The sequence below is a fragment of the Chamaea fasciata genome, unplaced genomic scaffold (genome assembly GCF_029207755.1).
Source record: "Chamaea fasciata isolate MVZ Bird 193981 ecotype frontalis unplaced genomic scaffold, bChaFas1.0.hap1 SCAF_250, whole genome shotgun sequence".
NCBI lineage: Eukaryota > Metazoa > Chordata > Aves > Passeriformes > Sylviidae > Chamaea > Chamaea fasciata.
Window position 1 is genome coordinate 1,048 of NW_027094335.1, and position 68,478 is coordinate 69,525.

The 68,478-nt window shown below is 52.4% G+C and overlaps 3 long non-coding RNA genes across 6 annotated transcripts; all 3 read left to right on the forward strand.

Moving 5' to 3' along the window:
- The first annotated feature begins 13,152 nt into the window (after nt 1–13,152).
- On the forward strand, nt 13,153–22,427 carry LOC136305041 (uncharacterized). Its single transcript, XR_010724986.1, has 10 exons — nt 13,153–13,634; nt 14,164–14,560; nt 15,745–15,849; nt 16,146–16,251; nt 16,782–16,930; nt 17,228–17,437; nt 17,542–17,651; nt 18,277–18,457; nt 20,195–20,289; nt 20,814–22,427. It is a non-coding gene; the product is annotated as an uncharacterized lncRNA (long non-coding RNA).
- A 2,813-nt stretch (nt 22,428–25,240) lies between these two features.
- Nucleotides 25,241–26,710, forward strand: LOC136305042 (uncharacterized). Its single transcript, XR_010724987.1, has 3 exons — nt 25,241–25,373; nt 26,189–26,256; nt 26,532–26,710. It is a non-coding gene; the product is annotated as an uncharacterized lncRNA (long non-coding RNA).
- An 8,870-nt stretch (nt 26,711–35,580) lies between these two features.
- On the forward strand, nt 35,581–43,344 carry LOC136305040 (uncharacterized). Of its 4 annotated transcripts, none has more exons than XR_010724983.1 (12): nt 35,581–35,845; nt 36,095–36,265; nt 36,619–37,837; nt 37,937–37,991; nt 38,082–38,124; nt 38,323–40,396; nt 40,475–40,516; nt 40,607–40,776; nt 40,855–40,933; nt 41,011–42,098; nt 42,714–42,936; nt 43,099–43,344. It is a non-coding gene; the product is annotated as an uncharacterized lncRNA (long non-coding RNA). The 4 variants fall into 4 exon arrangements; XR_010724985.1 differs by lacking the exons at nt 35,581–35,845; nt 36,095–36,265 and adding an exon at nt 36,272–36,538 and having other exon boundaries at nt 36,619–36,736; nt 37,662–37,837; XR_010724982.1 differs by lacking the exons at nt 35,581–35,845; nt 36,095–36,265 and adding an exon at nt 36,272–36,538.
- Nucleotides 43,345–68,478: the final 25,134 nt, after the last annotated feature.

Below are 68,478 nucleotides of genomic sequence, written 5' to 3' on the forward strand. Positions count from 1 at the left end.
GGGGATTTTTGGGAGGATTTTTGGAGGACATTTGGGGGATTTTGCAGGAATTTTTGGGAGAATTTTGGAGGACATTTGGGGGATTTTGCAGGAATTTTTGGGAGAATTTTTGGAGGACATTTGGGGATTTTGCAGGAATTTTTGGGGGATTTTGGGGGATGTTTGAAAGAATTTTGGGGGGCATTTTGGCGGGATTTTGGGGGGGGAATTTTATGGACTTTCGGGGGAGTTTTTCGGGGATTTTGGGGGGGATTTTGGGGGGGATTTGGGGGGATTGTGGAGGTACATTTGTTCATTTTGGGTGGACTTTTCGGGGAGATTTTTTGGGGATTTTTGGGGGGGCATTTTTGCAGAATATTTGGGGGATTTGGGGAGATTTTGGGGGGATTTTGGTGGCATTTTTGGGGGATTTTTAGGAGGATGTTTGGAGGATATTTGGGGAAATTTGCAGGAATTTTTGGGGGCATTTTGGGGGAGTTTTGGGGAATTTGGGGGGAATGTTGGGGGGATTTGGAGGGATTTTGGGAGGATTTATTCGGGGATTTTTGGGAGGATTCTTAGAGGTGTTTTGGGGGAATTTTGGGGAATTTGGGGGGAGATTTTTAGGGGGATTTTCAGGAATTTTTTGGAAGGATTTTTGGGGGGTTTTGATTGGATTTTTGGGGCGAATTTGAGGATGTTTTTGGCGGTTCCGGGGGGGTGTTTTTCGGGGATTTTCCCGTGGATTTTGGGGGAGGATTTTGGGGGGGATTTTTGGGGGATTCAGGGGGAATTTTGGGTGGGATTTTTTTTTATTTTTGGAGGATATTTTGCGGCATGTTTGGGGAATTTGGGGGGGATTTTTTGGGGATGTTTGAGGGGATTTTTGGGAGGATATTTTCGGGGATTTTTGGAGGGATTTTTTTTGGATTTGGGGGGAATTTTTGGGAGCATTTTTGGGGTGTTTTTAGGGGTTTTTTGGAAGGATTTTTTGTGGATATTTGGGGAATTTTGCAGGAATTTTTGGGAGGATTTTTGAGGAGGTTTTTGTGGGGATTTCCTGGATTTTGGGGTGGATTTCTGGGAGGAAATTTTGGGGAATTTCGGGGGGGGTTTTGGGGAATTTTGAGAGGATTTTTGGGCGATTTTGCGGGATATTTTTGGGGATTTTTGGGAGGATTTTTGGGCGGATATTTGGGGGATTTTTTGGAGCATTTTTGGGGGGGATTTTGGGGATGTTTAGGGAATTTTGGGGGCATTTTGGTGGCATTTTTGGGGGGGATCTTTATGGATTTTAGGGGGATTATTCGGGGGGTTTTTGGGGTGATTTTGTGGGGTTCTGGAGGTACAATTGTGGAATTTTGGGTGGATTTTTCGGGGAGATTTTTGTGGAATTTTGGGGGGATTTTGGGAGATTTTGGGGAATTTTGGGCGGATTTTAGAGGCGTTTTTGGGGAGATTTTTTGGGGGATTTTTAGGAGGATTTTTGGAGGATATTTGGGGGATTTTGGGGGGGATTTTGCGATATTTTTTGTGGAGTTTTTTGATTATTTTGGGGGGATTTTTTGGAGGATATTTGGGGAATTGTGCAGGAAGTTTTGGGAGTATTTTTGGGAGGATATTTTCGGGGATTTTTGGAGGGATTTTTTTGGATTTTGGGGGAATTTGGGGGAGCATTTTTGGGGCGATTTCTGGGGATTTTTGGAGGATTTTTGGAGGACATTTGGGGGATTTTGCAGGAATTTTTGGGAGAATTTTTGGAGGACATTTGGGGGATTTTGCAGGAATTTTTGGAGAATTTTTGGAGGACATTTGGGGGATTTTGCAGGAATTTTTGGGGGATTTTGGGGGATGTTTGAAAGAATTTTGGGGGGCATTTTGGCGGATTTTGGGGGGGAATTTTATGGACTTTCGGGGGAGTTTTTCGGGGATTTTGGGGGGAGATTTTGGGGGGATTTGGGGGGATTGTGGAGGTACATTTGTTCATTTTGGTGGACTTTTCGGGGAGATTTTTTGGGGATTTTTGGGGGGCATTTTTGCAGAATATTTGGGGGATTTGGGGAGATTTGGGGGGATTTTGGTGGCATTTTTGGGGGGATTTTTAGGAGGATGTTTGAGGATATTTGGGGAAATTTGCAGGAATTTTTGGGGGCATTTTTGGGGGGAGTTTTGGGGAATTTTGGGGGAATGTTGGGAGGATTTGGAGGGATTTTTGGGAGGATTTATTCGGGAATTTTGGGAGGATTCTTAGAGGTGTTTTGGGGGAATTTTGGGGAATTTGGGGGGAGATTTTTAGGGGGATTTTCAGGAATTTTTTGGGAGGATTTTTGGGGGTTTTGATTGGATTTTTGGGGCGAATTTGAGGATATTTTGGCGGTTCCGGGGGGGTGTTTTTCGGGGATTTTCCCGTGGATTTTGGGGAGGATTTTGGGGGGGCATTTTTGGGGGATTCAGGGGGAATTTTGGGTGGGATTTTTTTTTTATTTTTGGAGGATATTTGCGGCATGTTTGGGGAATTTGGGGGGGGGAGTTTTTGGGGATTTTGGAGGGGATTTTTGGGAGGATATTTTCGGGGATTTTTGGAGGGATTTTTTTTGGATTTGGGGGGAATTTTTGGGAGCATTTTTGGGGTGTTTTTAGGGGGTTTTTTGGAAGGATTTTTTGTGGATATTTGGGGAATTTTGCAGGAATTTTTGGGAGGATTTTTGAGGAGGTTTTTGTGGGGATTTCCTGGATTTTGGGGGTGGATTTCTGGAGGAAATTTTGGGGAATTTTCGGGGGGGTTTTTGGGAATTTTGAGAGGATTTTTGGGGCGATTTTGCGGGATATTTTTGGGGATTTTTGGGAGGATTTTTGGGCGGATATTTGGGGGATTTTTGGAGCATTTTTGGGGGGATTTTGGGGGATGTTTAGGGAATTTTGGGGGCATTTTGGTGGCACTTTTGGGGGGATCTTTATGGATTTTAGGGGGATTATTCGGGGGGTTTTTGGGGTGATTTTGTGGGGTTCTGGAGGTACAATTGTGGAATTTTGGGTGGATTTTTCGGGGAGATTTTTGTGGAATTTTGGGGGGATTTTGGGAGATTTTGGGGAATTTTGGGCGGATTTAGAGGCGTTTTTGGGGAGATTTTTTGGGGGATTTTTAGGAGGATTTTTGGAGGATATTTGGGGGATTTTTGGGGGATTTTGCGATATTTTTTGTGGAGTTTTTGATTATTTTGGGGGGATTTTTTGGAGGATATTTGGGAATTTTGCAGGAAGTTTTGGGAGTATTTTTGGGAGGGTATTTTCGGGGATTTTTGGAGGGATTTTTTTGGATTTTGGGGGAATTTGGGGGAGCATTTTTGGGGCGATTTCTGGGGGATTTTTGGAGGACATTTGGGGGATTTTGCAGGAATTTTTGGGAGAATTTTTGGAGGACATTTGGGGGATTTTGCAGGAATTTTTGGGGGATTTTGGGGGATGTTTGAAAGAATTTTGGGGGGCATTTTGGCGGGATGTTGGGGGGGAATTTTAGGGACTTTCAGGGGAGTTTTTCGGGGATTTTGGGGGGATTTTGGGGGGGATTTGGGGGGATTGTGGAGGTACATTTGTTCATTTTGGGTGGACTTTTCGGGGAGATTTTTTGGGGATTTTTGGGGGGCATTTTTGCAGAATATTTGGGGGATTTGGGGAGATTTTGGGGGGGATTTTGGTGGCATTTTTGGGGGGATTTTTAGGAGGATGTTTGGAGGATATTTGGGGAAATTTGCAGGAATTTTTGGGGGCATTTTGGGGGAGTTTTGGGGAATTTGGGGGGAATGTTGGGGGGATTTGGAGGGATTTTTGGGAGGATTTATTCGGGGATTTTTGGGAGGATTCTTAGAGGTGTTTTGGGGGAATTTTGGGGGAATTTGGGGGGAGATTTTTAGGGGGATTTTCAGGAATTTTTTGGAAGGATTTTTGGGGGGTTTTGATTGGATTTTTGGGGCGAATTTGAGGATGTTTTTGGCGGTTCCGGGGGGGTGTTTTTCGGGGATTTTCCCGTGGATTTTGGGGAGGATTTTGGGGGGATTTTTGGGGGATTCAGGGGGAATTTTGGGTGGGATTTTTTTTTATTTTTGGAGGATATTTTGCGGCATGTTTGGGGAATTTGGGGGGGATTTTTTGGGGATGTTTGAGGGGATTTTTGGGAGGATATTTTCGGGGATTTTTGGAGGGATTTTTCTGGATTTTGGGGGAATTTTGGGGAGCATTTTTGGGGCAATTTCTGGGGATTTTTGGGAGGATTTTTGGAGGACATTTGGGGGATTTTGCAGGAATTTTTGGGGGATTTTTGGAGGACATTTGGGGGATTTTGCAGGAATTTTTGGGGGATTTTGGGGGATGTTTGAAAGAATTTTGGGGGGCATTTTGGCGGGATTTTGGGGGGGAATTTTATGGACTTTCGGGGGAGTTTTTCGGGGATTTTGGGGGGATTTTGGGGGGGATTTGGGGGATTGTGGAGGTACATTTGTTGATTTTGGGTGGACTTTTCGGGGAGAGTTTTTGGGGATTTTGGGGGGATTTTTTGCAGAATATTTGGGGGATTTGGGGAGATTTTGGGGGGATTTTGGTGGCATTTTTGAGGGGATTTTTAGGAGGATGTTTGGAGGATATTTGGGGAAATTTGCAGGAATTTTTGGGGGGATTTTGGGGGATTTTTACTGAATTTTGGGGGCATTTTGGTGGCATTTTTGGGGGGATCTTTATGGATTTTAGGGGGATTATTCGGGGGGTTTTTGGGGTGATTTTGTGGGATTGTGGAGGTACAATTGTGGAATTTTGGTGTGGATTTTTCGGGGAGATTTTTGTGGAATTTTGGGGGATTTGGGGAGATTTTGGGGAATTTTGGGGGGATTTTAGAGGCGTTTTTGGGGAGATTTTTTGGGGGATTTTTAGGAGGATTTTTGGAGGATATTTGGGGGATTTTGGGGGGGATTTTGCGATATTTTTTGTGGATTTTTTGATTATTTTGGGGGGATTTTTTGGAGGATATTTGGGGGATTTTGCAGGAATTTTTGGGAGTATTTTTGGGAGGATATTTTCGGGGATTTTTGGAGGGATTTTTTTTGATTTTTGGGGAATTTTGGGAAGCATTTTTGGGGCGATTTTGCAGGAATTTTTGGGGGATTTTTGGAGGACATTTGGGGGATTTTGCAGGAATTTTTGGGAGAATTTTTGGAGGACATTTGGGGGATTTTGCAGGAATTTTTGGGGGATTTTGGGGGATGTTTGAAAGAATTTTGGGGGGCATTTTGGCGGGATTTTGGGGGGGAATTTTATGGACTTTCGGGGGAGTTTTTCGGGGATTTTGGGGGGATTTTGGGGGGGATTTGGGGGATTGTGGAGGTACATTTGTTCATTTTGGGTGGACTTTTCGGGGAGATTTTTTGGGGATTTTGGGGGGATTTTGCAGAATATTTGGGGGATTTGGGGAGATTTTGGGGGGGATTTTGGTGGCATTTTTGGGGGGATTTTTAGGAGGATGTTTGGAGGATATTTGGGGAAATTTGCAGGAATTTTTGGGGGCATTTTGGGGGAGTTTTGGGGAATTTGGGGGGAATGTTGGGGGGATTTGGAGGGATTTTTGGGAGGATTTATTCGGGGATTTTTGGGAGGATTCTTAGAGGTGTTTTGGGGGAATTTTGGGGAATTTGGGGGGAGATTTTGAGGGGGATTTTCAGGAATTTTTTGGGAGGATTTTTTGGGGGGTTTTGATTGGATTTTTGGGGTGAATTTGAGGATATTTTTGGCGGTTCCGGGGGGGTGTTTTTCGGGGATTTTCCCGTGGATTTTGGGGAGGATTTTGGGGGGATTTTTGGGGGATTCAGGGGGAATTTTGGGTGGGATTTTTTTTTATTTTTGGAGGATATTTTGCGGCATGTTTGGGGAATTTGGGGGGGATTTTTTGGGGATGTTTGAGGGGATTTTTGGGAGGATATTTTCGGGGATTTTTGGAGGGATTTTTTTTGGATTTGGGGGGAATTTTTGGGAGCATTTTTGGGGTGTTTTTAGGGGTTTTTTGGAAGGATTTTTTGTGGATATTTGGGGAATTTTGCAGGAATTTTTGGGAGGATTTTTGAGGAGGTTTTTGTGGGGATTTCCTGGATTTTGGGGTGGATTTCTGGGAGGAAATTTTGGGGAATTTCGGGGGGGTTTTTGGGGAATTTTTGAGAGGATTTTTGGGGCGATTTTGCGGGATATTTTTGGGGATTTTTGGGAGGATTTTTGGGCGGATATTTGGGGGATTTTTTGGAGCATTTTTGGGGGGATTTTGGGGGATGTTTAGGGAATTTTGGGGGCATTTTGGTGGCACTTTTGGGGGGGATCTTTATGGATTTTAGGGGGATTATTCGGGGGGTTTTTGGGGTGATTTTGTGGGGTTCTGGAGGTACAATTGTGGAATTTTGGGTGGATTTTTCGGGGAGATTTTTGTGGAATTTTGGGGGGATTTTGGGAGATTTTGGGGAATTTTGGGCGGATTTTAGAGGCGTTTTTGGGGAGATTTTTTGGGGGATTTTTAGGAGGATTTTTGGAGGATATTTGGGGGATTTTTGGGGGGATTTTGCGATATTTTTTGTGGAGTTTTTGATTATTTTGGGGGGATTTTTTGGAGGATATTTGGGGAATTTTGCAGGAAGTTTTGGGAGTATTTTTGGGAGGATATTTTCGGGGATTTTTGGAGGGATTTTTTTGGATTTTGGGGGAATTTGGGGGAGCATTTTTGGGGCAATTTCTGGGGATTTTTGGGAGGATTTTTGGAGGACATTTGGGGGATTTTGCAGGAATTTTTGGGGGATTTTGGGGGATGTGTGAAAGAATTTTTGGGGGCATTTTGGTGGGATTTTGGGGGGGAATTTTATGGACTTTCGGGGGAGTTTTTCGGGGATTTTGGGGGGGATTTTGGGGGGGATTTGGGGGATTGTGGAGGTACATTTGTTGATTTTGGGTGGACTTTTCGGGGAGAGTTTTTGGGGATTTTTGGGGGGATTTTTGCAGAATATTTGGGGGATTTGAGGAGGGTTTGGGAAGTTTGGGGGGGATTTTGGGGGAATGTTGGGGGGATTTGGAGGGATTTTTGGGAGGATTTTTGGGGGGGAATCGGGGGGATTTGGGGGGGAATTGTTGGGATTTTGGGGGAGTTTTGGGGGATTTTAGGGGGAATTTTGCGGGAGATTTGTGGAATTTGGGGGGGATTTGGGAGGATTTTTGGAACAGAACCTGAACGAAAGGCTTTTTTGTTTCGGTCTGGTTGCTGGCAGGGCTCTCGCAGGTGTGCTCGGGGGTCTTTTGGGCCATTTATTCCGGAGGCTGTTCGCCAGGGCATTCCTGGGCACGTTCGTTTATGGCTCCGCTCCGCGCCGCCGCGCGGCAGTGCTGCCACCCTGTGGGCAGAGAGCGGTAGTGCAGCTGTCCCCCGGGCCGTGAGCTCGGGGCCGGCGCTGCCGCCCGCCCGCCCGCCCGCCCGCAGCTCGGGGCCAAAGGGAGGGCGAAAGGCGAGGAGCCGCCTTGGGGGGAAAGAAGCGGGACCTGGGCTCCTGCTGCGGGTGGAGGCGGCGCTCGGCGCCTCGGGAGGGCTCCGCAGCGAACTCACCTCCCCTGGGGGCGCAGAGGAGCGCCCGGGGGGAGCGCGGGGATGGAAACAGTCCTTGGGGAGCTCGGGGCAATGGGTTGGATTTTTTCGGTGGCGCTCTTGAATTTTCTTTGGAGGCTTTGAACTTTCTTTTGGATTTCAGCGTCTGGGAATGAGTCAGAGTGTGTGCAGAGGTCCCTAAAAAATCTGGGAGTTCTTTGGGATTTTGGGGGGCATTTTTTGGGTTATTTTGGTGGCATTTTGGAGGGGTCTTTATGGCTTTTAGGGGGATTTTTCGGGTTTTTTGGGGGGAATTTTGGGGGATTATTGGGGGGATTTTGTGGGATTGTGGAGGTACATTTGTGGAATTTTGGATGGATTTTTCGGGGAGATTTTGGTGGGGTTTTGCTGGACTTTTGCGGGGATTTTTGTGGAATTTTGGGGGGATTTGGGGAGATTTTGGGGAATTTGGGGGGGATTTTAGAGGCGTTTTTGGGGAGATTTTTTGAGGATTTTTAAGAGGATTTTTGGAGGGTATCTGGGGGATTTTGCAGGAGTTTTTTGGGGGATTTTGGGGGGAATTTCGGGGGCATTTTTGGTGTAATTTTGGGGGGGTTTGGGAGGATTTTTTGGGGAATCTGGCGGGATTTTAGGGGGGGATTTTTGCTGTAATTTTTGGAGGTGTTTTGGGGGGGAATTTTGGGGGAGATTTTTAGGGGGATTTTTAGGAATTTTTTGGGAGGATTTTTGCGGGATATTGATTGGATTTTTGGGGCGAATTTGGGGATATTTTTGGGGATTCCGGGAGGAAGTTTTTCGGAGATCTTTCCGTGGAGTTTTGGGGAGGATTTTTGGGGATATTCTTGGGGATTTGGGGGGATTTCTTGGAGGATTTTCGGGGGGATTTTGCGATATTTTTTGTGGATTTTTTGATGATTTTGGGGGAGTTTTTTGGAGGATATTTGGGGAATTTTGCAGTAATTTTTGGGGGGATTTGGGGGGATTTTTTTGGGGATTTTGAATGGATTTTTGGGGGGATTTTGGGGGGGGGATTTTTGGGAGGATTTTTAGGAATTTTTGGGGAGGATTTTTGGAGGATTTTGATTGGAGTTTTGGGGCGAATTTGAGGATATTTTTGGGGATTCCGGGGGGGGTGTTTTTCGGGGATTTTCCCGTGGATTTTTGGGGAGGATTTTGGGGGGATTTTTGGGGGATTCAGGGGGAATTTTGGGGGGGATTTTTTTTTATTTTTGGAGGATATTTTGCGGCATGTTTGGGGAATTTTGGGGGGGATTTTTTGGGGATGTTTGAGGGGATTTTTGGGAGGATATTTTCGGGGATTTTTGGAGGGATTTTTTTTGGATTTGGGGGGAATTTTTGGGAGCATTTTTGGGGCGATTTTGGGGGATTTTTGGGAGGATTTTTTGTGGATATTTGGGGAATTTTGCAGGAATTTTTGGGGGCATTTTTGGGATGATTTTTGTGGGGATTTCGTGGATTTTGGGGTGGATTTCTGGGAGGAAATTTTGGGGAATTTGGGGGGGGATTTTGAAGAATATTTGGGAGGATTTTTGGGGCGATTTTCGGGGATATTTTTGGGAGGATTTTTGGAGGAGATTTGGGGGATTTTTTGGAGGATTTTGGGGGATTTATGGGGAATTTTGGGGAGGACTTGGGGGGATTTTGGGGGATTTTTAGGGAATTTTGGGGGCATTTTGGTGGCATTTTGGGGAGATCTTTATGGATTTTAGGGGGATTTTTCGGGGGGGTTGGGGGGATTTGGGGGGATTTTTGTGGAGATGTTGTGGGGTTGTGGAGGTACCATTGTGGAATTTTGGATGGATTTTTCGGGGAGATTTTTGATGGGGTTTTGCGGGATTTTGGGGGGGATTTTTGTGGAATATTGGGGGGATTTGGGGAGATTTTGGGGAATTTTCGGGGAATTTTAGAGGTGTTTTTGGGGAGATTTTTTGGGGATTTTTGGGAGGATTTTTGGAGGATATGTGGGGGATTTTGCAGGAATTTTTGGGGGATTTTGGGAGATGTTTGAATAAATTTTGGGGGGCATTTTGGCGGGATTGTTGGGGGGAATTTCATGGACTTTCGGGGGAGTTTTTCGGGTATTTTTGGGAGGGATTTTTGCGGGTTTTTTGGGGGCATTTTTGTGGAATATTTGGGGGATTTGGGGAGATTTTGGGGAGTTTTAGGGGGGATTTTTGGAGGTGTTTGGGGGGGGAATTTTGGGGGGGATTCTTTTGGGATTTATGGGGAATTTTGGGGAAATGTTTGGAGGATTTTTGGGGGATTTTGCGGGATTTTTTGTGGTTTTTTTGCTGATTTTGGGGGGATTTTGGGAGGATTTTTGGGGGGTTTTTGATTGGATTTTTGCGGGGATTTTGTGGATTTTTGGGAGGATTTTTGGGGGGATTTTTGGGGGGGATTTTGGGGATTTTTTAGGAGGATTTTGGGGGGATTTGGATTGGATTTTTGGGGCGATTTTTGGGGATGTTTTGGGGGATTTTTGGTTGGATTTTGCGGGTTTTTTGATGGGATTTTTGGGGGGAATTTGGGGGGGGATTTTGGGGGTATTTTTGGATCAATTTTTAGAGGGATTTTTGGGGCGATTTAGGGGGATATTTTGGGGGATATTTTGGGGGGATTTTTTGGGGGATATTTGGGGGAGATTTTGCGAGATTTTTTGTGGATTTTTTGATGATTTTGGGGGGATTTTTTGGAGGATATTTGGGGAATTTTTCAGGAATATTTGGGGGGATTTGGGGGGATTTTTGGGGGGATTTTGGGGCCATAATTAGGGGGGGTTGGGGGAATTTGGGGGGATTTTTGGTGAAAATTTGGGGGGGGATTTTTTCGGGGATTTTTGGGAGGATTTTTAGAGGTGTTTTTGGGGAATTTTGGGGAATTTTGGGGGAGATTTTTAGGGAGATTTTTAGGGATTTTTTGGGAGGATTTTTGGGCGGATTTTTTGTGGGGATTTCGTGGATTTTGGGGTGGATTTTTTGGGGGAATTTTGGGGGGGATTTGGGGGGTATATTTGGATGAATTTTCAGAGGGATTTTTGGGGCGATTTTTGGGGATATTTTTGGGGATTTTGGGGAATTTTTGGGACGATTTTTTGGGGGGATTTTGCGAGATTTTTTGTGGATTTTTTTATTATTTTGGGGGGATTTTTTGGAGGATATGTGGGGAATTTTGCAGGAATTTTTGGGGGGATTTGGCGGGATTTTGGGGACATACTTGGGGGGATTTTTTTGGGGAATTTGAAAGGATTTTTGGTGGGTTTTTTGGGGCGATTTTTGGGGATATTTTTGGGGATTTTGGGGGAGTTTTTGGACGACATTTGGGGGTATTTTGCGAGATTTTTTGTGGATTTTTTGATGATTTTGGGGGGGATTTTGGGGGCATATTTGGGGGGATTTTTGGGGGGAATTTGAATGGATTTTTGGTGGGATTTTGGGGGGGGATTTTTTCGGGGATTTTTGGGAGGATTTTTAGAGGTGTTTTGGGGGAATTTTGGGGAATTTGGGGGGAGATTTTTAGGGGGATTTTTAGGAATTTTTTTTGGAGGATTTTTGGAGGATTTTGATTGGATTTTTGGGGCGAATTTGAGGATGTTTTTGGCGGTTCCGGGGGGGTGTTTTTCGGGGATTTTCCCGTGGATTTTTGGGGAGGATTTTGGGGGGATTTTGGGGGGATTCAGGGGGAATTTTGGAGGGGATTTTTTTTGATTTTTGGAGGATATTTTGCGGCATGTTTGGGGAATTTGGGGGGGATTTTTTGGGGATTTTTGAGGGGATTTTTGGGAGGATATTTTCGTGGATTTTTGGAGGGATTTTTTTTTGATTTTGGGGGAATTTTTGGGAGAATTTTTGGGGCGATTTTTGGGTATTTTTGGGAGGACCTTTATGGGGATTTCCTGGATTTTGGGGTGGATTTTTGGGAGGAAATTTTGAGGGATTTTTGAGAGGATTTTTTGGGGGATTTTGAGGGCTGTTTTGGGGGGAATTTTGGGGAATTTTTTGGAGGATTTTTGGGGGGATTTTGCGAGATTTTTTGTGGATTTTTTAATAATTTTGGGAGATTTTTGGGCGCATTTTTGCGGGGACTTTTTGGGGGTTTTGGAGGATATTTGGGGTGTATTTTTATGTAATTATTAGGGCGATTATGGGGGCATTTGGGGGGGGATTTTCAGGGGAAATTTGGGGTGATTAGGGGGCGATTTTTTCGGGGATTTTTCCGTGGAGTTTTAAGGGGATTTTGATGGGATTTTTTGGGCGATTTTTGGGGATATTTTTGGGGAGTGTTTGGGGTTTTTTGTGGGGATATTTGTCGGGATTTTGGGGGGGATTTTGACTGGATTTTGGGGGCGATTTTCGGATATATTTTTTCAGGATTTTGGGGGGATTTTGTGGGGGTTTGATTGGATTTTTGGCGGGATTTTTGTGAGGATTTTTTTGGGATTTTTGTGAGGAGTTTTTCGGGGATTTTTTTGGGATTTTTTGTGGATTTTTAGGGGATTTCGGGGAGGAACTTAGGGGAGTTTGGGGGGGGGGATTTTGGGAGATTTTTGCGGGATTTTTTGTGGATTTTGGAAGGCGTATTTGGGGAAGTTTTGGTGGCATTTTTGGGGGGATTTTTAGGAGGATGTTTGGAGGATATTTGGGGAAATTTGCAGGAATTTTGGGGGGGATTTTGGGGCATTTCTGGGGAATTTTGGGTGGATTTTGGGGCAATGTTGGGGGGATTTTGGGGGATTTTTGGGAGGATTTTTGGGGGGGAATCGGGGGGATTTGGGGGGGAATTGTTGGTATTTGGGGGAGTTTGGGGGGATTTTAGGGGGAATTTTGGGGGATATTTGTGTAAATTTGGGGGGATTCGGGGGGATTTTTGGAATAGAGCCTGAACGAAAGGCTTTTTTGTTTCGGTCTGGTTGCTGGCAGGGCTCTCGCAGGTGTGCTCGGGGGTCTTTTGGGCCATTTATTCCGGAGGCTGTTCGCCAGGGCATTCCTGGGCACGTTCGTTTATGGCTCCGCTCCGCGCCGCCGCGCGGCAGTGCTGCCACCCTGTGGGCAGAGAGCGGTACTGCAGCTGTCCCCCGTGCCCGTCCCTCATGATCTGTGAGGCAATGCTGCCACCCTGTGGGCAAAGAGCGGTAGTGCAGCTGTCCCCCCCGCCCGTCCCCGACGCGCGTGGCAGCCCCGCACTGTGAGCTCGGGGGCGGCGCTGCCGCCCGCCCGCCCGCAGCTCGGGGCCGAAAGGGAGGGAAAAAGGCAAGGAGCCCGGGCGCGTGGCAGCCGGCTGCCTGCGCGCGCCACCCGGACCCCGGAGCCGTCCGGGCGCGATTTTCCGCGGCGTTTGCGGGTGTGCGGACGCGGGATGGGGGCGCAGCGGCGCCGCGGGCGGGTTCGGGTTTTTTATTCACTCAGGTGACTGGGTGAGCAGCCGGCGCGGGGGGCCTGACCAGTGCCAACACGAAAGATGGCGGACCGACAGGAAGTGGCTTCACCCTCAACCAACATGGCGGCGAGGAAGGGCGGAAGTCGCGTCCGTCCCCTCCCAAGCTGGCGGCTCGGCGCGACGCGCTTGACCTTCCAAAGACGGCGGCAAAAAGAGCGGTAAAACGGCAAGGACGGGGTGGGCGGGGGCGCCTGCCCGGCTGCCTTCGCCCTGCCCTGACCACGGCGCCGCCCGGCCGCGATTTTCCGCGGCGTGTCCGGGTGCGCGGCCACGGGCTGTGGGCTCGGCGGCGCCGCGGGCGGGCGGGCGGGAGCCGGGCCCGCGCCGGCAGGCAGCGGCGGCGGCGCCTCTCTCTGCCGAGGTCCCGCCGCGCCCGCCGTGCCGGCCGCCCGTCTCGCTCCGCACGTTCCCGCCGCTCTCCGCCGCGCCCACACGCCACCCCCGCGGCCCTCCGGCCCGGGGAAATGGAGGGAAATACAAAAGCCTTAGGGCAGAAGAAGTCGGCCGAGCCGGCCCGAGCCGTGCCCGTCCCGCAGCCGGCAGCAGGAGGCGGCTGCTCTCTGACTCCAAGCTCAGCGCGGCGGAGGTAAGCGCGGGGCTTTCGGCGGGGGCGGCGGGGAGGACGCCCCGGTTGTCCGGGCAGGGCTTCCCGGGGACGGTGTCAGCTCCCCGCAGCTCTGGCTGAGGGCTGCACCGAGTCTGGGCTGAGCCAGCTGGGAGCGGGCTCTGCTGGTCACGTCCCCGGGAGCCGCTGCCGCCGCCGGAGAGGACGCGCAGCAACCTTGTGCCGTCTGTGCGTGCAAGGTTTTCATGGGCTTTGTGGCGAATGTGGTGTTTGGGACCCGGAGCGCTGGGTGCCCTGGGTGGGGATGTCCTTGAAGTAGCCAAGCTGAGCACTGGCTGAGATTTCCAAGCCTGGAATTCTTGAAACAATGTTTAAATAGTTTACCTTCAAAGCAACGTTTAAATAGTTTACCGTCGAGTTGAGGCAGTAGATCAAGTCGATTTGTTAGAGTGGCAGAAATGGTTTTTTGCCTGGAAGTGTGTTGGTATAAGCAAGCCTCCGTCGTGTCAGAATGAATTGGTTTTCCTTCTTTTGGCTTTTTTCTTTCTAGGTTGTAGAGCACTGGGGAGACTGTTTGGGATAAAGAACTGAAAGGCACAAGGGAAGCTGCACGTTCCCCGGGGAATGCTTTAGGCACCTGCGGCTCCTGAAGCGCACCGAGAATCCCAGCTCCCACAGAAAACCTTCCGAAGCTGGAAGGGACAGACAAGACAATTCCAAGAATGGTGTGGGAAGCACTTTCTCCCAGGCGTGGACAGTGCTGAGATCGGAATGACTTCACAATATTCCTTGTGCCTCTCCTGTTGCCAGCCCAGGACTAAGTCGGTGTTCCCTGAGTGGCTGCAGTTCCCTGCCCGTGGAGGGAGGCAGCCTGTGCTGGAGAGCGGGAGAAAGGTCCCTGCTGCATGCTGTGTCCTCGGTGGGCAGAGAACTCTGACCTTAGCCAGGTGGGTTGGTGAGGATTGAATCAATCCTGCCTCCTTTTGAACGAGTTGTTTTAATGAGTCATCAGCAGGGGATGCTTTTAGCCGGCTTTCGTTCAGTTTCTTTTTCACAGGTTTCTGGTTGTTTTCATCATGAAATTATACCAAACCCTTAAGTTCGCTAAATGAACCCTGAAAAGGTTCAAGAAACCAATCCCAAGAGAATTGGGCCTTGGATAGCTGGGATCTCACAGCCCTTTGGGGCCACGTTGGGTTCACCCCCTGATTTTGGTGCGCAGAGAAACTCTCAAGTTAAGGCTTATCAAAAGAAATGGACCAGTTCTCATAAAAATCAGCTTTCCAAACCTTGAATTAAGATCAGAAATGATGGCAATGCCCTTGGCATAAAACCACCTGTGAAGCCAAGCAGGCTTAAAATGCCTGTAGGCAGGAAATCCAAGAGAAATGGCTGCTGGCTCCTGGCATCCTGGGCTTGCCAGGCAACCTTCAGGTCGGAGGAGCCCTCTGAGATGGCAGTGCCAACCATTCCCCCGGTGCCACCCTGTCCCATGTCCCCAGGTGCCACGTCCGCACAGCTTTTGATCCCTCCAGAGACGGGGCCTCCACCACTGCCCTGGGCAGCTGTGCCAGGGCTGGACAGCCCTCCCACCATCAGACTTCCCAATATTTGGCCTGATTTGCCCTGGGATCACGGGAGGCCGTTTCCTCGCCCTGGGTCTTACAGTAGCTGCCCTAAGCAGCCATGATTCCAACATGAGAGCGGCTGGCTTCCTTATGACCCCATCTGGAAGGGGCTTGCTTTCGAGAGATGAGCCAGGTAAGGCTCAGCTCGGTTGCCAGTTTGGCAGGTGAGAGCTTGTAGCTCATGGACGTGTCTGGGAGAGGTGTTGCCTCGCTCATCCACCTGCATGCACGTGGTGAGACAGCTAAAAGAAGATTTCCATCCTCTCTCCCTTGTTTCTCCTCTACTGCTTTGTGTTGCCACCTGTTACAATCCATGGACAGAGAAAGTGGGAAATGTGTTTTAGAAATTCTTGGGAATTTTGCTTGTAGGAACGGAAATCCTGAGAGAACTGATATTTGACCTGCCTGGCCTATGAAATGTCCCAGAAGCTGGTTCATGTATCCATGCTCCTGTTGTGTTCATCTGGGCTGTAGTTCAGGCTTTTCTCCCTGGGCTCTTGCAGTTGCTGTGTCTCTGGGATGCGGTGCAGAATGGAATCAGGCGGCCACACCTCAGGTTCACCTTCTCCCTGACCCTGCTCGTGTGGCACAGCAGATCCTGAAGCCAGGTACTGGAACTTCCTGCGTGTGTCACTGCTGGGGTGAAAAGCAGAGCCCTGGGGAATGGTGATCTCCCCACCTGCTTTGTGCTCAGACACTCTTGACTGAGCTTTTCATTCTGGGGAAGAGAAGGGGAGGGGTGGCCAGCAACACGCTGAGCCTCAGAGCAAAGGCCTTCTGCAGTTCCTGCGCTGTTCTCCCAGCTTGGAACACTGCACAGTACAGCTTCCATTCATTATTGTCCGTGCTTGTGGATTGGGAAGGTTGTCCTCCTCCACGATGCCCCACCTTTTTCTCTTCACAGAGGAGCACATGTACCTCAAGGGAGACAGATTCCTTCCGTCACATCAGTACTCGGACCTGAGGAAAGTACCAGTTTTTTCCAGCTTTTCTTCAGTATTGATTTAGAGGTAAGAGTCCCGCTTTCTCGATCCAGGAATTCTTGAGAAATGTATAGAAAAAAGCCATAAAAATACAATGAACTCTCATTCTCCCGTGGGTGGTTAATTAGAGGCATCTTTCTTTTGTTTCCTCTTGGGGTTAGAACTGCCATGTCTGTGGGGACTGCGTTGGTTTTTAGTACTAAGGCGCAACGACTTGCGCTGCGTATTGCTCTGCGAGCACGACAAACAGAATGTTCTGCCCCAGCGAGCTGACATTCATCTCTGAGTTTCGATTAGTAATGTTAGAGTCGCACTGAAGTGTCTTGGGAACGGCAACCTCTACGATTCCATTTGCACTGCATGTTTGGGCTGCAGGCTGACTGTTCCTGATGGATGTTAGGGATGAAATTCGATAGGAATGGAAATGGACAGGTCCAGAAGAAGCTGTGGTCAGGCCTGAGCTGGCACTCCCAGGGAACCAGAGTTTTGTGCTCTTAGGAGCAGGTATTCTTTGGCAACGTCTAAATGTCTGATGATGGTATTTCTGTGGCTTCCAGTACAAAGCAGAGCCTGCGAGTGGATCCTCAGATGTCCTGGGGAAGGGCTTCGTGGCAAACGTTGCTGTGGGCTTTATGACTGCCAGAGGATTTTCCAGGTCATTCTCTCCTTTTCAACAGTCTCTTGTGTGATGAGGGCTCGCTCCCAGGTAAGAATTTGGAAAGAAAGCACCAAAAAACCCCAAAGTACAGAAGTCTGCATGGCTTTGAGATCTCAAGGCCAAAGCAAAAAGGAGCAGCTGACTCTGCCTTTGCCTTCTTGAAAACCTGTTCCTTGTTGATTTTGTGTCCGTGTGGAGGGGGAGATAATTGCTTGTGTCCAAACCGGTCGCAGCCTTGTCCCCTGAAACTGGAACAGGTTGCTGCCATCACGGAGCCTCACGTGGGCACCGTGCCTTTGTGCCTGCTGTCAGGGCCTTTTCTCTTTCGGGGGTCTCCATCCACAGGCAGCACGTTTGTTACCTGAACTGCGCTTCAGCGGGAGGGAAGCTCACGTGCCGGGAGCTCTCGGCTTCGGCAGCGTCCGCCCTGAGCGGTTCGGGTATCGAAGCCTTGGACAAAAGGACAAAATCCTCTCGCTGCCTGAAGACTCCTCGTGAGAGTAGCTTTGAACGGAGAGCGTCTTTCCTTCCCTGGAGTCGCTGAGAGCAGCTGGTGTTCGTGTCACCTTGAAGCTGATCAGATGCCGGTCCGATTGCTAATTCTGAGTTCGATCGTTCGATCTTGACCGTAGAAGAACAGGTCCTATTTTCTGTTTCAGAGCGGTATTCTGGAGATATTCCAAAGCGCTGCCCGTGCCAGCAAAGCTGCCTGTGAGCTGATCCGGGATCACGGCCTCCTCCCGTGGGTCCTGCACAGCTGAGAGCAAAGGTGAGCAGAGAAGTACAGGAGAAACGGGAACAATTTTGCTGCCCACGGTAGAATAACTGTGTGAGTGAGTATGAAAACAAGGGCGACAGGCCGGGAGCCGGGGGCACCGAGGGCCGGACGGGCAGAACTCGCTGAACTCTGAGGTGTCCCTTGGGGTTTCGAAAACAGAATCGAGATGCTTTCAGGTTGTGGTAGGAGGGGGATGATGCTGGGGGGGCTTCGTGGTTTGGAAAACACTTGCTGGAAAAACTGAGAAAGCCAACTGGCACCTGGAATCGGTGTCTCTACCTTTTGAGTTTCAAACAGCCTCAGATCCCGTCCTGTCACGGGACCTGCCGCACGGGAAGTGGCACAGCAATGGCTTTGAGTTGTCTAGAACATTCCTCCCCCCTTGCCTCTCCCTCAGGTACGTTTGCATCCGGCAGAAATCTCTTCTGCGCAGAGCGCCCTGACAGGCTCAGGCAGGTGCCCCAAAAGTGCCCTGGAATAGGGTCCCCTGTGTAGGTGATGGACCAGCTGCCGGCGAGGATCTGCCTTCCCAAAGTGGTTCTCTGTTTTGTTTTCTTGTTGGTTGGTTGGTTTCGTTGGGCTTGTTAATTTCGTTTTGTTTTGTTTTGTTTCTCAGGTTTCTGAAAAGCAAGGGGATCAGTCAGATGACTTCCTTACTCCGTACTCTGTGGCTAAGAAAAGAGACAAAACAAGAATCAATCCCAGGAGAAGAGACAAAACAAGAATCAATCCCTCCTCCCTATTCAGCTTGTAAATGAGTTTCTGTATGTTTTGGCCCCCTTCATCAAACATATTGGGTAAGTCTTTGTTTTGTTTTTTGTTTTGGTCAGTTTGCATTTCATCCTCTGTCCAGTTTGACCTTTATTAAGGCCAGGAGGATTTCTTTGTCTCTGGTTGATGAATGGCTTTTTTCGCCTTCAGTTTGCATGTCGAGTAGTGAATTTGGACGAGATTTCTCTGACAGGAGGATTTAGGTGTTTGAAGACATGGGGAAAGAAAGTAAAGTGTGATGCACAGCTGCTGTCAAGTCCTAGGTCCTTCATTTCTGGCCCTTGCCACAGTAAGGCTTAGAAACTGTACTCATTAATTAGCACGCAGGAAAACACGTGGCACTTGTGTTTCCTCTTGGCAGGACTAACGTAGATCTGGCCAGGCTGACCGAGTTCTTCGGCCCCCTCAGCTCTGTGCAGGAACACCGTGCTGTTGCTGCTGAGGCTTTTAGGGGGATGAGGTGAACGACAGCGTCCTCTCCAGCAGGGAGCTGCTGCTCCTGCTGCTCCTGCTGCTCCTGCTGCTCCTGCTGATCCTGCTGCTGCTCCTGCTGCTGCTCCTGCTCCTGCTGCTGCTCCTGCTGCTCCTGCTGCTGCTCCTGCTGCTCCTGCTGCTCCTGCTGCTCCTGCTGCTCCTGCTGATCCTGCTGATCCTGCTGCTGCTCCTGCTGCTCCTGCTGCTCCTGCTGCTGCTCCTGCTGCTCCTGCTCCTGCTGCTGCTGCACAAGTGGAGCCTTGTCAGCGAAGACCTGCATCTGCAGGAGGCCCCGCAGGCCCTGGCTGGGAAGTGCCAAAACAAAGGAGTGATCAGTAAGTGCTGAACTGCTTCCAGGAGGGCGTATTTTGTTGCAGCCGTTACAGACCAACAGTCCAAGTGAGGCCAACTGCTCTGGAAACAGTACTAATGCCTTCTGCCAGCCTGATGGGGCTTGGGGGAGGAGGAAAGGAAATGGCAAGGCATTTTTCAGGTCTTCCTTGGGGTGAATTCTAAGCTTAGCACAATTGGGAAGCTTTGAGGAAACACAGTTTAAAAAGGGGAAGAGCTGTAAAATGGAACTTAGTTGCCAATCTCATGTCAGGTTCTGAAAAATGGTCTTCTTGAATCAAATCTCAGAAGAAATAAGCGGTGCCTGGAGGCTCTGTGCTCAAAGGTTTGAATGATTCTGAGTGTGGATGGGGATCTGAAAGTCACGTGTAAGTAAAACCAAAAAACACATCAAGCAAGCAAAACTGCAATAGTTGACTTTTCTTGTTGTCATCGTTTTGGAAGAAAGGAAAAATATGGGGCGAGAGGTGAGAGCAGGATCTGCAAAATCTCGGAGTTCTCCGCGTCTCCCTGAGGCTGAAGCCGTGTTTGCTGTCAACGATGGCAGAGTGGAAGATGCTAAAGACTGAAAACTTGGGGTTTTCCCCCTGAATCCCAAGGCTCTGTCAGCAGCTGTGCCCCGTCTATCTCTTCAAGGAGTTTCCGGGTTTAGGAAGGCTTTTCCATTCTTCCGCATTTCTCTAGAACTCCACTCCAAAAGAACGGTGCTGTGTCCGTGTGGTGTTGGTGACTCTGTGTGAGTTGTTGTATTAAAGCCAATCGTTGGTAAGGGTTCTGAGCCTGCCTTGGGAAGCCCTTGGAGGTGGCAGCTCTTCTTTAATTTCCCTTGGTTCCTTTCATGCCTTTCAGTGATTTCTGCGAGGTGCACTGCAGTCTGCCTGAAGCCAGCACATCCTGTCCGTGTTTGAACTTGACTCCTGTTGTTTTTCCTCTTGCAGGGAGTTGGCAAAAAGAGGAGAGAGCCAGTAGGAAGTGAAGCCCCTGGAAGGCCTCATCCCAGTCCAAGGTTCCCACTTTTCTCTCTGACTCCTGGGTAATTACCTGGCCAGAACTGGACACAGACTGTCCATTTGATTTCCTGCCTTTTCCAAGAAATCCTTGCTGTCAGCCGGAGTGTGTTCCTGGTCTCCTCCTCCTCGTCCTCCTCCTCCTCCTCCTCCTCCTCCTCCTCCTCCTCTTTTTGCCAAGGTGAATTTTGGTTATTGCAGGAATTGTGGCTCTTTTGTTCCACTGAAACTTGCCAACTCTGCTGAGGGTTTCCGGTGTCAAATCCAAGTAAGATTGGAGTTTCTTTGCATTGTTACTCCCACAAAATAGAGGGATTATTCGGTCCATTCCTATGGGATAGGAGTGGCTTGACCTTTTTAATTCTCCCTTCCCTTGAAAATCAGAGCAGAGGCAGCAGATTTGAAATCGTCGTTCCACGAACCCCACCGGTTTCCTGGCTGGCGGGAAAGTTTTCCACGTTAGAAATTGCTGAGCTTGTCTCTCAGGCAAGCTGGGATGTAGGTGTTATTCCTTCCTTTTATTTGATGGTTTTCCTCTCTCTGATTTTAGGAAGGGAACGTTTCTAGCCAGTGCCAATTTTCCATCCGAACTGGAAGTTTTGGACGTGGTGGGGCACATTTCCAAGGAAAGGGACCCAATTCACGTTAGTAAATGAGGAATTGTTCAGCACCGTGTCCGCAGAGTTTTGGGAATTCCCAGGAAAACTTGCCAAGTGTTTGTTTAATTGCCGGGATTCATCTCTTTGTCAAGTTCAATGCGCTGCGTTTTCAGTTCCATGAATGCCATTAAAAGCTGAATGCCGGCCTGATTGCTGTTCCTTGGACACAGGGGGCTGGTTCTTTCCTGCCTTGCCGAGGGCAGAGCTGCTTTTGTTGAATTTTGGGGTGGGCTTAGGGGAAGCGAACGAAAAAACCCCACCAAATAAAGCCCCCACGACCCCCCGGCCCCCCCAGCAGACATACAGCAGACAGGGAGAAAGAGAAAATACGCCAATGGGATTGGAATGGAGATGGGAATTGGACCCCTTAGGAAACCAGGCTCCTTGAATTCTAATGAACTGTGTTTGTGATGTGTTAGGGGAAGGAATTCGTCTGGTTTGAACCATCATTTCAAATGTGACCAAATAAACACGGATTGAAGAAAACGACAGGATTTGGGGGCATTTTTCTGGATTATAGGGGAATTTCTTTGGGGATTTTTGGGGGGAGTTTGTGGGAGTGTGGAGGTATATTTGTGGATTTTTGGAGGCTTTTTTGGGGAGATGTTGGGGGGGTTTTGCGGGATTTTTGGGAGGATTTTTGGGGAATTTTGCGAGATTTTTTGATGATTTTAGGGGCAATTTTTGGGATGATTTTTTGTGGATATTTGGGGAATTTTGCAGGAATTTTGGGAGGATTTTTTTGGGGATTTTTGGGGGGATTTTTATGGATTTTAGGGGGATTTGTCGGGGATTTTTGGGGGAGTTTTGGCAGGATTTTGGGGGGATTTTTGGGGGCATTTTTGGTGTAATTTTGGGAGGTTTTTGGGAGGATTTTTGGGGGAACCTGGCGGGATTTTTTGGAGGATTTTTGGGGGGGATTTTTGGAGGTGTTTTGGGGGGGAATTTTGGGGAATTTTAGGGGAGATTTTTAGGGGGATTTTTAGGAATTTTTTGGGGAGGATTTTTGGGGGATTTTGATTGGATTTTTGGGGCGAATTTGGGGATATTTTTGGGGATTCCCGGGGGGTGTTTTTCGAGGATCTTTCTGTGGATTTTTAGGGAGGATTTTGGGGGGATTCTTGGGGGATTTAGGGGGAATTTGGGGGAGGATTTTTTTTTTAATTTTTGGATGATATTTTGCAGCATGTTTGGAGAATTTTGGGGGGGATTTTTGGGGGATTTTGGGGGGGATTTTTGGGAGGATATTTTCGGGGATTTTTGGGGCGATTTTTGGGGATTTTTGAGAGGATTTTTTGTGGATATTTGGGGAATTTTGCAGGAATATTTGGGAGGATTTTTGAGGAGATTTTTGTGGGGATTTCGTGGATTTTGTGGTGGATTTTTGGGAGGAAATTTTGGGGAATTTTGGGGGGGATTTTGGGGAAGTTTTTGGGGATTTTTAGGAGGATATTTGGGGGATTTTTTGGAGGATTTTTGGGGGGATTTTTTGGGAGGATTTATGGGGAGCCGTGCGGCAATGCTGCCACCCTGTGGGCAAAGAGCGGTAGTGCAGCTGTCCCCCCCCCGCCCGTCCCGCCTGATCTGTGCGGCAATGCTGCCACCCTGTGGGCAAAGAGCGGTAGTGCAGCTGTCCCGTCCCGCCCGTCCCGCCTGATCTGTGCGGCAATGCTGCCACCCTGTGGGCAAAGAGCGGTACTGCAGCTGTCCCCCGTGCCCGTCCCGCCTGATCTGTGCGGCAATGCTGCCACCGCGTGGGCAAACAGCGGCAGTGCAGCTGTCCCCCGTGCCCGTCCCGCCGGAGCCGTGCGGCAATGCTGCCACCCTGTGGGCAAAGAGCGGTAGTGCAGCTGTCCCCCCCGCCCGTCCCCGACGCGCGTGGCAGCCCCGCATTGTGAGCTCGGGGGCGGCGCTGCCGCCCGCCCGCCCGCAGCTCGGGGCCGAAAGGGAGGGAAAAAGGCAAGGAGCCCGGGCGCGTGGCAGCCGGCTGCCTGCGCGCGCCACCCGGACCCCGGAGCCGTCCGGGCGCGATTTTCCGCGGCGTTTGCGGGTGTGCGGACACGGGATGGGGGCGCAGCGGCGCCGCGGGCGGCAGTCCATTGAGTCAGGCGCTTGTGGGAGGAGCCGAGGGGGCATTTTAGTGGGTTCCACTACCAAGATGGCGGCAAGAAGCGAGGCGCCTGACCTTCTAAAAAAGGCGGCCAAAAGGGCGGGGAAAAATAAGGACCCTATAGGCGTTTAGTCAGATGCCTGCACAAAAACCCCGACTACGGCGCCGCCCGCGCGCAATTTTCCGCGGCGTTTCCAGGTGTGCGGACACCGGCCGTGTGCTCAGTCGCGCCGCGTCCGCGTTCGGATTCGTGGATTTAGTCAGGCGTCTGTGTAAACACCTGCCGGGGGCCTATGCCGAGCCGCAAAGAACATGGCGGCCGGGACGGAAGTGGCCTCAGCCGCAACAAAGATGGCGGCAAGCAGAAGCGGAAGTCACGCGACGCCCCTCACAAAATGGCGCCGAGGCGGGAGGCGGCTGCCCTTCCAAAATGGGCGGCCAAAAGGGCGGGAAAAAATAAGGACCGTATAGGCGTTTAGCCAGACGCCTGCACGAAACCCCGACTACGGCGCCGCCGGGACGCAATTTTCCGCGGCGTTTCCAGGTGTGCCGACACGGGCCGTGTGCTGAGTCGCGCCGCGATTGCGTTCGAATTCGTGGATTTAGTCAGGCGTCTGTGTAAACACCTGCCGGGGGCCTATGCCGAGCCGCAAAGAACATGGCGACCGGGACGGAAGTGGCCTCAGCCACAACAAAGATGGCGGCAATGAAAAGCGGAAGTTACGCGACGCCCCTCACAAAATGGCGCCCAGGCGCGAGGCGCCCGACCTTCCAAAAAGGGCGGCCAAAAGGGCGGGAAAAATAAGGACCCTGTAGGCGTTTACCCAGATGCCTGCACAAAAACCCCGACTACGGCGACGCCCGGGCGCAATTTTCCGCGGCGTCTCCAGGTGTGGGAACACCGACCGTGTGCTCAGCCGCGCCGCGTTTGCTTTTAAATTCGTGGATTTAGTCAGGCGTCTGTGTAAACACCTGCCGGGGCCTATGTCGAGCCGCAAAAAAGATGCCGGCGGGACCGGAAGTGGCCTCAGACGCAACCAAGATGGCGGCAAGGAAGGGCGGAAGGCTCGTGGGGCTCGTCGCGGCCGAAAATCGCCGAGTGCAGCTCACACCCTGCAATGGCAAAAGCTGTTTTATTAAAACTCAGCCGAGAATTTTCCTCTTATTTCCAGGTCACAGGATATACTGAGGCTGAGAGGGATCCTAAAATCTGACTCTCAAGCGGACGGACCGTTTGAGAATCGAACTCAGCACCTTGGCATTACCCGGACTCTGCTCCAAGCAGCTGAACCAATCTCTGCATTATGGGGATGGACCTCCATAGGATGGCAACGCTTGGCCCCACTAAGGTAAGTGCAGTGCCGCCTTCTCTGCCAAAGCTGCTTCACACACCAGCCCCTGGAATGGCTCGAGGGCAGAAGTGGCTGGCAGCTCACGACAGCACAAAGCTCTTCCAGTGACGCTGATTTCCTGTCCTTTCCAGGATTTACCCAGCAGCTGCCGTAAAAGTACTCACACAAAGTCTCTTTCCGGGCGGAAAGGAGCAGGACAAGTCCTGAGGCTTCCCTTCTTCCACGGCCAAAGCTCTGCAGAGAGGCAGGGCCGGTCCCACCCGCACAGGGGCGTTTCCTGCAGGTGAGTGTTGCCGGGCCAAACTGATGGCAGCTGCTGAGGCCGGGGCTGCTTTTCTGGCCGGAGGCCTCGGTGCCCCCCCGTGCCGCCTGCAGTGTCCCTCGGGGTTTCCTGCAGGTGTCCCGGGTGCCCGGAGGCGCAGGGAGGAAGGAGGCCGGCAGCCCCAGCGGGGCCAGCAGCCCTGGGATGATGTGCAGGGAGGAGCTGTGCCTGCGGGGCCCCGCCCGTGGCAGCGGCGGCCAAACGCAGGGCCCGGGGCCGGGCTCGGGGCTGGCACGGACACGGCCCCGGGGCTGCCGCGGCTCCTCGGCCAGGGGCTGCTCCCGCCGGGCACGGGGAGATGCTGCAGCCCGGACAGAGGCACCCACAGCCCAAGAGCTCCCCAGGGAACAGCTGGCATTGCCCGGGAACGGCGGCTCGGGCTGTCTGCAGAGGGGCTCAGACAGCAATTCCCACCTCCCGGAGCTCCCACACAGTTGCCAGGGATGTCCTGGCCACCCCAAATCCCCTCCCTTTCAGCCTGAGGACATCACCCGTCGGCAGCATTAAAGCCAAGGCGCTCCTCCCTCACAGAAATTAAATCCAGAGCAACGGCCCTCGGAGATGCCTCAAAATCAAAGGTTTGAGTGGGATGGAGTTTCGTTTGGATGAAGTCTGGACTTTTCCAGGGAGCCAGCCGGAGTGCAGCAGTGATGGAAAGCTTTTGCAGGTGGGTCCCACTGGAGGTGTGCTGAAGGCAGGGATGGGCGTCCCTTGCCTGAGGGAAAGGCACTTGCAGAGGCCACTGCTGGGGCTCGGAAAGGAGCTGAGCTCCTGCAGGGAGCTGTGTCCTCCCGAGGGCACAGGGGCTGCCTCAGCACAGGCCGGCCAGTGCCTTCTCCTGCTCTGAAACATCACCTGGAGCCCGAGCTCAGGGGGTGGCTGAATTCCAGGGAAATCTGACAGGTGACCCCCAGGGGGTGAGGGTTATAATTAACCAAATCTATGGAATAGAAACCTATCCTGTCCCCATCCTGCTGAGCTTCCTTGGAAGCTCTGCTGGTTCCTGACACGTCTGGCATTCAAGCAGCAGCTCTGCGTGGGAATATCCGTGCTCCGTGAGGCACTGTGAGGTTATTGCAGCGGGAACTGAGCAGGGAATTCGGGGCCGTGGGTATAATTCATCTAAACTAGCAAAGGTGACAGTGAACCCCAAATCTGGGCACCACACAGAGAACAATCTTTGTGCTGCCCTGTCAGCTCAAGCCCCTGGGCTGGGAAGTTTTGGGAGTCAAACATATGGAATGATAGAAGTCACAGCAACTGGTGTCACCCCGAGGGACAGTCCAAGTCCCAGACAATTCCTCTGCAGTCCCCTGGGGGGGAAAACACCCTCTGTCTGCCAGGAGCCCTGACTCTGTTTCTCCTATCAGCTGTGTTGGGCTTTAAGAACTTGAAATAACTTTGAAGCCAAAGAAATCACCTTTTCCTACTGGTTTGATTGTGTTTTTTTGTTGTTTTTTTTTTTTTTTTTTTTTCTTTCAGATGCTGGACTTGCTTCTGTGGATGTGTGCTGAGCTCTGGCTGCAGGGGACTGTCAGGCCTGAATGGCTGTGAGTTTGGGTTCTTCTCGCTGGGGAAGCAGAAATAATTATTAATTAGACTGCAGAAATGTTTTCAGAAACCTTTCCCCTTTCCTGCCCTTGCTGGTGGATCTTCTCTTTCTGCCTTTGACTTTACAAAGCTGTTCCCTGATGTCAATTCCCCTGCCTGAATTCCTTGCAGCTCCTAGCTGGGAAAAACTGGGATGATGTCCTAGGGATGTTCTTAGGGGAGGACAGAGGTGAGATTTTTGCCTGTATTTTTCTAATATTTTCTAAAATTTCAGGGAGCTGCTCCTGCTCCTGCCCCTAATCCTGCTGCTGCTGCACAAGTGGAGCCTTGTCAGCGAAGACCTGCATCTGCAGGAGGCCCCGCAGGCCCTGGCTGGGAAGTGCCAAAACAAAGAAGTGATCAGTAAGTGCTGAACTGCTTCCAGGAGGGCATATTTTGTTGCAGCCGTTACAGACCAACCGTGTGGTGCTGGTGACTTTGTGTGAGTTGCTTTATTAAAGCCAATCGTTGGTAAGGGTTTTGAGCCTGCCTTGGAGAGCACTTGGAGCTCTGGGTGCCCTGGCATTCCCCTAGGTGTCCCTGGGGTTGCCCTGGCTGTCCCCTAGGTGTCCCTGGAGTGCCCTGGCTGTCCCCTAGGTGTCCCTTGGGGTCCACGGGCTGTCCACTAGGTGTCCCTTGGGGGGACCTGACTGTCCCTGGGATGCCCTGGCTGTCCCCTAGGTGTCCCTGGGGGTGCCCTGGCTGTCCCCTAGGTGTCCCAGGGCTGCCCTGGCTGTCTTTTAGGTCTCCCTGGGGGTGCCCTGACTGTCCCCTAGGTGTCCCTGGAGGTGCCCTGGCTGTCCCCTTGGTGTCCCTGGGGGTGCCCTTGCTGTCCCATAGGTGTCCCTGGAGGTGCCCTGGCTGTCCCCTTGGTGTCCCTGGGGGTGCCCTGGGTGTCCCTGGGGTGCTCTGGCTGTCCCCTAGGTGTCCCTGGGGGTGCCCTAGCTGTCCCTTAGATGTCCCTGGGGGTGACCTGGCTCTCCTTGGGGTGCCCTGGCTGTCCCTTATGTGTCCCTGGGGGTGCCCAGGGTGTCCCTGGGGTGCCTTGCTGTCCCCTAGGTGTCCCTGGGGGTGCCCTGCCTGTCCCCTGGGTGTCCCTTGGGGTGTCCTGGCTGTCCCCTAGGTGTGCCTGGGGGTGCCCTGGCTGTCCCTGGGGTACCCAGGCTTTCCTTTAGGTGTCCGTAGGGGTGCCCTGGCTTTCCCGTAGTTGTCCCTGGGGTGCCCTGGCTGTCCCTTTGGTGTCCCTGGAGGTGCCCTTGCTGTCCCTTGGGGGGCCCTGGCTGTCCCTGAGGGGGCCCTGGCTGTCCCCTAGGTGTCCCTGGGGTTCCCTGGCTGTCCCTGGGGTGCCCAGGCTTTCCTATAGGTGTCCCTGGGGGTGCCCTGGCTGTTCCTTAGGCGTCCCTGGGGGTGCCCTGGCTGTCCCTTAGGTGTCCCTGGGGGTGCCCTGGCTGTCCCCTAGGTGTCCCTGCCTCGCTCGTATCCTCGACTCCGCCTCCGGCGCCATGGTGACACCCCTCCCAGTCTGGACCAGTGTGGCCACACCCCCTCCCCTGGGGCCAATAGACCCATCCCAGTATAGACCAGTAAGGCACCGTGTGCCCACCACGGACCCCCACACGCCTGCCAGTTCGTCCCAGTCCACTCCCCGTCCATCCCAGTTCTCTCTGATCACCCTCCCAGTGCTCCCAGTCCATCCCAGTCCCGCAGGTGCTGGTGCTTGTGGCTTGATCATCTGGTGCCTGTCCGCAACGTGGAGCGGGTCAAATGAGGCCTCAGGGGGAGGGGGGGGGCGGATTTTGGGGGGTCCTGGGGGTCCCGAGTTGTCCTGGAGGGGTTTGGGGGGTCTGCGGGGAGTCTCAAGGGGCTGCTGTGGGTGTTTTTGGGGGGGCTTCGGGAGGTTTGGGCGGCCCATTTGCGGCATCAAAGGAACCTGAGGAGGGTTTTGCGGGCTCCTGGAGGTCGGGGGGGGCCCTGGGGGTGGTTTGGGGGGCACTGGGGGGTTCCAGCCCGTGACCCCCCCCCCGTTTTTGACCCCCCCCCCCCGAGCTGTTTCGGTCTCATCGACGCCCTCCTGAAGCCCAAGGGGGGGTGGGCGCTGGGCCCCCCCTGCTGCCCCCTCCCCTGCCACCCCCGCGACGCCCTGCAGGTGAGGGACCCCCAAAAACCCCTCCCCATGAACCCCAAATCCACCCCTGGGACCCCCCAAAACCTCCCCAGGACCCCAGATCCACCCCGGGACCCCCAAATCCATCCCTTGGACCCCCAAAAACCCCCAAATCCATCCCTGGGACCCCCCAAAACCTCCCTCCAAACCCCAAATTCACCCCTCGGACCTCCAGAATCCCTCCACAGAACCCCTCAGGGGTCGTTCCCCACGAAAAAGGGCGGGAAACGTGAGGGGAGAAAAAGGGCGGGAAACGTGAGGGGAGAAAAAGGGCAGGAAACGTGAGGGGAGAAAAAGGGCGGGATCAAGTGGAGGGGATCAATGGAATTTTGGGGGGGGTCAGCGACGCTGAGGAAGGATCAATGGAATACTGGGGGGGCATCAATGACATTGGGGGGGGTCAGTGACACTCGGGTGGGGATCAATGATGCTGTGGGGGGGGTCGATATCAGCTCGGGGGGCGGCCATGGGTTTTTGGGGGGCCGCAACGCAGGCGGCCGTGCTGGGTTTGGAGCGGGGGGGCCCCTTCAACCCCTGGGGGTGCCCTGGCTGTCCCCTAGGTGTCCCTGGGGTGCCCTGGCTTTCCCTGGGGTGCCCTGGCTGTCCCCTAGGTGTCCCTGGGGGTCCCTGGCTGTCCCCTAGGTGTCCTTGGGGTACCTTGCTGTCCCCAAGGCGTCCCTGGGGTGCCCTGGCTGTCCCCTAGGTGTCCCTGGGGGTGCCCTGGCTGTCCCTGGGGGTCCCTGGCTGTCCCAGAGGTGTCCCTAGGGGTGCCTTGTCTGTCCCTGAGGGGGCCCTGGGGGGGCCCTGGCTGTCCCCTAAGTGTCCCTGGGGGTGCTCTGGTGTCCCTGGGGATGCCCTGGCTGTCCCTTAGGTCTCCCTGGGGGTGCCCTGGCTGTCCCTTGGGGTGCCCTGGCTGTCCCCTAGGCGTCCCTGGGGTGCCGTGGCTGTCCCCTTGGTGTCCCTGGAGGTGACCTGCCTGTCCCCTAGGTGTCCCTGGAGGTGCCCTGGCTGTCCCCTTGGTGTCCCTGGGGGTGCCCTGGCTCTCCCATAGGTGTCCCTGGACGTGCCCTGGCTGTCCTCTTGGTGTCCCTGGGGGTGCCCTGGGTGTCCCTGGGGTGCCCTTGCTGTCCCCTAGGTGTCCCCGGGGATGCCCTGGCTATCCCTGGGGGGGCCCTGGCTGTCCCTGGGGTGCCCTAGCTGTCCCTTAGATGTCCCTGGGGGTGCCCTGGCTCTCCTTGAGGTGCCCTGGCTGTCCCTTATGTGTCCCTGGGGGTGCCCTGCCTGTCCCCTAGGTGTCCCTGGGGTTGCCTTGGCTGTCCCCTAGGTGTCCCTGGGTGTGCCCTGGTGTCCCTGGGGTGCCCTGCCTGTCCCCGAGGTGTCCCTGGGGGTGCCCTGGCTGTCCCCTAGGTGTCCCTGGGGGTTCCCTGGCTGTCCTCTAGTTGTCCCTGGGGGAGCCCTGGCTGTCCCTAGGGTGCCCTGCCTGTCCCCTAGGTGTCCCTGGGAGTGCCCTGGCTGTCCCCTAGGTGTCCCTGGGGGTCCCTGGCTGTCCCCTAGTTGTCCCTGGGGGAGCCCTGGCTGTCCCAAGGTTGCCCTGCCTGTCCCCTAGGTGTCCCTGGGAGTGCCCTGGCTGTCCCCTAGGTGTCCCTGCCTCGCTCGTATCCTCGACTCCGCCTCCGGCGCCATGGTGACACCCCTCCCAGTCTGGACCAGTGTGGCCACACCCCCTCCCCTGGGGCCATTAGACCCATCCCAGTACAGACCAGTTAGGCACCGTGTGCCCACCACGGACCCCCACACGCCTGCCAGTTCGTCCCAGTCCACTCCCCGTCCATCCCAGTTCCCTCTGATCACCCTCCCAGTGCTCCCAGTCCATCCCAGTCCCGCAGGTGCTGGTGCTTGTGGCTTGATCAGCTGGTGCCTGTCCGCAACATGGAGCGGGTCAAACGAGGCCTCAGGGGGACGGGGGAGCGGATTTGGGGGGTCCTGGGGGTCCCGAGTTGTCCTGGAGGGGTTTGGGGGGTTTTGGGGGGTCTGCGGGGAGTCTCAAGGGGCTGCTGTGGGTGTTTTTGGGGGGGCTTCGGGAGGTTTGGGCGGCCCATTTGAGGCATCAAAGGAACCTGAGGAGGGTTTTGGGGGCTCCTGGAGGTCGGGGGGGGCCCTGGGGGTGGTTTGGGGGGCACTGGGGGGTTCCAGCCCGTGACCCCCCCCGTTTTTGACCCCCCCCCCCCCCCCGAGCTGTTTCGGTCTCATCGACGCCCTCCTGAAGCCCAAGGGGGGGTGGGCGCTGGGCCCCCCCCGCTGCCCCCTCCCCCTGCCACCCCCGCGACGCCCTGCAGGTGAGGGACCCCCAAAAACCCCTCCCCGGTCCCCAAATTCACCCCTGGGACCCCAAAAAACCCCCAAAACCTCTCCCCGGACCCCAAATTCACCCCTGAGGCGCCATAAAACCCCCAAACCCCTCCCCATGAACCCCAAATCCATCCCTGGGACCCCCCAAAACCTCCCTAGGACCCCAGATCTACCCCGGGACCCTCGAATCCATCCCTTGGACCCCCAAAAACCCCCAAATCCATCCCTGGGACCCCCCAAAACCTCCCTCCAAACCCCAAATTCACCCCTCGGACCTCCAGAATCCTTCCACAGGACCCCTCAGGGGTCGTTCCCCACGAAAAAGGGCGGGAAACGTGAGGGGAGAAAAAGGGCGGGAAACGTGAGGGGAGAAAAAGGGCGGGAAACGTGAGGGGAGAAAAAGGGCGGGATCAAGTGGAGGGGATCAATGGAATTTTGGGGGGGGTCAGCGACGCTGAGGAAGGATCAATGGAATATTGGGGGGGCATCAATGACATTGGGGGGGTCAGTGACACTCGGGTGGGGATCAATGATGCTGTGGGGGGGTCGATATCAGCTCGGGGGGAGGCCATGGGTTTTTGGGGGGCCGCAACGCAGGCGGCCGTGCTGGGTTTGGAGCGGGGGGGCCCCTTCAACCTCTGGAGGGGCCCTGGCTGTCCCTGGGGGTCCCTGGCTGTCCCCTAGGTGTCCCTGGGGGTCCCTGGCTGTCCCCTAGGTGTCCTTGGGGTGCCTTGCTGTCCCCAAGGCGTCCCTGGGGTGCCCTGGCTGTCCCTGGGGGTCCCTGGCTGTCCCATAGGTGTCCCTAGGGGTGCCTTGTCTGTCCCTGGGAGGGCCCTGGGGGTACCCTGGTGTCCCTGGGAGGGCCCTGGCTGTCCCCTAAGTGTCCCTGGGGGTGCTCTGGTGTCCCTGGGGATGCCCTGGCTGTCCCTTAGGTCTCCCTGGGGGTGCCCTGCCTTTCCCTTGGGGGGCCCTGGCTGTCCCAGGGACACCCTGGCTGTCCCCTAGGTGTCCCTGGGTGTGCCTTGTCTGTCCTTGGGGGTGCCTTGTCTGTCCCTGGGGGGGCCGTGGCTGTCCCCTAGGTGACCCTGGGGGTTCCCTGGGTGTCCCTGTGGGGGCCCTGACTGTCCCTGGGGTGCCTTGCTGTCCCCTAGGTATCCCTAGGGTGCCCTGGCTGTCCCCTAGGTGTCCCTGGGGGTACTCTGGCTGTCCCCTAGGTGTCCCTGGGGGTGCCCTGGCTGTCCCTGAGGGGGCCGAGGCTGTCCCCTAGTTGTCCCTGGGGGTTCCCTGGGTGTCCCTGTGGGGGCTCTGGCTGTCCCTGGGGTACCCTGGCTGTTCCATAGGTGTCACTGGGGGTGCTCTGGAGTCACTGGGGTGCCCTGGCTGTCCCTTAGGTCTCCCTGGGGGTGCCCTGGCTGTCCCTTGGGGGGCCCTGGCTGTCCCTGGGGGGCCCTGGCTATACCCTAGGTGTCCCTGGGGGTGCCCTGGCTGTCCCTTAGGTGTCCGTAGGGGTGCCTTGTCTGTCCCTGGGGGTGCCCTGGCTGTACCCTACGTGTCTCTGGGGGTGCCTTGTCTGTCCCTGGGGGTGCCCTGGCTGTACCCTACGTGTCTCTGGGGGTGCCTTGTCTGTCCCTTGGGGGGCCCTGGCTGTCCCTGGGGGTGCTCTGGCTGTCCTTTAGGTGTCCCTGGGGGTACCCTGGCTGTCCCCTAGGTGTCCCTGGGGGTGCCCTGGGTGTCCCTGTCGGGGCCCTGGCTGTCCCCTAGGTGTCCCTGGGGGTGCCCTGGCTGTCCCTGGGGGGGCCGTGGCTGTCCCCTCGGTGTCCCTGGGGGTTCCCTGGGTGTCCCATCGGGGGCCCTGGCTGTCCCCTAGGTGTCCCTGTGGGGGCCCTGGCTGACCCTGGGGTGCCCTGGCTGTCCCTTAGGTCTCCCTGGGGGTGCCCTGGCTGTCCCTTGGGGGGCCCTGGCTGTCCCCTAGGTGTCCCAGGGCTGCCCTGACTGTCCCCTAGGTGTTCCTCGGGGTGCCCTGGCTGTCCCTGGGGTGCCCTTGCTGTCCCCTAAGTGTCTTTGGGGCTGCCCTGGCTGTCCCCTACGTGTCCCTGGGGGTCCCCTGGCTGTCCCATAGGTGTCCCTGGGGATGCCCTGGCTGACCCCTAGGTGTCACTGGGGGTGCCATGGCTGTCCCTTAGGTGTCCCTGGGGGTGCCCTGGCTGTCCCTTAGGTGTCTCTGGGGTCCCCTGGCTGTCCCATAGGTGTCCCTGGGGGTGCTCTGGTGTCACTGGGATGCCCTGGCTGTCCTCTGGGGGGCCCTGGCTGTATCTGGGGGTGCCCTGGCTGTCCCCTAGGTGTCCGTGGGGGTGCCCTGGGTGTTTCTGGGGGTCCCCTGGCTGTCCCATAGGTGTCCCTGGGGATGCCCTGGCTGACCCCTAGGTGTCACTGGGGGTGCCATGGCTGTCCCTTAGGTGTCCCTGGGGGTGCCCTGGCTGTCCCTTAGGTGTCTCTGGGGTCCCCTGGCTGTCCCATAGGTGTCCCTGGGGATGCCCTGGCTGACCCCTAGGTGTCACTGGGGGTGCCATGGCTGTCCCTTAGGTGTCCCTGGGGGTGCCCTGGCTGTCCCTTAGGTGTCTCTGGGGTGCCCTGGCTGTCCCCTAGGTGTCCCTGCCTCGCCCGGATCCTCGACTCCGCCTCTGGCGCCATGGTGACACCCCTCCCAGTCTGGACCAGTGTGGCCACACCCCCTCCCCTGGGGCCAATAGACCCATCCCAGTATAGACCAGTAAGGCACCTTGTGCCCACCATCGACCCCCACACACCTGCCAGTTCATCCCAGTCCACTCCCCGTCCATCCCAGTTCTCTCTGATCACCCTCCCAGTGCTCCCAGTCCATCCCAGTCCCGCAGGTGCTGGTGCTTGTGGCTTGATCAGCTGGTGCCTGTCTGCAACGTGGAGCGGGTCAAATGAGGCCTCAGGGGGAGGGGGGGGGCGGATTTTGGGGGGATCCTGGGGGTCCCGAGTTGTCCTGGAGGGGTTTGGGGGGTTTTGGGGGGCCTGGGGGGAGTCCTGGGGGCTGCTTTGGGTGTTTTTGGGGGATCTTCGGGAGGTTTGGGCGGCCCATTTGAGGCATCAAAGGAACCTGAGGAGGGTTTTGCGGGCTCCTGGAGGTCGGGGGGGGCCCTGGGGGTGGTTTGGGGGGCACTGGGGGGTTCCAGCCCGTGACCCCCCCCGGTTTTTGACCCCCCCCCCGAGCTGTTTCGGTCTCATCGACGCCCTCCTGAAGCCCAAGGGGGGGTGGGCGCTGGGCCCCCCCCGCTGCCCCCTCCCCCTGCCACCCCTGCGACGCCCTGCAGGTGAGGGACCCCCAAAAATCCCTCCCCAGACCCCAAATTCACCCCTGGGTCCCCAAAAAACCCCCAAAACCTCTCCCCGGACCCCAAATTCACCCCTGAGGCCCCAAAAAACCCCCAAACCCCTCCCCATGAACCCCAAATCCACCCCTGGGACCCCCCAAAACCTCCCCAGGACCCCAGATCCACCCCGGGACCCCCAAATCCATCCCTTGGACCCCCAAAAACCCCCAAATCCATCCCTGGGACCCCCCAAAACCTCCCTCCAAACCCCAAATTCACCCCTCGGACCTCCAGAATCCTTCCACAGGACCCCTCAGGGGTGGTTCCCCACGAAAAAGGGCGGGAAAGGTGAGGGGAGAAAAAGGGCGGGATCAAGTGGGGGGGATCACTGGAATTTTGGGGGGGTCAGCGACGCTGAGGGAAGATCAGTGGAATATTGGGGGGGCATCAATGACATTGGGGGGGGTCAGTGACACTCGGGTGGGGATCAATGATGCTGTGGGGGGTCGATATCAGAGGTTATCAGAGGAAATCGCCGCCGCCGTCCTCCCGTGCCCAGAGCCCCGCCAGGACTCCAGCGCAGCTCCGGCTGCAGGCGGAGCAGGAGCGGCTCCTGCCGCCCGCAGCGATCCCGGTCCCGATCCCGATCGCAACGCCCCCCTGGTCCTCCGGCCCCGAGACCCATAGCCCGCCCGCCGGGGGAGGCCGCACCGCTCGGGAGCCGCAGCCGACACTGACAGGACCCGAACCAGAACGGCCGGTCCCATTCCCGGCCCCGCCTGGCTCCGCGCAGGGCCGCGAGCAACCTCGGCTCGGCTCAGCTGTGAGGGGCGGGGCGGGGCCGCGGGCGATGGTCCCGCCCCCATCCCGGGCAGCGCGGGGCGCCGGGGCGGGCTCGGGGCGGAGGCGGGGTGGGCTCGGGGCGGAGCCGGGGTGGAGCCGGGGCGGGCTCGGGGCGGAGCCGGGGCGGGCTCGGGACAGAGCCGGGGCGGGCTTTGGGCGGAGCCGGGGCGGAGCCGGGGCGGAGCCGGGGCGGGCTTTGGGCGGAGCCGGGGCGGGCTCGGGGCGGAGCCGGGGCGGGCTCGGGGCGGAGCCGGGGCGGGCTCGGGGCGGAGCAGGGGCGGAGCCGGGGCGGGCTCTGGGCGGAGCCGGGGCGGGCTCGGGGCGGAGCCGGGGCGGAGCCGGGGCTCTGTGAGGGGGGGCCCGGAGGCAGCCGGGGCCGGGCAGTACCGGGGGCGCGGCTTCAGGGGCGCGGGGCGGGTCCCAAGTGCACGGCGCCGGGACCCCACCGGGGCGTTCCACACCGAGCCCATAGAGCAGCAGCTACTTCCGCCACCCTTTTGAATCCCCGCGATTGGCGGGCTCGCTGAGGCATCGGCAGTGCTGATTGGACAGCGGGCCGTGGGAACCGCCCCCGCCCCCCGGCCCGCGCTGAGGGCCCGGGGCCTCCGCCCTCAGACCGGCTCCGGCTCCAACCCGGCCCGGGCTCTGCTCCGGTCCCCCCGGCCCGCCCTGAGGGCCCGGGGGCTCTGCCCCGAGACCGGCCTCGCCCCTCCCCGCCTCGCCTCGTAGTAGATTTCTGTTTGGTTTGTGGGAAGAAACAGTTGTGAGAAGTGAGATTTGTGCTGGAGAGCTGCTGCTGGGAAGAAAGGATGGAGTAAATCTGCTCCGAGGATGTGTGATGAAGAATTCAGGGTAAGGGTTGGGCAATATTTATAAACTGTCTCCATATTTCCCTGTATCTCTGGGTGTTTGGATTTAGCCTGGGATTGTCAGCTAAGTTATAAACAAACCAACCCGGCTACTGAACTCCCAATGAACGTTTGGAACCCTTGCACAGAAAGACAAGTTAGCAACGATTCCAAAGGAAAAATTGTAAATGGAGGGTAACGATTGCGGGGGGATTTCCTTGGGGATTATGACCCTCACACATACGGAATTTAGGAGGTGGAATCCCAGTTTCAGCCTTGGGCACGTGCAGGAGAAGAGGGGTCGTTATCCCTATCAAGGAAAGCCCGGTGCCCCAGCGCGTCAGGTGCGGACAACGAATTCTCCGGGGATGAGCACAAGTCCCCTCTTCCCCTGCCCCGACACTCGGACTGGCAGCAGCTGCAGGTGAGAGCTGTCACAGGATGGTGAGGGGACAGAGCAGCCCCAGGTGTGACCGTCAGGATGAGGAGGGCAGCAGAGCCGCCACAAGTGTGAGCTGTAAAGGATAATGAGGGGCCGGTTCTAGCCGGGGGCGGTTTAATAGAGGAGCCCGAGTTCACTTTGGCATCGGGCCGTGAGGAGCTCAGCGTGGTTTCTGCGGTGGTGGGAAAGCTTCTTACAGCGCCTGCAGGAGCACGTGGGTGTGGGGGGTTTCTTTGTGCCGGACAGCAGTAGCAGGTAAGCCAGCATGGGTTTGTAGGGGAGATTTTTTTTTTCTTTGCAGCTTTGTCTTACTAATTTCTCTGTGGTGCTCCCAGGAAATAAAAGGAGTTATGGAGAGAAAAGGAGTTCAAATTCAGTGAAGAAACTCTTCTTCTGTGGTTGTCAGTATTCAAACTGAAGAAAACTTTCCACCTGGATTTTTAATGAGTTGTGGTATTTCTATGTGGTTTTTATTAAGTATTATGCTCTTGGGTGGCGTGTAGTGTTTTGTCTGATTTTTGATGTTATGTGTAATTTGGTTTTTGAGTGAGGATAACTTTGTTGGAGGGGTTGTTTGTATTTGAGGTAGAATTAATTTAAGTAGCTTTTTTTGCTAGACTTCTGATACGTGGTATTGGGGTTTTGTGTGTGATATGTAGGGATTCAAGTTGGGTAGGGCTATTTTTTCTGTTTAGTGGCTTTGAATGATTTATTGTGTAGCTTTATCTTGTTTGTAGATGGTGTATGGTGAGAGATATGGTTTCTTTTTCGTGTTAGGTTTTGTAGTTTACATGTCGGTCAGAGTATTTTTGAACTGAGTTTTGTTGAATTGTTTTTGGTGAGATACAGTGTTTTTTGAGGGTGTGTTTTCTAAGGTTTACAATGGTGTAATTGGCTGTAGTGTGAGATGTAAAGGAGGTTTTTATTTATTTGGTGGTGGTTTTTATTATGGTGAGTGTGTAGTATTTGTTTTGATGGGTTTGGGGTAGTGTGATGTAGCTAATTTATTAGGGTTTTCTAATATTTATAATTCAATTATTGTTTATTGTATTACAGGGATTTATTTATTTAGCTTGTTTGGTTTTAGTGTGTGTTCTATAATTATGGAAAATTTGGGAGATGCTGTTTATAGTTGAATGGATCTTTTAGTTTTAGGATTGAGGGGGTTGCAGGTATATATTTTGAAGGTTTTTTGAGGGGATTGGACATGGGGGTTATTTTTATTATATTTGGTAGTTGGACTTATAGTAATAAGAGTTGGCTTTTTTTGCTGCATTATTTTTTGTTTTTTCTTTTCTAGTATTCATGTATTTGTGTGGTCAGGGTAGTGGTGTTTCTGGTGCAGCTGTAAGCCTCCATTACTGTTTGTGTGTTTTAGGTGGTCCACTGGTATTACAGGGAGACCCCCTCACTGACCGGCCAACAGATCTGCTGAGATTGTACATCAGCATTTGGTTTTCTCTATGGTACCTGACTAAGAGACAGCAGTCTGGTGACAGCAAGGAATTCCCAGAGGTGGAGCTGGATCTCAGCAGTCAAGCTGACGTGGGCAAGGTGAGCAGTGACTGGTGGACAGAAGCAGTTGCTATTGTTCAAGTCTCACTTGCTGGTGCAACTCTAAGCATTCACTGTTCTTTTTTTTTTTTACTTTAGGTTGTCCCCTTGCCAGATGTGCTGGCCCCAGAGGCCAGATGGGTGCAGCATTAAGGTATACTTGTGGCATGCTTCAGTCAGACTGGGGAGGTTGCTGTTTGACAGTAACTCAGCATGATTTTTTGCTTCTTTTGTTTCTTTGCAGGTGCCACTGCTGTCCCAGGCGTGCTAAGGAATAGAGAGAGCCGGTGAGTTGCCCTTTAGGCAGGGTGACCCATAGGTGAGCGATGTGCTCAGCATTTACTTTTTCCTTTTGCTGGGTCCACTCCTGTCAGCCTCTGGAGCGGAGTGAAGATCTGAGGGGGAGCTGGGGCAGCGGTGCAGAGGAGCCCTGGGGATTACTCTTCTGGAGGGGGATAGTCACATTTCCTGTTTTGTGATCCTAGGTAGCGTGAGGAGGTGCGGAGACAAAGTCTGGATATGGCAGCCCCAAAGCGGATGCTGAGAACACGTCGACGTCTGCGGTGCCGACATGTTCATTTCTGTCGAGGACGGACGTTCCACTCGTGTTCCAAAAGCTAAGTGTTGGGGCTGGTGGTCAGGAGAAGGGAAAAAACCTTTTCAGTCCCGGGAGGTGATTTAAAGTTACCTTAGAAGAGAAGGCCCTAGTGGGGTGGTCCCTTCAAAAGTAAAGGGTGAGGGTTTCTCCTCAGCATCACCAGAGCCTTTGCTGGGCGGGGCAGTTCTGACCCATCTCCATGTTCTAGGGAGCTTCACATTATTGGCCTTCTTTTAGAGTCCACAGGGTTAGGCTGCAGCAGGGGATTCCTGGCCCAGGAGTGTCCTGATTAGGAGCAATGCCAGTTGCAAGGCGTAGGGTTAGTAGGGTTCAGCAGGGGGAGTTTACAGTGGCACACAGAGGCTGAAGGAGGGCTTGAGAAGTAAAGGACTCGAGGTCTAGAGAACACACAGTGAAAATCGGGGGTACAGCCTAGGATACAAGTCAGAGTACAGGTATACCAGCCCTCACAGCGCTGCTGCCAACACTGTTTCCCTGAGAGCAGGTGCCGGCAGCAATCCTAACGCAAGACAAGGCCAGAAGTCCTGAGAGGTGCAGGCAGTAACCCTAAGCTAGGGCCAGGCAGGAAGTGACAGTGGTGGGGCAGAGTCCACAGGGTTGAGGTTCACCGGGGATGTCCACCCTGCGTTCCTGTCCTGCTCTAACCGGGGATGCTCACAGCCCTAATGGAGGCCACGGTGGGTGGGCTCGGTGCCAGTAACGCCTCTAAGGCTTTGGCGCTGCGAGCGTCGGCCTCCGAGCTCAGCTGAAGCACGCACGGGGCCCGAGGACCCGGTGCTGCTTAAGAGACGGTGAGTAGCAGAGCTGCTGGGTTTTGGCTGATGTGCAGCTAAGATTATGCTTTGCTATTTGGTTTTCTTTATTGTAGCTGACTAGGAGACAGCAGCCCAGTGACAGGAGGAATTTCCCTGAAGGAGAGGCGGCCCTCTTTGGGGCCCAGCGTGGATTCACCTCCCCAGACGTCTGAGAGATAAGTGGAGGGCTCGGAACTAGGGAGGGGATGAAAGTGGGGTACCAGGGCAGGGATCACTGGGAGGGATTTTTTGAGTCGGGTTTGGAGCTGGGGATGTCCCAGATGTGACCCCTTAGGCTACATGAAGGGAAAGTCTCATTTTTCATGTCGGTGCTGAGGTGTGCAGGGCAGAGCAGTCCTGGTGTGTGTTGTGTCACTTGTCTGTTGTGCACTCTGTCTGTTTGGTGTCTTGTCTTTTCCTTTAGTCCTTTCAGGGGCCTATCAAAACCCCTGGCATCAGTCTTAGCATTTCTGATCTCTGTGCTCCTCAGCCAGGTGCCTTTGTCTCAGCTGCTCGGACACTCATCAGAATCCATCTCTCTTCACAAGCATCCAGTCCGATGCCTTTTCAGGTCTTGTTCTGAGCTGTACTGACAGCCGTGCACCGCCCTGATCCATTCCGGCGGGTTAGGTCTTGTGAGAATGCAAAGACAGGTGGAGGATTCTGACCGTAGGATTCTCGGGCATCCATCTCTGCGTCTCTTGGGATAAGTCATCCCGATGGCATCTTGTTCCTGCAGGGTTCTCTGAGCCTGGCCAGCTCACCTTCCGTCTCACCTCGGTCATCTCATTCCGAGTTCTCTGGACCCTCAGGGTCATTCTTCTTGCCAGAGTTTTCTGTCCCTGTTGCGTCCCCTCGTTTGTCCTGTGCTGTGTCACGGGTGTTGGTGTGTGTTTGGCCCGGAGCTGCTCTGCCTTGCTGCTCAGTCTGGGTGTAGGGGTACGAGGGTAATAGTGCCGGGGGCTTGAAATTTGTGATGTGGGGTGTAGTAGGCCTGTAGAGGGTATTCCTAGATTGCCACAAGATGTCTGGAGCTGTCAAGGTATCCTGCAGCACTCTGACTTTTGTCCGAACTTTCTTTCAGATGCAGAGAGATGAAATCTGTGGCAGAGCCCCCCATCCTGGGTGAGGGGCTCCCCTGAGAAGGTCAGTCCCTGTTTCTGTTTGCAGGGGAGGTGTAAATGATGGCTGTGTTACAGCTCTGTTCTTTGTCTTTATTTTTAGGTGGTAAAGCCGGATCTCAGCAGTCAAGCTGACGTGGGCGAGGTGAGCAGTGACGGGTGGACAGAAGCCGTTGCTATTGTTCAAGCCTCACTCGCTGGTGCAACTCTAAGCCTCCGTCATTGTGCGTTTTAGGGAGTCCACTCGTAGGAGGCCGAGCTCCCCTCTCACCAACGGGACGACAGACCCGCGTCACCTCACCCGTGAGCCCTCCGGGAGCATTCCAGGAGTCTGTGATGGAGCCTTGATCTTCTCCTTGTGAAGGCCCCATCCAGGTAGGCTTGGATAACGGCCGAGGAGTTGAGGTGAGTCAGGGAGGAGAAGGAGGGAGGGTCCCCTCAAGTTCCAGCGCTGCCACGTCACCTTGTCTGCTCTTTACCCAGGCAGACCCTGCGACGCCGGCGTTGGCCTCTGAGCGCAGCTGAAGCGCGGGGCCGAGGACACAGGCAAGCTTAGGAGACAGTGAGTAGCAGAATTGTCGGGTTTTGGGTGATGGGCTGCTAAGATCACGCATTCATGTTTGGTTTTTTTTGTTGTAGCTGACTAAGAGACAACAGCCCGGCGACAGCAGGAATTTTCCTGAGGCAGAGGCGGCCTTCTTTGGACCTGGCAGGGATTTGCCTCCCTGGATGCCTGAGAGATAAGTGGAGGGCTGTGGCTCACAGAGGGGATGAAAGCAGGATGCCAGGGCAGGGATCACCGGGAGGGGTTTTTTAAGTCAGATTTGGAGTTGGGGGCACCAAGATGTGACCCCTTAGGCTACATGAAGGGAAAGTCTCATTTTTCATGTCAGTGCTGAGGTGTGCAGGGCAGAGCAGTCCTGGTGTGTGTTGTGTCACTTGTCTGTTGTGCACTCTGTCTGTTTGGTGCCTTGTCTTTTCCTTTAGTCCTTTCAGGGGCCTGTCAAAACCCCTGGCATCAGTCTTAGCATTTCTGATCTCTGTGCTCCTCAGCCGGGTGCCTTTGCCTCAGCTGCTCGGACACTCATCAGAATCCATCTCTCTTCACAAGCATCCAGTCCAATGCCTTTTCAGGTCTTGTTCTGAGCTGTACTGACAGCCGTGCACCGCCCTGATCCATTCCGGCGGGTTAGGTCTTGTGAGAATGCAAAGACAGGTCAAGGATTCTGACCGTAGGATTCTCAGGCATCCATCTCTGTGTTTCTTGGGATAAGTCATCCCGATGGCATCTTGTTCCTGCAGGGTTCTCTGAGCCTGGCCAGCTCACCTTCCGTCTCACCTCGGTCATCTCATTCCAAGTTCTCTGGACCCTCAGGGTCATTCTTCTTGCCCAGAGTTTTCTGTCCCTGTTGCGTCCCCTCGTTTGTCCTGTGCTGTGTCACGGGTGTTGGTGTGTGTTTGGCCGGGAGCTGCTCTGCCTTGCTGCTCAGTCTGGGTGTAGGGGTACGAGGGTAATAGTGCCGGGGGCTTGAAATTTGTGATGTGGGGTGTGGTTAGACTGTAGAGGGTATTCCTAGATTGCCACAAGGTGTGTGGAGCTGTCAAGGTATCCTGCAGCACTCTGACTGTTGTCCTGACTTTGTTTCAGATGCAGAGGGATGAAATCCGTGGCAGAGCCCCCCATCCTGGGTGAGGGGCTCCCCTGAGAAGATCGATCGCTATTCAAGGTGAGAGTCACACATTTCACATTTATTGGCACTCCAGTGCAGGCCACCTGCGTTTACAGCTTCAAACAGGTGAGTCCCTTGGTAACCCCCCTGGGCAGCAGCTGGAGCCTGCTCCGGGCTGGGCTGAGGGAGCAAACACTTGTGGCTGACACAGCTCCACACTGAGGGTACTTGGGAAAACACCTGCCTTGTCCTGGATTTTTTTTTTTTTTTTTGAGCTTTTGACAAGGCTTTAATCATCACCTTGGTAAAAATAAATGGTAAGGACTGAAAACATGAGAGGCTGGCAGGTTATGCTCATGAATGAGAACTTTTTTTTTGAATAACTGTGCGGCCTATATCCTATTTTTGAGACTCTCTTTTTTGGCTGACTTTACTGTAAAAAATCTAATTTCAATTTAGCTGCCTCAATAATGAATTTATGGTACAAATATGTTCTAGCGGCAGGAGCTTAAAGTAGTAACACCAACATGCCACCTCTGGAATAAAGTCCTGTGTCTCCTCAGACCTACTGGTTTGCAGTAGAGTTTGTACACCTTTCGCTGCAGCTGTGGTTCTTAATAACTGGAAGTCCAGGGATTCTGGGCGATTCCCATAAGTTCTCCTGTTTTGTAGGAGCTGCACGGTGAGGTCAGCATTCTGAGGGAGGCCCTGGCACAGCTGCCAAGGGCAAGGAACGTGGAGCATCCCGGGGCTTCTCCCACCCGAGTTTCTCCCGGAGCGTGCTGCGTGTCATGCCGGATGTTTAACCCGGGTTTGGGGTGTTCTCCTGCAGTCCCAGCTCTAACTGCTGCCCCTGAGCCCCGGCCTTGCTCTGTCCCAGCACTGAACCTTGTAGGTGGGTGTGCTTTTCCAGCCCTTTAATCCCACGGGCAATCCCAGATTCCCGGAGCTCCCTGAGGCACAGCCTGGCCTCCCTCGCTGGGAGCTGCATTTCAGTCTGCCTGGACCAAGGACATCCTGTTTGTAACTTTATTCCTGTTTTTTTTTCCTCTTCCAGGTAGCTGGCAAAAAAAGGAGAGAGCCAGTAGGAAGTGAAGCCACTGGAAGGCCTTATCCCAGTCCAAGGTTCCCACTTTTCTTTCTGACTCCTGGATAATTGCCTGGCCATAACTGGACAGAGACTGTCAGTTTGATTTCCTGCCTTTTCCAATAAATCCTTGCTTTCAGCTGGAGTGTATTCCTGGTGTCATCCCCCTCCTCGTCCGTGGATGTGTAAATAAAATTCCTGACTTGCCGAGTCCAATTTTGTTATTGCAGGAAATGTGGTGCTTTTGTTCCACTGAAACTTCCCAACTCTGCTGAGAGTTTCCTATGTCAAATACAAGTAAGATTCGAGTTTCTTTGCATTGTTACTCCCACAAAACACAGATCATTCTTGGATAGGAGTAGCTGGACCTGTTGAATTTCCACTTCCCTTTAAACTTAGAGCAGAGGAAGCAGATTTAAATTTGTTGTTCCATGAACTTCCACCAACTTGATGACTGTTCCAAAAGTTTGCAGTATTAGAAATGCCTAAGCTTGTTTTCCAGGCAAGCTGGGATTTAGATGTTATTTCTTCCTTTTATTTGATGTTTTTTCTCTCTCTGATTCTAGTAAGAGAATATATTTTTTTTTCCAGTTTTCCATCCTAATTGGAGTTTTTGTACATTGTAGGGCACATTTCCAAGGAAATTTTCCAAATTCATGTTGGTAAAGCAGGAGCTATTCAGCACCATGCTGCCACTTTTTTCCTTTCAACCCCTTAACAGGTCTCATTCTACCCATACACAGTATTACCAGCAATAACTTGGTGTCGAGTTGTATTTCAGAGGTAGCAATAAAACAAAGTTGACATTTTATTTTGTGCCTCTCTGAACCTCTTTGTTTATTAACAAAGAACTCCAAAACAAAGCAAACAGAAAAACAAAAACCAAAACAAAAGCCCCTACAAACACTGCCCCCCAAGAAAAAACAATGACAGAGAAAACATACCAACATTATTAAATAAAAATTAAATCTTTACCCCTTAGAAAACGAGGCTAATTTAATTTTAATTCATTGTGGTTCTGATGTGTTAGGTAAATGAATTCATATAGTTTAAAAAATAAACAAGTCAACACAAATTAAATAAATACAAAAATAGAAAAATATAAGTAACAAAAATAGAAATATAAAATACAGTTTTAAGGGGTGAGAAAATCTCTAGAAAAGCTAAAGCTTTTACAGTATCCCCTAAATAGGTGGTACTCTCTTAACTGCTGCAGAGCGTTGAAACAAGCCTAGAGAAGCTTCAGTGTGCACCAAAAGCAGCTGCTGCTATAGGAAACCGGTGTTGTTTTAAGACCTCCCCCTCCCAAGTTCCTTGCACTTTGTGTTCACAGAGAAGTCACACGAGTCCTGATATATTTTTCCTTTCTTCAAGGATGATGACAACAAGAAAAGTCAACTCTTTAATTTTTGCTTATCCCTAGCAAGCAAAGCCCGGTGCCCCAGTGTGTCGGTGCAAACAGTGAAATGTCTGCAGCAAGTTCCCTCTGCCCCGCCCTCACCCTCGGGCTGGCAGCAGCTGCAGGCGTGAGCTGTTAGGATAACGAGGGGACAGAGCAGCCGCAGGCGTGAGCTGTAAAGGATAATGAGGGGCAGGTGGCTCCTGCCCGAGCTGCTTACGCGGGGAGCCTCAGCTCACTCTAGCGTGGAGCTGCCGGAGGGAGCAGCTTCTGCGAGGCTCTCTGGAGTGTCTTACGGGATGATGGCGAGCTCGTCTTACAGAGTTTGGGGGAACCCTCGGATATGGAGTATTGCTTCAGGAGATGCCGAGGGACAAACCTTTGTGCCGGGCAGCAGGAGCAGGTGAGCCGGTGTGGATTTGTAGGGGGGACTTTTCTCCTTTTCCCTTTCAATTTTGTCTTCCCAATCCTTCCCTGGCGTCCCTAGAAAAAAAAAAAGGGGGTTTTGAGGACAAAAGAGTTTAAATTGAGGAAAGAAACTCCTTTTATTGTCTGTGTTCAAACTGGGGGAATCCCCCTTCACCTGGGATTTTAATAAATAGTGGTACTTCTATGCGGTGCTTTTATTACTTTATTACTTATATGGTGCTTTTATTCAATATTGCATTCTTTGGTGGTACATAGTGTTTCATGTTATTTTTTGGTATTATTTATTGCCTGTAATTTGGTTTTTGAGGGAAGGTAACTGTATGGATGGGTTTGTTTGTATTTGAGGTAGAATTAATTTAAGTAGCTTTTTTTTTTTTTTTTTTTTTTAAAATAGGCTTCTGATACGTGCGATTGGGGTTTTGTTTTTGTTTATTGTATGTAGGGATTCAGATTACCTAGGGCCAGCCTGGCCGGTGGAGGTTTTGTTAGATGCAATTTTAATATTTTTAAAAGTTTTTTTCTGTTTAGTTGTTTTAAGGTGGTTTTCAATAATTTTTTGTGTAGTTTTATTTTGTTTGTAGATGGTGTATGCTAAGGGATACGGTCTATTTATTTCATGGTAGGTTTCTTAGTTTACATGTCGATCAGATTGTTTTAGAACTGAGTTTTATTGTTGAAATATTTTTTTTTGGTGAGATATTGTATTTTTAAAGGAAATGTTTTCTAAGGTTTACAATGGTGGAAGTGGCTGTAGTGTGAGGTATAGGGGAGGTTATTTATTTAGCGATGGCTTTTATCATGGTGAGTATGTAGTGTTTGTTTTGGTGGGTTGAGGTAGTGGAATGTAGGTAATTTTTTTGTGTTTCCTAATATTTGTAATTGGACTATTGTTTATTATAGTATAGGGGTTAATTTATTTGGCTTGTTTGATTGCAGTATATGTTTTATACTTATGGATCATTTGAAAGGTATTGTTTATAGTTACATTGATTTTTTTGGTTTTGTGTGTATTTATAAGTGGTATTTTTGTTTTGATGGTTTGAGGTTTATGGGTTTCTTGAGTTAGGAATTATTTGTTTTGGTGTTTTTAATTGAAGTTTATTTGTGACTTCTTTGTTGTGTAGTTTGATTTGTTTGTTGCTGTCGAGGTTTAGGGTAAATTTGGGAGGAAACCTTTGAATGGGGTTCTTCTGGAAAGTAAACCTAAACAGTCTCTTTCTTTTAAACTGCTTTTGCAAAGAATTTCTTTGGAGAAAAGTGGGAAAACCTATTTGTTTAACAAACAAAGTGGTCGCAAGCATAAAGAATGAATAATATGAAATAATAAAACTTTTTGTTATTTTGAAGCGAGATGGTAACTTCAGAAAGTCTTTGCTGTGGGCTGTAGCTGAGCTCTTTTGGTCTCTTATCAGCTGTTCTGGTGTTGATAAAATGCTCAGGTGCAGGCCCCGTGGGCTGCAGGTGCCAGCTCTCGGCGCTGCTCTGGGTTTTTCAGTCTGCAGCAGGTTTAAACAGTCCTAAGAAAAAGGAAAACAAATAGCGAGGGAACTTCTCTGCCCTAACTAGCTGAAACTAAGAGCAAAGCACATCTTTGTGCTGCAGTCTGTCTGTGCTTGAGCTGAATATACGAGAGAGGGTATTCAGAGGAGTGAAAGTCGTTTTCTTAAAACAAACTGCAACCATTTTCTTTCCTTGCTTAGCTCTCAAAATCAGTCTTAAAGGTCCAGAACAAGCGACTGGGGATACAAGCGGCATAAAGTCACCCTAGGGCATTCTATGTCTTATCCCCATATCATAAACTTATCAAAACAAATTGAATTCTAACTCTAGGAACACATATATTCCACACACTTATGTCTTTATAGAAGCAACATACAGCTGTATACAGACAATGGTAGCGATAGTTAATAAACAGTGATGCTTACAGATGGTTCTTACTTAACAGTTAGATTTTCTGGACGTTCACATCCGTGTTGTTTCTTTTTTCTGTGCTGTTCACTATGTGCAACTCGGTTGCAGTCATTTGGCAGTCTAAGGGGAGCCAAGGTTGCAGCTACTGACAGCTTGGACCTGGGAGTAAAGTGCAGCAGTGTTCAGAATTGCAAGTGGCAGAAGCCCACTCCCGGGCACAGAGTTCTGTGCAGGAACGGTGGGTGTCTTCTGTGGGAAGCTAAACTCACCGACTAAGTTCCTGATGTCAGTTTGCAGAAGGTGTTTGGCAGTCTAAGGGCAGCTAGGGTTTCAGCTTCTGGCAGCTTGGTTCTGGGAGTAATGTGCACTGTTCAGAATTCTAAGTGGCAGAAGCCCACTCCCGAACACAGAGCTCTGTGCAGGAACAGTGGGTCTTTTCTGTGGGAACCTAAACTAACCCCAGCAGGCTCCTGATGTCAGTTTATGGGATGGATTTGGCACTCCAAGGACAGTTAGGGTTCCAGGATCTGGGAGCTTGGATCTGGCAGATGTCCTGTGCTGAACTTAATTTTATCAGGTAGCAGCCCACTCCAGGGCAGAGAGCTCTGTGTAGGAACAATGGGTCTCTTCTGTGGGAAGCTAAACTCACCCCCTAAGTTCCTAATGTCAGGTCGTAGGAGACATTTGGCACTCCAAGGACAGTTAGGGTTCCAGCCTCTGGGAGCTTGGATATGGGAGAAGTGCAGCAGTGTTCCGAATTGAAAGTGGCAGAAGCCCACTCCGGGGCACAGAGCTCTGTGCAGGAACGGTGGCCGCTTTTCTGGGGAAAGTAAATATACCTCTCTGGTTCAGATTGTCAGTTTTAAGGAGCCATTTGGCAGTCCAAGGGGAGCCAGGCTTCCAGCTTCTGGGAGCTTGGTTCTGGGAGTAATGTGCACTGTTCAGAATTCTAAGTGGCAGAAGCCCACTCCCGAACACAGAGCTCTGTGCAGGAACAGTGGCTCTCTTCTGTGGGAAGCTAAACTCACCCCCCGAAGTTCCTAATGTCAGGTTGTAGGAGACATTGGGCACTCCAAGGACAGTTAGGGTTCCAGCTTCTGACAGCTTGGTTCTGGGAGTAATGTGCACTGTTCAGAATTCTAAGTGGCAGAAACCCACTCCCGGGCACAGAGCTCTGTGCAGGAGCTGTGGGTCTCTTCTGTGGGAAGCTAAACTCACCCCCCGAAGTTCCTAATGTCAGGTTGTAGGAGACGTTTGGCACTCGCAGGACAGTTAGGGTTCCAGCTTCTGACAGCTTGGATATGGGAGAAGTGCAGCAGTGTTCAGAATTCTAAGTGGCAGAAGCCCACTCCCAGGCACAGAGCTCTGTGCAGGAACATTGGCTCTCTTCTGTGGGAAGCTAAACTCACCGACTAAGTTCCTGATGTCAGGTTGTAGGAGACATTGGGCACTCCAGGGACAGTTAGGGTTCCAGCTTCTGGATGCTTGGATCTGGCAGAAGTCCTGTGCTGAACTTATTTTTATCAGTTCGCAGCCCACTCTGTGGCCGAGAGTTCTGTGCAGGAACGGTGGGTCTTTTCTGTGGAAAGCTAAACTCACCCCTCCACGTTCCTGATGTCAGTTTGCAGGGGGTGTTTGGCAGTCTAAGGGCAGCTAGGGTTTCAGCTTCATGGCAGCTTGGTTGTGGGAGTAAGTACACTGTTCAGAATTCTAAGTGGCAGAAGCCCACTCCTGGACACAGAGCTCTGTGCAGGAACTGTGGCTCTCTTCTGTGGGAAGCTATTCTCACCGACTAAGTTCCTAATGTCAGGTTGTAGGAGACATTGGGCACTCGCAGGACACTTAGCGTTCCAGCTTCTGGGAGCTTGGATATGGGAGAAGTGCAGCAGTGTTCAGAATTGTAAGTGGCAGAAGCCCACTCCCGGGCACAGAGCTCTGTGCAGGAACAGTGGCTCTCTTCTGTGGGAAGCTATACTCACCCCCTAAGTTCCTAATGGCAGGTTGTAGGAGACATTGGGCACTCCAGGGACAGTTAGGGTTCCAGCTTCTGACAGCTTGGTTCTGGGAGTAATGTGCACTGTTCAGAATTCTAAGTGGCAGAAGCCCACTCCCGGGCACAGAGCTCTGTGCAGGAACGGTGGGTCTTTTCTGTGGAAAGCTAAACTCACCCCTCCAAGTTCCTGATGTCAGTTTGCATGGGGTGCTTGGCAGTCTAAGGGCAGCTAGGGTTTCAGCTTCATGGCAGCTTGGTTGTGGCAGTAAGTACACTGTTCAGAATTCTAAGTGGCAGAAGCCCACTCCCGGGTACAGAGCTCTGTGCAGGAACAGTGGCTCTCTTCTGTGGGAAGCTAAACTCACCCCCCTAAGTTCCTAATGTCAGGTTGTAGGAGACATTGGGCACTCGCAGGACAGTTAGGGTTCCAGCTTCTGGGAGCTTGGCTATGGGAGAAGTGCAGCAGTGTTCAGAATTCTAAGTGGCAGAAGCCCACTCCGGGGCACAGAGCTCTGTGCAGGAACAGCGGCTCTCTTCTGTGGGAAGCTATACTCACCGACTAAGTTCCTGATGTCAGGTTGTAGGAGACATTGGGCACTCCAAGGACAGTTAGGGTTCCAGCTTCTGACAGCTTGGTTCTGGGAGTAATGTGCACTGTTCAGAATTCTAAGTGGCAGAAGCCCACTTTGGGACACAGAGCTCTGTGCAGGAACTGTGGGTCTTTTCTGTGGGAAACTAAACTCCCCCCAGCAGGTTCCTGATGTCAGGCTGTAGGAGACATTTGGCGCTCCAAGGCTAGTAAGGGTTCCAGCTTCTGGATGCTTGGATCTGGCAGAAGTCCTGTGCTGAACTTATTTTTATCAGTTAGCAGCCCACTCCGTGGCCGAGAGTTCTATGCAGGAACGGTGGGTCTTTTCTCTGGGAAGCTATACTCACCGACTAAGTTCCTAATGTCAGGTTGTAGGAGACATTTGGCGCTCCAAGGCCAGTTAGGGTTCCAGCTTCTGGATGCTTGGATCTGGCAGAAGTCCTGTGCTGAACTTATTTTTATCAGTTAGCAGCGCACTCCGTGGCTGAGAGTTCTGTGCAGGAACGGTGGGTCTTTTCTGTGGAAAGCTAAACTCACCCCTCCAAGTTCCTGATGTCAGTTTGCAGGGGGTGTTTGGCAGTCTAAGGGCAGCTAGGGTTTCAGCTTCATGGCAGCTTGGTTGTGGGAGTGAGTACACTGTTCAGAATTCTAAGTGGCAGAAGCCCACTCCCGGGTACAGAGCTCTGTGCAGGAACAGTGGCTCTCTTCTGTGGGAAGCTATGCTCACCGACTAAGTTCCTAATGTCAGGTTGTAGGAGACATTGGGCACTCCAAGGACAGTTAGGGTTCCAGCTCCTGGATGCTTGGATTTGGCAGAAGTCCTGTGCTGAACTTATTTTTATCAGTTAGCAGCCCACTCCGTGGCCGAGAGTTCTGTGCAGGAACGGTGGGTCTTTTCTGTGGGAAGCTATACTTACCGACTAAGTTCCTAATGTCAGGTTGTAGGAGACATTGGGCACTCCAAGGACAGTTAGCGTTCCAACTTCTTACAGCTTGGTTCTGGGAGTAATGTGCACTGTTCAGAATTCTAAGTGGCAGAAGCCCACTCCCGGGCACAGAGCTCTGTGCAGGAACTGTGGGTCTCTTCTGTGGGAAACTAAACTCCCCCCAGCAGGTTCTTGATGTCAGGCTGTAGGAGACATTTGGCGCTCCAAGGCCAGTAAGGGTTCCAGCTTCTGGATGCTTGGATCTAGGAGAAGTCCTGTGCTGAACTTATTTTTATCAGTTAGCAGCGCACTCCGTGGCCGAGAGTTCTGTGCAGGAACGGTGGGTCTTTTCTGTGGAAAGCTAAACTCACCCCTCCAAGTTCCTGATGTCAGTTTGCAGGGGGTGTTTGGCAGTCTAAGGGCAGCTAGGGTTTCAGCTTCATGGCAGCTTGGTTGTGGGAGTAAGTACACTGTTCAGAATTCTAAGTGGCAGAAGCCCACTCCCGGGCACAGAGCTCTGTGCAGGAACGGTGGATCTCTTCTGTGGGAAGTTAAAGTCACTCCTCCAAGTTCCTGATGTCGGTTTGCAGGAGGTGTTTGGCAGTCTAAGGGCAGCTAGGGTTTCAGCTTCATGGCAGCTTGGTTGTGGCAGTAAGTACACTGTTCAGAATTCTAAGTGGCAGAAGCCCAGTCCCGGGCACAGAGCTCTGTGCAGGAACAGTGGCTCTCTTCTGTGGGAAGCTATACTCACCGACTAAGTTCCTAATGTCAGGCTGTAGGAGACATTGGGCACTCCAAGGACAGTTAGGGTTCCAGCTTCTGGATGCTTGGATCTGGCAGAAGTCCTGTGCTGAACTTATTTTTATCAGTTAGCAGCCCACTCCGTGGCCGAGAGTTCTGTGCAGGAACGGTGGGTCTTTTCTGTGGGAAGCTATACTCACCGACTACATTCCTAATGTCAGGTTGTAGGAGACATTGGGCACTCGCAGGACAGTTAGGGTTCCAGCTTCTGACAGCTTGGTTCTGGGAGTAATGTGCACTGTTCAGAATTCTAAGTGGCAGAAGCCCACTCCGGGACACAGAGCTCTGTGCAGGAACTGTGGGTCTTTTCTGTGGGAAACTAAACTCACCCCAGCAGGTTCCTGATGTCAGGCTGTAGGAGACATTTGGCACTCCAAGGCCAGTAAGGGTTCCAGCTTCTGGATGCTTGGATCTGGCAGAAGTCCTGTGCTGAACTTATTTTTATCAGTTAGCAGCGCACTCCGTGGCCGAGAGTTCTGTGCAGGAACGGTGGGTCTTTTCTGTGGAAAGCTAAACTCACCCCTCCAAGTTCCTGATGTCAGTTTGCAGGGGGTGTTTGGCAGTCTAAGGGCAGCTAGGGTTTCAGCTTCATGGCAGCTTGGTTGTGGGAGTGAGTACACTGTTCAGAATTCTAAGTGGCAGAAGCCCACTCCCGGGTACAGAGCTCTGTGCAGGAACTGTGGCTCTCTTCTGTGGGAAGCTATACTCACCGACTAAGTTCCTAATGTCAGGTTGTAGGAGACATTGGGCACTCGCAGGACAGTTAGGGTTCCAGCTTTTGGATGCTTGGATCTGGCAGAAGTCCTGTGCAGAACTTATTTTTTTCAGTTCGCAGCCCACTCCGTGGCCGAGAGTTCTGTGCAGGAACGGTGGGTCTTTTCTGTGGAAAGCTAAACTCACCCCTCCAAGTTCATGATGTCAGTTTGCAGGGGGTGTTTGGCAGTCTAAGGGCAGCTAGGGTTTCAGCTTCATGGCAGCTTGGTTGTGGGAGTAAGTACACTGTTCAGAATTCTAAGTGGCAGAAGCCCACTCCCGGGCACAGAGCTCTGTGCAGGAACATTGGCTCTCTTCTGTGGGAAGCTAAACTCACCGACTAAGTTCCTAATGTCAGGTTGTAGGAGACATTGGGCACTCCAAGGACAGTTAGGGTTCCAGCTTCTGGGAGCTTGGATATGGGAGAAGTGCAGCAGTGTTCAGAATTCTAAGTGGCAGAAGCCCACTCCGGGGCACAGAGCTCTGTGTAGGAACGGTGGGTCTTTTCTGTGGGAAGCTAAACTCACCCCAGCAGGTTCCTGATGTCAGTTTGCAGGGGGTGTTTGGCAGTCTAAGGGCAGCTAGCGTTTCAGCTTCATGGCAGCTTGGTTGTGGGAGTAAGTACACTGTTCAGAATTCTAAGTGGCAGAAGCCCACTCCGGGACACAGAGCTCTGTGCAGGAACTGTGGGTCTTTTCTGTGGGAAACTAAACTCACCCCAGCAGGTTCCTGATGTCAGGTTGTAGGAGACATTGGGCACTCCAAGGACAGTAAGGGTTCCCGCTTCTGGGAGCTTGGATATGGGAGAAGTGCAGCAGTGTTCAGAATTCTAAGTGGCAGAAGCCCACTTCCGGGCACAGAGCTCTGTTCAGGAACAGTGCCTCTCTTCTGTGGGAAGCTAAACTCACCCCCTAAGTTCCTGATGTCAGGTTGTAGGAGACATTGGGCACTCCAGGGACAGTTAGGGTTCCAGCTTCTGGATGCTTGGATCTGGCAGAAGTCCTGTGCTGAACTTATTTTTATCAGTTCGCAGCCCACTCTGTGGCCGAGAGTTCTGTGCAGGAACGGTGGGTCTTTTCTGTGGAAAGCTAAACTCACCCCTCCACGTTCCTGATGTCAGTTTGCAGGGGGTGTTTGGCAGTCTAAGGGCAGCTAGGGTTTCAGCTTCATGGCAGCTTGGTTGTGGGAGTAAGTACACTGTTCAGAATTCTAAGTGGCAGAAGCCCACTCCTGGACACAGAGCTCTGTGCAGGAACAGCGGCTCTCTTCTGTGGGAAGCTATTCTCACCGACTAAGTTCCTAATGTCAGGTTGTAGGAGACATTGGGCACTCCAGGGACAGTTAGGGTTCCAGCTTCTGACAGCTTGGTTCTGGGAGTTATGTGCACTGTTCAGAATTCTAAGTGGCAGAAGCCCACTCCCGGGCACAGAGCTCTGTGCAGGAACTGTGGGTCTTTTCTGTGGGAAACTAAACTCACCCCAGCAGGTTCCTGATGTCAGGCTGTAGGAGACATTTGGCGCTCCAAGGACAGTAAGGGTTCCAGCTTTTGGATGCTTGGATCTGGCAGAAGTCCTGTGCTGAACTTATTTTTATCAGTTAGCAGCCCACTCCGTGGCCGAGAGTTCTATGCAGGAACGGTGGGTCTTTTCTGTGGGAAGCTATACTCACCGACTAAGTTCCTAATGTCAGGTTGTAGGAGACATTTGGCGCTCCAAGGCCAGTTAGGGTTCCAGCTTCTGGATGATTGGATCTGGCAGAAGTCCTGTGCTGAACTTATTATTATCAGTTAGCAGCGCACTCCGTGGCTGAGAGTTCTGTGCAGGAACGGTGGGTCTTTTCTGTGGAAAGCTAAACTCACCCCTCCAAGTTCCTGATGTCAGTTTGCAGGGGATGTTTGGCAGTCTAAGGGCAGCTAGGGTTTCAGCTTCATGGCAGCTTGGTTGTGGGAGTAAGTACACTGTTCAGAATCCTAAGTGGCAGAAGCCCACTCCCGGGCACAGAGCTCTGTGCAGGAACAGCGGCTCTCTTCTGTGGGAAGCTATACTCACCGACTAAGTTCCTAATGTCAGGTTGTAGGAGACATTGGGCACGCCAAGGACAGTAAGGGTTCCCGCTTCTGGGAGCTTGGATATGGGAGAAGTGCAGCAGTGTTCAGAATTCTAAGTGGCAGAAGCCCACTCCCGGGCACAGAGCTCTGTGCAGGAACAGTGCCTCTCTTCTGTGGGAAGCTAAACTCACCCCCTAAGTTCCTGATGTCAGGTTGTAGGAGACATTGGGCACTCCAGGGACAGTTAGGGTTCCAGCTTCTGGATGCTTGGATCTGGCAGAAGTCCTGTGCTGAACTTATTTTTATCAGTTCGCAGCCCACTCTGTGGCCGAGAGTTCTGTGCAGGAACGGTGGGTCTTTTCTGTGGAAAGCTAAACTCACCCCTCCACGTTCCTGATGTCAGTTTGCAGGGGGTGTTTGGCAGTCTAAGGGCAGCTAGGGTTTCAGCTTCATGGCAGCTTGGTTGTGGGAGTAAGTACACTGTTCAGAATTCTAAGTGGCAGAAGCCCACTCCTGGACACAGAGCTCTGTGCAGGAACTGTGGCTCTCTTCTGTGGGAAACTAAACTCCCCCCAGCAGGTTCCTGATGTCAGGCTGTAAGAGACATTTGGCGCTCCAAGGCTAGTAAGGGTTCCAGCTTCTGGATGCTTGGATCTGGCAGAAGTCCTGTGCTGAACTTATTTTTATCAGTTAGCAGCCCACTCCGTGGCCGAGAGTTCTGTGCAGGAACGGGGGGTCTTTTCTGTGGGAAGCTATACTCACCGACTAAGTTCCTAATGTCAGGCTGTAGGAGACATTTGGCGCTCCAAGGCCAGTTAGGGTTCCAGCTTCTGGATGATTGGATCTGGCAGAAGTCCTGTGCTGAACTTATTATTATCAGTTAGCAGCCCACTCCGTTGCCGAGAGTTCTGTGCAGGAACTGTGGGTCTCTTCTGTGGGTAGCTAAACTCACCCCCTGAAGTTCCTAATGTCAGGTTGTAGGAGACATTGGGCACTCGCAGGACAGTTAGGGTTCCAGCTTCTGGGAGCTTGGCTATGGGCGAAGTGCAGCAGTGTTCAGAATTCTAAGTGGCAGAAGCCCACTTCCGGGCAAAGAACTCTGTGCAGGAACAGTGGTTCTCTTCTGTGGGAAGCTATACTCACCCCCTAAGTTCCTAATGGCAGGTTTTAGGAGACATTGGGCACTCCAAGGACAGTTAGGGTTCCAGCTTCTGACAGCTTGGTTCTGGGAGTAATGTGCACTGTTCAGAATTCTAAGTCGCAGAAGCCCACTCCGGGACACAGAGCTCTGTGCAGGAACTGTGGGTCTTTTCTGTGGGAAACTAAACTCACCCCAGCAGGTTCCTGATGTCAGGCTGTAGGAGACATTTGGCACTCCAAGGCCAGTAAGGGTTCCAGCTTCTGGATGCTTGGATCTGGCAGAAGTCCTGTGCTGAACTTATTTTTATCAGTTAGCAGCGCACTCCGTGGCCGAGAGTTCTGTGCAGGAACGGTGGGTCTTTTCTGTGGAAAGCTAAACTCACCCCTCCAAGTTCCTGATGTCAGTTTGCAGGGGGTGTTTGGCAGTCTAAGGGCAGCTAGGGTTTCAGCTTCATGGCAGCTTGGTTGTGGGAGTGAGTACACTGTTCAGAATTCTAAGTGGCAGAAGCCCACTCCCGGGTACAGAGCTCTGTGCAGGAACAGTGGCTCTCTTCTGTGGGAAGCTATACTCACCGACTAAGTTCCTAATGTCAGGTTGTAGGAGACATTGGGCACTCGCAGGACAGTTAGGGTTCCAGCTTTTGGATGCTTGGATCTGGTAGAAGTCCTGTGCAGAACTTATTTTTTTCAGTTCGCAGCCCACTCCGTGGCCGAGAGTTCTGTGCAGGAACGGTGGGTCTTTTCTGTGGAAAGCTAAATTCACCCCTCCAAGTTCATGATGTCAGTTTGCAGGGGGTGTTTGGCAGTCTAAGGGCAGCTAGGGTTTCAGCTTCATGGCAGCTTGGTTGTGGGAGTAAGTACACTGTTCAGAATTCTAAGTGGCAGAAATCCACTCCGGGACACAGAGCTCTGTGCAGGAACTGTGGTTCTCTTCTGTGGGAAGCTAAACTCACCCCCTGAAGTTCCTAATGTCAGGTTGTAGGAGACATTGGGCACTCGCAGGACAGTTAGGGTTCCAGCTTCTGGGAGCTTGGCTATGGGAGAAGTGCAGCAGTGTTCAGAATTCTAAGTGGCAGAAGCCCACTTCCGGGCACAGAACTCTGTGCAGGAACAGTGGCTCTCTTCTGTGGGAAGCTATACTCACCCCCTAAGTTCCTAATGTCAGGTTTTAGGAGACATTGGGCACTCCAAGGACAGTTAGGGTTCCAGCTTCTGACAGCTTTTTTGTGGGAGTAATGTGCACTGTTCAGAATTCTAAGTGGCAGAAGCCCACTCCGGGGCACAGAGCTCTGTGTAGGAACGGTGGGTCTTTTCTGTGGGATACTAAACTCACCCCAGCAGGTTCCTGATGTCAGGCTGTAGGAGACATTTGGCGCTTCAAGGCCAGTAAGGGTTCCAGCTTCTGGATGCTTGGATCTGGCAGAAGTCCTGTGCTGAACTTATTTTTATCAGTTAGCAGCGCACTCCGTGGCCGAGAGTTCTGTGCAGGAACTGTGGGTCTTTTCTGTGGAAAGCTAAACTCACCCCTCCAAGTTCCTGATGTCAGTTTGCAGGGGGTGTTTTGCAGTCTAAGGGCAGCTAGGGTTTCAGCTTCATGGCAGCTTGGTTGTGGGAGTAAGTACACTGTTCAGAATTCTAAGTGGCAGAAGCCCACTCCGGGGCACAGATCTCTGTGCAGGAACAGTGGCTCTCTTCTGTGGGAAGCTATACTCACCGACTAAGTTCCTAATGTCAGGTTGTAGGAGACACTGGGCACTCGCCGGACAGTTAGGATTCCAGCTTTTGGATGCTTGCATCTGGCAGAAGTCCTGTGCAGAACTTATTTTTTTCAGTTCACAGCCCACTCCGTGGCCGAGAGTTCTGTGCAGGAACGGTGGGTCTTTTCTGTGGAAAGCTAAACTCACCCCTCCAAATTCCTGATGTCAGTTTGCAGGGGGTGTTTGGCAGTCTAAGGGCAGCTAGGGTTTCAGCTTCATGGCAGCTTGGTTGTGGGAGTAAGTACACTGTTCACAATTCTAAGTGGCAGAAGCCCAGTCCCGGGCACAGAGCTCTGTGCAGGAACAGTGGCTCTCTTCTGTGGGAAGCTATACTCACCGACTAAGTTCCTAATGTCAGGTTGTTGGAGACATTGGGCACTCCAAGGACAGTTAGGGTTCCAGCTTCTGACAGCTTGGTTCTGGGAGTAATGTGCACTGTTCAGAATTCTAAGTGGCAGAAGCCCACTCCCGGGCACAGAGCTCTGTGCAGGAACTGTGGGTCTCTTCTGTGGGAAACTAAACTCCCCCAGCAGGTTCCTGATGTCAGGCTGTAGGAGACATTTGGCACTCCAAAGCCAGTAAGGGTTCCAGCTTCTGGATGCTTGGATCTGGCAGAAGTCCTGTGCTGAACTTATTTTTATCAGTTAGCAGCCCACTCCATGGCCGAGAGTTCTGTGCAGGAACTGTGGGTCTTTTCTGTGGGAAGCAAAACTCACCCCTCCAAGTTCCTGATGTCAGTTTGCAGGGGGTGTTTGGCAGTCTAAGGGCAGCTAGGGTTTCAGCTTCATGGCAGCTTGGTTGTGGGAGTAAGTACACTGTTCAGAATTCTAAGTGGCAGAAGCCCACTCCCGGGCACAGAGCTCTGTGCAGGAACAGTGGCTCTCTTCTGTGGGAAGCTAAACTCACCGACTAAGTTCGTGATGTCAGGCTGTAGGAGACATTTGGCGCTCCAAGGCCAGTTAGGGTTCCAGCTTCTGGATGCTTGGATCTGGCAGAAGTCCTGTGCTGAACTTATTTTTATCAGTTAGCAGCGCACTCCGTGGCCGAGAGTTCTGTGCAGGAACATTGGCTCTCTTCTGTGGGAAGCTAAACTCACCCCCCGAAGTTCCTGATGTCAGGTTGTAGGAGACATTGGGCACTCGCAGGACAGTTAGGGTTCCAGCTTCTGGGAGCTTGGCTAGGGGAGAAGTGCAGCAGTGTTCAGAATTCTAAGTGGCAGAAGCCCACTCCCGGGCACAGAGCTCTGTGCAGGAACAGTGGCTCTCTTCTGTGGGAAGCTATACTCACCCCAGCAGGTTCCTGATGTCAGGCTGTAGGAGACATTGGGCACTCCAAGGACAGTTAGGGTTCCAGCTTCTGACAGCTTGGTTCTGGGAGTAATGTGCAGTGTTCAGAATTCTAAGTGGCAGAAGCCCACTCTGGGGCACAGGGCTCTGTGCAGGAACTGTGGGTCTTTTCTGTGGGAAACTAAACTCACCCCAGCAGGTTCCTGATGTCAGGCTGTAGGAGACATTTGGCGCTCCAAGGCCAGTAAGGGTTCCAGCTTCTGGATGCTTGGATCTGGCAGAAGTCCTGTGCTGAACTTATTTTTATCAGTTAGCAGCGCACTCCGTGGCCGAGAGTTCTGTGCAGGAACGGTGGGTCTTTTCTGTGGAAAGCTAAACTCACCCCTCCAAGTTCCTGATGTCAGTTTGCAGGGGGTGTTTGGCAGTCTAAGGGCAGCTAGGGTTTCAGCTTCATGGCAGCTTGGTTGTGGGAGTGAGTACACTGTTCAGAATTCTAAGTGGCAGAAGCCCACTCCCGGGTACAGAGCTCTGTGCAGGAACAGTGGCTCTCTTCTGTGGGAAGCTATACTCACCGACTAAGTTCCTAATGTCAGGTTGTAGGAGACATTGGGCACTCGCAGGACAGTTAGGGTTCCAGCTTTTGGATGCTTGGATCTGGTAGAAGTCCTGTGCAGAACTTATTTTTTTCAGTTCGCAGCCCACTCCGTGGCCGAGAGTTCTGTGCAGGAACGGTGGGTCTTTTCTGTGGAAAGCTAAATTCACCCCTCCAAGTTCATGATGTCAGTTTGCAGGGGGTGTTTGGCAGTCTAAGGGCAGCTAGGGTTTCAGCTTCATGGCAGCTTGGTTGTGGGAGTAAGTACACTGTTCAGAATTCTAAGTGGCAGAAATCCACTCCGGGACACAGAGCTCTGTGCAGGAACTGTGGGTCTCTTCTGTGGGAAGCTAAACTCACCCCCTGAAGTTCCTAATGTCAGGTTGTAGGAGACATTGGGCACTCGCAGGACAGTTAGGGTTCCAGCTTCTGGGAGCTTGGCTATGGGAGAAGTGCAGCAGTGTTCAGAATTCTAAGTGGCAGAAGCCCACTTCCGGGCACAGAACTCTGTGCAGGAACAGTGGCTCTCTTCTGTGGGAAGCTATACTCACCCCCTAAGTTCCTAATGTCAGGTTTTAGGAGACATTGGGCACTCCAAGGACAGTTAGGGTTCCAGCTTCTGACAGCTTTGTTGTGGGAGTAATGTGCACTGTTCAGAATTCTAAGTGGCAGAAGCCCACTCCGGGGCACAGAGCTCTGTGTAGGAACGGTGGGTCTTTTCTGTGGGATACTAAACTCACCCCAGCAGGTTCCTGATGTCAGGCTGTCGGAGACATTTGGCGCTTCAAGGCCAGTAAGGGTTCCAGCTTCTGGATGCTTGGATCTGGCAGAAGTCCTGTGCTGAACTTATTTTTATCAGTTAGCAGCGCACTCCGTGGCCGAGAGTTCTGTGCAGGAACTGTGGGTCTTTTCTGTGGAAAGCTAAACTCACCCCTCCAAGTTCCTGATGTCAGTTTGCAGGGGGTGTTTTGCAGTCTAAGGGCAGCTAGGGTTTCAGCTTCATGGCAGCTTGGTTGTGGGAGTAAGTACACTGTTCAGAATTCTAAGTGGCAGAAGCCCACTCCGGGGCACAGATCTCTGTGCAGGAACAGTGGCTCTCTTCTGTGGGAAGCTATACTCACCGACTAAGTTCCTAATGTCAGGTTGTAGGAGACACTGGGCACTCGCCGGACAGTTAGGATTCCAGCTTTTGGATGCTTGCATCTGGCAGAAGTCCTGTGCAGAACTTATTTTTTTCAGTTCACAGCCCACTCCGTGGCCGAGAGTTCTGTGCAGGAACGGTGGGTCTTTTCTGTGGAAAGCTAAACTCACCCCTCCAAATTCCTGATGTCAGTTTGCAGGGGGTGTTTGGCAGTCTAAGGGCAGCTAGGGTTTCAGCTTCATGGCAGCTTGGTTGTGGGAGTAAGTACACTGTTCACAATTCTAAGTGGCAGAAGCCCAGTCCCGGGCACAGAGCTCTGTGCAGGAACAGTGGCTCTCTTCTGTGGGAAGCTATACTCACCGACTAAGTTCCTAATGTCAGGTTGTTGGAGACATTGGGCACTCCAAGGACAGTTAGGGTTCCAGCTTCTGACAGCTTGGTTCTGGGAGTAATGTGCACTGTTCAGAATTCTAAGTGGCAGAAGCCCACTCCCGGGCACAGAGCTCTGTGCAGGAACTGTGGGTCTCTTCTGTGGGAAACTAAACTCCCCCCAGCAGGTTCCTGATGTCAGGCTGTAGGAGACATTTGGCACTCCAAAGCCAGTAAGGGTTCCAGCTTCTGGATGCTTGGATCTGGCAGAAGTCCTGTGCTGAACTTATTTTTATCAGTTAGCAGCGCACTCCGTGGCCGAGAGTTCTGTGCAGGAACGGTGGGTCTTTTCTGTGGAAAGCTAAATTCACCCCTCCAAGTTCATGATGTCAGTTTGCAGGGGGTGTTTGGCAGTCTAAGGGCAGCTAGGGTTTCAGCTTCATGGCAGCTTGGTTGTGGGAGTAAGTACACTGTTCAGAATTCTAAGTGGCAGAAATCCACTCCGGGACACAGAGCTCTGTGCAGGAACTGTGGGTCTCTTCTGTGGGAAGCTAAACTCACCCCCTGAAGTTCCTAATGTCAGGTTGTAGGAGACATTGGGCACTCGCAGTACAGTTAGGGTTCCAGCTTCTGGGAGCTTGGCTATGGGAGAAGTGCAGCAGTGTTCAGAATTCTAAGTGGCAGAAGCCCACTTCCGGGCACAGAACTCTGTGCAGGAACAGTGGCTCTCTTCTGTGGGAAGCTATACTCACCCCCTAAGTTCCTAATGTCAGGTTTTAGGAGACATTGGGCACTCCAAGGACAGTTAGGGTTCCAGCTTCTGACAGCTTTGTTGTGGGAGTAAGTACACTGTTCACAATTCTAAGTGGCAGAAGCCCAGTCCCGGGCACAGAGCTCTGTGCAGGAACAGTGGCTCTCTTCTGTGGGAAGCTATACTCACCGACTAAGTTCCTAATGTCAGGTTGTTGGAGACATTGGGCACTCCAAGGACAGTTAGGGTTCCAGCTTCTGACAGCTTGGTTCTGGGAGTAATGTGCACTGTTCAGAATTCTAAGTGGCAGAAGCCCACTCCCGGGCACAGAGCTCTGTGCAGGAACTGTGGGTCTCTTCTGTGGGAAACTAAACTCCCCCCAGCAGGTTCCTGATGTCAGGCTGTAGGAGACATTTGGCACTCCAAAGCCAGTAAGGGTTCCAGCTTCTGGATGCTTGGATCTGGCAGAAGTCCTGTGCTGAACTTATTTTTATCAGTTAGCAGCCCACTCCATGGCCGAGAGTTCTGTGCAGGAACTGTGGGTCTTTTCTGTGGGAAGCAAAACTCACCCCTCCAAGTTCCTGATGTCAGTTTGCAGGGGGTGTTTGGCAGTCTAAGGGCAGCTAGGGTTTCAGCTTCATGGCAGCTTGGTTGTGGGAGTAAGTACACTGTTCAGAATTCTAAGTGGCAGAAGCCCACTCCCGGGCACAGAGCTCTGTGCAGGAACAGTGGCTCTCTTCTGTGGGAAGCTAAACTCACCGACTAAGTTCGTGATGTCAGGCTGTAGGAGACATTTGGCGCTCCAAGGCCAGTTAGGGTTCCAGCTTCTGGATGCTTGAATCTGGCAGAAGTCCTGTGCTGAACTTATTTTTATCAGTTAGCAGCGCACTCCGTGGCCGAGAGTTCTGTGCAGGAACATTGGCTCTCTTCTGTGGGAAGCTAAACTCACCCCCCGAAGTTCCTGATGTCAGGTTGTAGGAGACATTGGGCACTCGCAGGACAGTTAGGGTTCCAGCTTCTGGGAGCTTGGCTAGGGGAGAAGTGCAGCAGTGTTCAGAATTCTAAGTGGCAGAAGCCCACTCCCGGGCACAGAGCTCTGTGCAGGAACAGTGGCTCTCTTCTGTGGGAAGCTATACTCACCCCAGCAGGTTCCTGATGTCAGGCTGTAGGAGACATTGGGCACTCCAAGGACAGTTAGGGTTCCAGCTTCTGACAGCTTGGTTCTGGGAGTAATGTGCAGTGTTCAGAATTCTAAGTGGCAGAAGCCCACTCTGGGGCACAGGGCTCTGTGCAGGAACTGTGGGTCTTTTCTGTGGGAAACTAAACTCACCCCAGCAGGTTCCTGATGTCAGGCTGTAGGAGACATTTGGCGCTCCAAGGCCAGTAAGGGTTCCAGCTTCTGGATGCTTGGATCTGGCAGAAGTCCTGTGCTGAACTTATTTTTATCAGTTAGCAGCGCACTCCGTGGCCGAGAGTTCTGTGCAGGAACGGTGGGTCTTTTCTGTGGAAAGCTAAACTCACCCCTCCAAGTTCCTGATGTCAGTTTGCAGGGGGTGTTTGGCAGTCTAAGGGCAGCTAGGGTTTCAGCTTCATGGCAGCTTGGTTGTGGGAGTGAGTACACTGTTCAGAATTCTAAGTGGCAGAAGCCCACTCCCGGGTACAGAGCTCTGTGCAGGAACAGTGGCTCTCTTCTGTGGGAAGCTATACTCACCGACTAAGTTCCTAATGTCAGGTTGTAGGAGACATTGGGCACTCGCAGGACAGTTAGGGTTCCAGCTTTTGGATGCTTGGATCTGGTAGAAGTCCTGTGCAGAACTTATTTTTTTCAGTTCGCAGCCCACTCCGTGGCCGAGAGTTCTGTGCAGGAACGGTGGGTCTTTTCTGTGGAAAGCTAAATTCACCCCTCCAAGTTCATGATGTCAGTTTGCAGGGGGTGTTTGGCAGTCTAAGGGCAGCTAGGGTTTCAGCTTCATGGCAGCTTGGTTGTGGGAGTAAGTACACTGTTCAGAATTCTAAGTGGCAGAAATCCACTCCGGGACACAGAGCTCTGTGCAGGAACTGTGGGTCTCTTCTGTGGGAAGCTAAACTCACCCCCTGAAGTTCCTAATGTCAGGTTGTAGGAGACATTGGGCACTCGCAGGACAGTTAGGGTTCCAGCTTCTGGGAGCTTGGCTATGGGAGAAGTGCAGCAGTGTTCAGAATTCTAAGTGGCAGAAGCCCACTTCCGGGCACAGAACTCTGTGCAGGAACAGTGGCTCTCTTCTGTGGGAAGCTATACTCACCCCCTAAGTTCCTAATGTCAGGTTTTAGGAGACATTGGGCACTCCAAGGACAGTTAGGGTTCCAGCTTCTGACAGCTTTGTTGTGGGAGTAATGTGCACTGTTCAGAATTCTAAGTGGCAGAAGCCCACTCCCGGGCACAGAGCTCTGTGCAGGAACGGTGGATCTCTTCTGTGGGAAGTTAAAGTCACTCCTCCAAGTTCCTGATGTCGGTTTGCAGGAGGTGTTTGGCAGTCTAAGGGCAGCTAGGGTTTCAGCTTCATGGCAGCTTGGTTGTGGCAGTAAGTACACTGTTCAGAATTCTAAGTGGCAGAAGCCCAGTCCCGGGCACAGAGCTCTGTGCAGGAACAGTGGCTCTCTTCTGTGGGAAGCTATACTTACCGACTAAGTTCCTAATGTCAGGCTGTAGGAGACATTGGGCACTCCAAGGACAGTTAGGGTTCCAGCTTCTGACAGCTTGGTTCTGGGAGTAATGTGCACTGTTCAGAATTCTAAGTGGCAGAAGCCCACTCCCGGGCACAGAGCTCTGTGCAGGAACTGTGGGTCTCTTCTGTGGGAAACTAAACTCCCCCCAGCAGGTTCCTGATGTCAGGCTGTAGGAGACATTTGGCACTCCAAGGCCAGTAAGGGTTCCAGCTTCTGGATGCTTGGATCTGGCAGAAGTCCTGTGCAGAACTTATTTTTATCAGTTAGCAGCCCACTCCGTGGCCGAGAGTTCTGTGCAGGAACTGTGGGTCTTTTCTGTGGGAAGCAAAACTCTCCCCTCCAAGTTCATGATGTCAGTTTGCAGGGGGTGTTTGGCAGTCTAAGGGCAGCTAGGGTTTCAGCTTCATGGCAGCTTGGTTGTGGGAGTAAGTACACTGTTCAGAATTCTAAGTGGCAGAAGCCCACTCCCGGGCACAGAGCTCTGTGCAGGAACAGTGGCTCTCTTCTGTGGGAAGCTAAACTCACCGACTAAGTTCGTGATGTCAGGCTGTAGGAGACATTTGGCGCTCCAAGGCCAGTTAGGGTTCCAGCTTCTGGATGCTTGCATCTGGCAGAAGTCCTGTGCTGAACTTATTTTTATCAGTTAGCAGCGCACTCCGTGGCCGAGAGTTCTGTGCAGGAACATTGGCTCTCTTCTGTGGGAAGCTAAACTCACCCCTCCAAGTTCCTGATGTCAGTTTGCAGGGGGTGTTTGGCAGTCTAAGGGCAGCTAGGGTTTCAGCTTCATGGCAGCTTGGTTGTGGGAGTAAGTACACTGTTCAGAATTCTAAGTGGCAGAAGCCCACTTCGGGGCACAGAGCTCTGTGCAGGAACGGTGGATCTCTTCTGTGGGAAGTTAAAGTCACTCCTCCAAGTTCCTGATGTCGGTTTGCAGGAGGTGTTTGGCAGTCTAAGGGCAGCTAGGGTTTCAGCTTCATGGCAGCTTGGTTGTGGCAGTAAGTACACTGTTCAGAATTCTAAGTGGCAGAAGCCCAGTCCCGGGCACAGAGCTCTGTGCAGGAACAGTGGCTCTCTTCTGTGGGAAGCTATACTCACCGACTAAGTTCGTGATGTCAGGCTGTAGGAGACATTTGGCGCTCCAAGGCCAGTTAGGGTTCCAGCTTCTGGATGCTTGGATCTGGCAGAAGTCCTGTGCAGAACTTATTTTTTTCAGTTCGCAGCCCACTCCGTGGCCGAGAGTTCTGTGCAGGAACGGTGGGTCTTTTCTGTGGAAAGCTAAACTCACCCCTCCAAGTTCCTGATGTCAGTTTGCAGGGGGTGTTTTGCAGTCTAAGGGCAGCTAGGGTTTCAGCTTCATGGCAGCTTGGTTGTGGGAGTAAGTACACTGTTCAGAATTCTAAGTGGCAGAAGCCCACTCCGGGGCACAGATCTCTGTGCAGGAACAGTGGCTCTCTTCTGTGGGAAGCTATACTCACCGACTAAGTTCCTAATGTCAGGTTTTAGGAGACACTGGGCACTCGCCGGACAGTTAGGGTTCCAGCTTTTGGATGCTTGCATCTGGCAGAAGTCCTGTGCAGAACTTATTTTTTTCAGTTCACAGCCCACTCCGTGGCCGAGAGTTCTGTGCAGGAACTGTGCGTCTTTTCTGTGGGAAGCAAAACTCACCCCTCCAAGTTCATGATGTCAGTTTGCAGGGGGTGTTTGGCAGTCTAAGGGCAGCTAGGGTTTCAGCTTCATGGCAGCTTGGTTGTGGGAGTAAGTACACTGTTCAGAATTCTAAGTGGCAGAAGCCCACTCCCGGGTACAGAGCTCTGTGCAGGAACAGTGGCTCTCTTCTGTGGGAAGCTAAACTCACCCCCCTAAGTTCCTAATGTCAGGTTGTAGGAGACATTGGGCACTCGCAGGACAGTTAGGGTTCCAGCTTCTGGGAGCTTGGCTATGGGAGAAGTGCAGCAGTGTTCAGAATTCTAAGTGGCAGAAGCCCACTTCCGGGCACAGAACTCTGTGAAGGAACAGTGGCTCTCTTCTGTGGGAAGCTATACTCACCGACTAAGTTCCTAATGTCAGGCTGTAGGAGACATTTGGCGCTCCAAGGCCAGTTAGGGTTCCAGCTTCTGGATGCTTGGATCTGGCAGAAGTCCTGTGCTGAACTTATTTTTATCAGTTAGCAGCCCACTCCGTGGCCGAGAGTTCTGTGCAGGAACGGTGGGTCTTTTCTGTGGGAAGCTATACTCACCGACTAAGTTCCTAATGTCAGGTTGTAGGAGACATTGGGCACTCCAAGGACAGTTAGGGTTCCAGCTTCTGGGAGCTTGGCTATGGGGGAAGTGCAGCAGTGTTCAGAATTCTAAGTGGCAGAAGCCCACTTCCGGGCACAGAACTCTGTGCAGGAACAGTGGCTCTCTTCTGTGGGAAGTTATACTTACCGACTAAGTTCCTAATGTCAGGCTGTAGGAGACATTGGGCACTCCAAGTACAGTTCGGGTTCCAGCTTCTGGATGCTTGGATCTGGCAGAAGTCCTGTGCTGAACTTATTTTTATCAGATAGCAGCCCACTCCGTGGCCGAGAGTTCTGTGCAGGAACGGTGGGTCTTTTCTGTGGAAAGCTAAACTCACCCCTCCAAGTTCCTGATGTCAGTTTGCAGGGGGTGTTTGGCAGTCTAAGGGCAGCTAGGGTTTCAGCTTCATGGCAGCTTGGTTGTGGGAGTAAGTACACTGTTCAGAATTCTAAGTGGCAGAAGCCCACTCCGGGGCACAGAGCTCTGTGGAGGAACTGTGGGTCTCTTCTGTGGGAAGCTATACTCACCGACTAAGTTCCTAATGTCAGGTCGTAGGAGACATTGGGCACTCGCAGGACAGTTAGGGTTCCAGCTTCTGGGAGCTTGGCTATGGGAGAAGTGCAGCAGTGTTCAGAATTCTAAGTGGCAGAAGCCCACTTCCGGGCACAGAGCTCTGTGCAGGAACAGTGGCTCTCTTCTGTGGGAAGCTATACTCACCCCCGAAGTTCCTAATGGCAGGTTTTAGGAGACATTGGGCACTCCAAGGACAGTTAGGGTTCCAGCTTCTTAGAGCTTGGTTCTGGGAGTAATGTGCACTGTTCAGAATTCTAAGTGGCAGAAGCCCACTCCCGGGCACAGAGCTCTGTGCAGGAACTGTGGGTCTTTTCTGTGGGAAACTAAACTCACCCCAGCAGGTTCCTGATGTCAGGCTGTCGGAGCCATTTGGCACTTCAAGGCCAGTAAGGGTTCCAGCTTCTGGATGCTTGGATCTGGCAGAAGTCCTGTGCTGAACTTATTTTTATCAGTTAGCAGCGCACTCCGTGGCCGAGAGTTCTGTGCAGGAACGGTGGGTCTTTTCTGTGGAAAGCTAAACTCACCCCTCCAAGTTCCTGATGTCAGTTTGCAGGGGGTGTTTGGCAGTCTAAGGGCAGCTAGGGTTTCAGCTTCATGGCAGCTTGGTTGTGGGAGTAAGTACACTGTTCAGAATTCTAAGTGGCAGAAGCCCACTCCGGGGCACAGATCTCTGTGCAGGAACAGCGGCTCTCTTCTGTGGGAAGCTATACTCACCGACTAAGTTCCTAATGTCAGGTTGTAGGAGACATTGGGCAGTCGCAGGACAGTTAGGGTTCCAGCTTTTGGATGCTTGCATCTGGCAGAAGTCCTGTGCAGAACTTATTTTTTTCAGTTCACAGCCCACTCCGTGGCCGAGAGTTCTGTGCAGGAACGGTGGGTCTTTTCTGTGGAAAGCTAAACTCACCCCTCCAAATTCCTGATGTCAGTTTGCAGGGGGTGTTTGGCAGTCTAAGGGCAGCTAGGGTTTCAGCTTCATGGCAGCTTGGTTGTGGGAGTAAGTACACTGTTCACAATTCTAAGTGGCAGAAGCCCACTCCCGGGCACAGAGCTCTGTGCAGGAACAGTGGCTCTCTTCTGTGGGAAGGTATACTCACCGACTAAGTTCCTAATGTCAGGTTGTAGGAGACATTGGGCACTCCAAGGACAGTTAGGGTTCCAGCTTCTGACAGCTTGGTTCTGGGAGTAATGTGCACTGTTCAGAATTCTAAGTGGCAGAAGCCCACTCCCGGGCACAGAGCTCTGTGCAGGAACTGTGGGTCTTTTCTGTGGGAAACAAAACTCACCCCAGCAGGTTCCTGATGTCAGGCTGTAGGAGACATTTGGCGCTCCAAGGCCAGTAAGGGTTCCAGCTTCTGGATGCTTGGATCTGGCAGAAGTCCTGTGCTGAACTTATTTTTATCAGTTAGCAGCGCACTCCGTGGCCGAGAGTTCTGTGCAGGAACGGTGGGTCTTTTCTGTGGGAAGCTATACTCACCGACTAAGTTCCTAATGTCAGGTTGTAGGAGACATTGGGCACTCCAAGGACAGTTAGGGTTCCAGCTTATGACAGCTTTGTTGTGGGAGTAATGTGCACTGTTCAGAATTCTAAGTGGCAGAAGCCCACTCCGGGGCACAGAGCTCTGTGTAGGAACGGTGGGTCTTTTCTGTGGAAAGCTAAACTCACCCCTCCAAGTTCATTATGTCAGTTTGCAGGGGGTGTTTTGCAGTCTAAGGGCAGCTAGGGTTTCAGCTTCATGGCAGCTTGGTTGTGGGAGTAAGTACACTGTTCAGAATTCTAAGTGGCAGAAGCCCACTCCCGGGCACAGAGCTCTGTGCAGGAACAGTGGCTCTCTTCTGTGGGAAGGTATACTCACCGACTAAGTTCCTAATGTCAGGTTGTAGGAGACATTGGGCACTCCAAGGACAGTT